This window comes from Eretmochelys imbricata, chromosome 17 (genome assembly GCF_965152235.1).
Source record: "Eretmochelys imbricata isolate rEreImb1 chromosome 17, rEreImb1.hap1, whole genome shotgun sequence".
Lineage (NCBI taxonomy): Eukaryota > Metazoa > Chordata > Testudines > Cheloniidae > Eretmochelys > Eretmochelys imbricata.
The window spans coordinates 1,475,248-1,543,951 of NC_135588.1; the positions used below are offsets into that span (position 1 = coordinate 1,475,248).

At 56.2% G+C, this 68,704-nt stretch overlaps 2 protein-coding genes across 3 annotated transcripts; one reads left to right on the forward strand and one right to left on the reverse strand.

Annotated features, from left to right (window-relative positions):
• Nucleotides 1–2,281: 2,281 nt before the first annotated feature.
• On the reverse strand, nt 2,282–5,726 carry SDF2 (stromal cell derived factor 2). The gene is made up of 3 exons (XM_077836851.1): nt 5,432–5,726; nt 3,646–3,842; nt 2,282–3,029 (listed from the first exon to the last, which is right to left on the reverse strand). The coding sequence occupies exons 1-3, from the start codon at nt 5,724–5,726 to the stop codon at nt 2,742–2,744; spliced, it is 780 nt and encodes a 259-aa protein (XP_077692977.1). The 3' UTR covers nt 2,282–2,741.
• Nucleotides 5,727–5,747: 21 nt separating this feature from the next.
• SUPT6H (SPT6 homolog, histone chaperone and transcription elongation factor) lies at nt 5,748–49,725 on the forward strand. 2 transcript variants are annotated; one of them, XM_077836331.1, is made up of 37 exons: nt 5,748–5,855; nt 17,885–18,028; nt 19,142–19,300; nt 19,508–19,578; nt 20,024–20,219; nt 20,925–21,009; nt 21,890–22,163; nt 23,496–23,597; nt 24,248–24,364; nt 24,957–25,046; nt 25,623–25,765; nt 26,319–26,470; nt 27,426–27,524; nt 28,758–28,887; nt 28,992–29,142; nt 30,098–30,252; nt 31,204–31,399; nt 32,127–32,266; nt 32,351–32,468; nt 33,357–33,433; nt 34,230–34,365; nt 34,882–35,019; nt 35,347–35,514; nt 36,126–36,253; nt 37,397–37,604; nt 37,743–37,890; nt 38,203–38,345; nt 39,639–39,779; nt 40,988–41,183; nt 41,322–41,560; nt 42,766–42,879; nt 43,639–43,763; nt 44,278–44,390; nt 46,383–46,460; nt 46,584–46,750; nt 47,655–47,833; nt 48,661–49,725. In XM_077836331.1, exons 2-37 carry the CDS (start codon nt 17,923–17,925, stop codon nt 48,845–48,847), a joined length of 5,169 nt encoding a protein of 1,722 aa, XP_077692457.1. In that variant the 5' UTR covers nt 5,748–5,855; nt 17,885–17,922; the 3' UTR covers nt 48,848–49,725. The 2 variants fall into 2 exon arrangements, with proteins under 2 accessions (XP_077692457.1, XP_077692458.1); XM_077836332.1 differs by having other exon boundaries at nt 5,776–5,855; nt 17,889–18,028.
• The last annotated feature ends 18,979 nt before the right edge of the window (nt 49,726–68,704 follow it).

The window sequence follows — 68,704 nt, forward strand, 5'->3', positions numbered from 1 at the left end:
GCACTCTGTTATATAACTGCCTTTACTTGGAACAGGAGAGGACAGGGAGTTTGGCTGGAGCTGAGAGGGGAGAGAACTGGCGTAGAGTATCACTCCATTCCCTCTCTGGTGTCTAGTCAAGTTCTGCATCAGAATAGTTCAGAATGCCAACTGAGTTTACAGTGCAGACAGGACCAAGTGAGCAACACCCTGCTAACAGGATGGGACAGTGGTAATGCCCTGGGAATATCAACAGCAGCCTTTGAGGACTCGGTGAAGAGCTGTTCGCAAACAGTGCTTTCCACACCATGGAAGCAGCTTGAAAAGCTCCAGGGAAGTGGTCTGCAGCACTCTGTGTAACTGAAGCAAGAGGGATTAGAGCAGCATCCTGCCCCCAACCTTCCCATCTCTCCTTTCCCTGATGAAATCACAGCTGGTTGTTAATGGAGGCAGGGTGCAGGGGAGCCAACACAAACTAATGCTTCTTGGAGAAATGACAGAAGGGCCTGGGGCTAGAAAGGACAAAGAATAATACAGCAGGTGGCAGCAGCCTGCACTTCTCCCACCCTAGAACTCCAGCCCCACAGCCAGGCTTGGGGCATGGCTTAGTGAATTGAGTGGCTGATGAAAGGTGAGGGATCAACAGCCCTGCAGCCAGGCGGCTTCCATTCGTTTCTACAAGAACAGGCTAGGGAACAGCAGGGCAATTCCCCTTCCATGCACTCCCACCATCCCGTCAGCCTCGGCCCTTTGCTGGAGGAAGCATTGGTGGGGTAGGAGGGTTGGTCAGTGTCCCTGCCTCATTCACCTCTGGGCCTCTGCAGGGATTGCCCTGAGAAGTCAGTTCAAACTGGAGGAGGTGGATTTATTCTGTGGACACCCGTGCATTAGGAACTGCTCTAAGACCTACACACAAGCCAAGAAATCACCATCCAAAGGGAATACCTTGCCGTTTCTACTGCTCCAGGAGGCATCTGAACCAGCAACTCAGGAGCTGTTTATCCAAAGTCACCCCAAAATGCAATTGACAGCAATAGAGCTGGACTGTTTTAATTAAGAATGTGTCTGTCCATTTGAGGCACACTTCCCTGGGGTATCTGAGTCCCCCACCTCCCACCTGAAAGGGTGGGTGATGCTGTGGGGAGTTACAGGGTCATGGCCAAAGCAGTTCTTTTATTTTCGTACATCTCTGCAGCTCCCTGGGCCCAGCCCTCTACTCATGCACAGGCAGAAGCCAGAGGGAGCCTGCTTGAAAAAGCAGAAACCAAGCCCCACCCAAGCCTGCAGCAAGGTGAGTGTCCGTCCCATAGGGAAAGGGGAAAGGCTAGTTCAGGACACAGAGAATTCTTCCCCCGCACACCAGGTCCTTCGGCAGTGGCAAGACTTCAGCACAAACCCACGCTCTGGCTCACCCTTAGCTCCAGCTGGGACAAGCCCACCCAGCGGTTCACCAGAAGCATGAATTCTTTAGAGACAAGGGAACGGATCTGAGGTGGAGAAGGAATTTCCCCCAGGTCAGACTGACAGTAGTTTTCACCTTCCTCTGCAGCATGGGCTGTGGATCACCTAGGCATAGCTCATCTACCCAATAAGGCTTGCCATTGTGGGGGCCTGGGCATTGGTGGCAGCGCGGGATCTGCCTAAGCAACACAACAGCCCCTCCCCAACTGGTGCTGAGCTGCCTCTGACCTGTACAGGCTGGAAAGCCCTGAGGAAGGCATGGTCAGACTTTGAAATCCCAGAAGCTGTTGGGAGTCTCCCCCCCTTAAGCCTTCAGAGACAAGCAGCCCCGGACACCCTCCGTCCCTGTGTTCAGACATGGGAGCCGTGGTCACGCCTGCACAAGACAGTTACGCTCTCCTACCTGGGATTATCAACAGAACATTTTCATTCCCTTTTGGATGAGCAGGCAGAACAGACAATTGCTATTTACTGGTTTAAACACAACTAACTATCGTTCTCCTCATCTTGTACCCTGGCTCTTGCCAGCAACAGCTGACCATGCCTCTGCTCATGCTCAGATGATGACACAAGTGGTCTGGGGCTTTTTTAGTTCCCAAGCGCTATTAGTTTGCTGGCTGATCCGTTATTTTTTAATCTGTGCCACTTATCAGTGGGGGTGTGGCGACGTGGGGGTGTCTTATCAGTGGGGGGGGGGGGCGGCATCGTGGATGTGTCTTATCAGTGGGGGTGTGGTGACACTTGCCCGCCCCCTGGGAGGTGCTGCTGATTTCCACGCCTGTTGGAGTAATTCAGTCGGTAAGCAAATACGAATGGGAGCAAGATAAAGTATCACCCACTCTTTGACAATTGAATTCTTTTATGAGCCCAGTCCTAGTCAGCAGCTCTCTCCCCCAGGGCACATCTGTGCCTGAATGTCAGCAATATGGAGTTTACAGGGGCAGCAGGAGGATGTCAATGTGGTAGACGCTCAGGGTCGTTACATTGAGAACAGACTCAGTACAAGATGATAAACACAAATCATTAAAAGTCCCTTCCTGCTTTTCCTGTGGAGGGAGAGTTTCTCTTAGCCCCACTGCGGGGAGAAAACCAACTGCAGTAGGATCCTGCAAAAGACAGGGCCCTAAATAATACAGAGAATTAGACACACAAGAATAACCAGGAGGCCAAGGGCTCTGCTCCTTGGCCTGTGCCAACCAGTGCAGGAATAGTCTCTCTCCAGAAGAATTTAGAGACAGACTGGTTCCTTCAGGAGCTGAACACTGTGTGGTAGAGGTATTGAGGAGCCCCAGCGCAGTCCATCAAAGCTCAGCATGATAGGAGTCAGTCTTCAACAACTCACTGGGTTTCATGAAGATCCCCTCCATCACCTTCCAGTTGTTGTTCTGGTTGGAATAGGACATGCCATGGACTTCCTTTTGGCCATGGATAGGTCGCCCATACTGCTCCCCAGTCACAGACAGGAGCATGTCAGTAGATGAGTGCTTGAACCGTACCTCGCCATCCTGCACCCAGTAGGTCCCACTGCACAGAACAGTCCAGTCATCCAGGTAGTCTCCCTCGCCATCCTCCCCAAACGCGCTGACTTCCTGCAAGAGCAGCAGAAGGAAACACCATTTAAATGGGCCTCTGAAAACTTCCCGGGGAGACAGAGTGAGCCACAGAGAGAAGAGCTAGAACATGGAATGATTATATTCTTGGTACAGGTTATATATTAGCCTGAAGATGAATCCTCCAATCATGAGCACTGAGCAGGGATTTGGGCCTTTGGACCAGAATTAAGGAGCATACCTCCATGTCCCCCTCCTCCTGAGGAATCACATCGTGTCAGATTTGCAGGACTCACACAGAGAACAGCTTCCCACTGGAAAAGGGGGCAGGGACCTACAAGGACTTGCCTTTTCTTGGCAGTGACTTATAGACAAGTCTCTCCCTGCTGCAGTCATTCACACAACACCTTTCTCCTCTCTCAGGCGCACAGAACAGGGTAGCCAGTGTCACTGTCTCAGGGAAGCAAAAGCCCAGTTCTCAAGCAGACAGGTCAAGATTTATCCTGTCCAACCCCCTCAATGAAGTACTGACCACTCAGTGAGCAGAGAAGGGTGCCAAGGCTGATGCTATACTATAGACCTCCCCACAGAGGAAGGAAATAAGTGGGAGCCATTCCCGCAGCTGTCTCCACACAACTCTAACTCCAGGGATTACCTGGTTCCCTGAGAGAGGCGATGTGAAGTGATGGCTGTGCAGGTTTCGCCCTGTGTTGATGTGGGTCAGCCGGATGGACTGCCCACATTTCACAGGAGTCCCCCTCTCGCAGACCGTGGATGTCTTTCCCCGAACCCTCCAGTAACTGTTACTGTCATCCACAGCAGAGACGCCCGTCACTGACTGCTGCCCGCTACCTGCGTGAACAGAAAAGAAGTCAGAGAGTGTGCAACCTGCCCACTAATTCTTAACTACTGCAGAAGGCAAGAAACACTCCGGAAGGCTGCAGACAGACTTCAGCAAGAGCAGGAATTTGCCCGTCAGGCAGTTTTAGTTCAACAAAATATTTTGACCTGCTGGGTCCCTTAAAGCCCTGGTCTACACGGGGGCGGTCGACCTAAGATACGCCGACCTCAGGTACGCTATTCGCGTAGTTGAAGTTGCGTATCGTAGGTCGACTTACCTGGCCGTGAGGACGGTGGCGAGTCGATGGCTGCCGCTCCCCCCCCGTCGACTCCGCTTCCGCCTCTCAGGAGCTGGAGTGCCGGAGTCGATAGGGAGCGTGTTCAGGGATCGATTTATCGTGTCTAGACAAGACGCGATAGATCGATCACTACGCACCGATCCAGCGAGCATGCTGTACAGCAGCAGGCAAACCAGAAACAGGAGTACCTTCCTTCCAAAGGCTTTTGGGAGCCACAAAAACTGCCCACGTGCAGCCAGAGTACAAGGCGGGCAGGGACCCCAAGTTGCGCCAGAGGAGACAACATACCCAGCCTTCAAAAGAACTTTGGGGGTAACAAGGCTCCCAGAAGCCTGCCACAGATGCAGATGATGTCACAGGGTGGATGGGGGAGAACAGTTTCTGTACCAAAACTGTAGATTTCTGGGATGGGAGACCAGGCAAGGGACTCAGTTCCAGACCAAACTTGGGACAATATGTAGCAATAAGGAAGGGATGGGAAGAGAACAGGCGAGAAAGCGCTTCAGTCCATGGAGGCAGGTCCCAGTCCAGATGTGGGAGCCAAGCCAGGTGACCAGGGTTGGGGTGGGTGGAAGCCAGGCCAGGCGATTGGAGCTGGGGCGGGGCAGGGGTTCCCGGGGGCGGGAGCCAGGCCAGGCGATTGGGGTGGGGGGGGGGGGCGGGGATTCCCGGGGGCGGGAGCCAGGCCAGGCGATTGGGGCTGGGGGGGGGGGGCGGGGATTCCCGGGGGCGGGAGCCAGGCCAGGCGATTGGGGCTGGGGGGGGGGGCGGGGATTCCCGGGGGCGGGAGCCAGGCCAGGCGATTGGGGCTGGGGGGGGGGCGGGGATTCCCGGGGGCGGGAGCCAGGCCAGGCGATTGGGGCTGGGGGGGGAGCGGGGATTCCCGGGGGCGGGAGCCAGGCCAGGCGATTGGGGCGGGGGGCGGGAGCCAGGCGATTGGGGCGGGGGTTCCCGGGGGCGGGAGCTAGGCCAGGCGATTGGGGCGGGAGCCAGGCCAGGCCAGGCCAGGCCAGGCGATTGGGGCGGGGGGGGGGGCGCGGGTTCCCGGGGGCGGGAGCCAGGCCAGGCGATTGGGGCGGGAGCCAGGCCAGGCCAGGCCAGGCGATTGGGGCTGGGGGGGCGCGGGTTCCCGGGGGCGGGAGCCAGGCCAGGCGATTGGGGCTGGGGGGGCGCGGGTTCCCGGGGGCGGGAGCCAGGCCAGGCGATTGGGGCTGGGGGGGGGCGCGGGTTCCCGGGGGCGGGAGCCAGGCCAGGGGACCGGGGAGAGGGGATTCCGGGTGGGGGCCCGGCCCGGCCCGTTACCGGATCCGTAGCGCACGTCGTGCGAGTGGAGCCGGACGTTGTGGCGGACGTTGAGCAGCTTCACTACGGAGCCGCAGGTGACCAGGCCGGGCTCGGAGCCCGCTGCCGCGCCCAGGCCCACCACCAGCATCAGGAGCCGGGGCCCCGGGACTCGCCACCGCCGCATCCTCTCTACCGGAACCGGAAACCCACCCAAGCGGAACCATAGAGCAGTGTCCTCGGAGCCTGTCGTTCCCCTGCACTCTCCGCGCCTAGAGAGACAGGAAGTGCGTCTGTGGGCCGGAAGCGGAAGCATTCCGAGTGACGCTCTGAGCGCCCGGAGGTCGCGGCTCTTCTGCTCCCACCTATCTCCGCCGCAGCGGCGGCCTCCATTTTCCTTTCGGCCCTGAGCGGCGGCGGCGGCGAGAGTCTCGGAGCCCAGCGGGTAAGTCCGGGCGCCGGCCCTCCCGAGGCCGGGCGTGCGGGCGCTGGCCGGGGCTCTGGCCTGGGGGCCGGGCCCCCGTCGCTCGCGGGCGTCACTGCGCGGCCGGGCAGCGGCGGGCGATGGGGAGGGTCCTCCTGGGCCGCCGCCCCATGCCCCCCGCCGCCCCCGCTCGCTTTCCTATCGCCCCCCCGCCGCCCTCTCCTCCCCTCTGCCCCCTCCCTTTCCTATCGCCCCCCCCGCCGCCCCCTTCCCTTTCCTATCGCCCCCCCCCGCCGCCCTCTCCTCCCCTCTGCCCCCTCGCTTTCCTATCGCCCCCCCCGCCGCCCTCTCCTCCCCTCTGCCCCCTCCCTTTCCTATCGCCCCCCCCGCCGCCCCCTTCCCTTTCCTATCGCCCCCCCCGCCGCCCTCTCCTCCCCTCTGCCCCCTCCCTTTCCTATCGCCCCCCCCCGCCGCCCCCTTCCCTTTCCTATCGCCCCCCCCCCGCCGCCCCCTTCCCTTTCCTATCGCCCCCCCGCCGCCCCCTTCCCTTTCCTATCGCCCCCCCCGCCGCCCCCTTCCCTTTCCTATCGCCCCCCCGCCGCCCCCTTCCCTTTCCTATCGCCCCCCCCGCCGCCCCCCTCCCTTTCCTATCGCCCCCCCGCCGCCCTCTCCTCCCCTCTGCCCCCCACCCTATCCTATCGCCCCCCCGCCGCCCTCTTCCCTTTTCTATCGCCGCCCCCCCCGCCGCCCTCTCCTCCCCTCTGCCCCCTCCCTATCCTATCGCCCCCCCGCCGCCCTCTCCTCCCCTCTGCCCCCTCCCTATCCTATCGCCCCCCCCGCCGCCCTCTCCTCCCCTCTGCCCCCTCCCTATCCTATCGCCCCCCGCCGCCCTCTTCCCTTTTCTATCGCCGCCCCCCCCGCCGCCCTCTCCTCCCCTCTGCCCCCTCCCTATCCTATCGCCCCCCCCCGCCGCCCTCTCCTCCCCTCTGCCCCCTCCCTATCCTATCGCCCCCCCCGCCGCCCTCTCCTCCCCTCTGCCCCCTCCCTATCCTATCGCCCCCCCCGCCGCCCTCTTCCCTTTCCTATCGCCCCCCCCCGCCGCCCCCTTCCCTTTCCTATCGCCGCCCCCCCCGCCGCCCTCTCCTCCCCCTCTGCCCCCTCCCTTTCCTATCGCCCCCCCGCCGCACTCTCCTCCCCTCTGCCCCCTCCCTTTCCTATCGCCCCCCCGCCGCCCTCTCCTCCCCCTCTGCCCCCTCCCTATCCTATCGCCCCCCCGCCGCCCTCTCCTCCCCTCTGCCCCCTCCCTTATCCTATCGCTCCCCCGCCGCCCTCTTCCCTTTTCTATCGCCGCCCCCCCCCGCCGCCCTCTCCTCCCCTCTGCCCCCTCCCTATCCTATCGCCGCCCCCCCCGCCGCCCTCTCCTCCCCTCTGCCCCCTCCCTATCCTATCGCCCCCCCCGCCGCCCTCTCCTCCCCTCTGCCCCCTCCCTATCCTATCGCCCCCCCCGCCGCCCTCTCCTCCCCTCTGCCCCCTCCCTATCCTATCGCCCCCCCCGCCGCCCTCTCCTCCCCTCTGCCCCCTCCCTATCCTATCGCCCCCCCCGCTGCCCTCTTCCCTTTCCTATCGCCCCCCCCCGCCGCCCCTTCCCTTTCCTATCGCCGCCCCCCCGCCGCCCTCTCCTCCCCCTCTGCCCCCTCCCTTTCCTATCGCCCCCCCGCCGCACTCTCCTCCCCTCTGCCCCCTCCCTTTCCTATCGCCCCCCCCGCCGCCCTCTTCCCTTTCCTATCGCCGCCCCCCCCGCCGCCCTCTCCTCCCCCTCTGCCCCCTCCCTTTCCTATCGCCCCCCGCCGCACTCTCCTCCCCTCTGCCCCTCCCTTTCCTATCGCCCCCCCCGCCGCCCTCTTCCCTTTCCTATCGCCGCCCCCCCCGCCATCCTCTCCTCCCCCGCCGCCCTCTTCCCTTTCCTATCGCCCCCCCGCCGCCCTCTTCCCTTTCCTATCGCCGCCCCCCCCGCCGCCCTCTTCCCTTTCCTATCGCCGCCCCCCCCGCCGCCCTCTTCCCTTTCCTATCGCCGCCCCCCCCGCCGCCCTCTTCCCTTTCCTATCGCCGCCCCCACCCGCCGCCCTCTTCCCTTTCCTATCGCCGCCCCCCCCGCCGCCCTCTTCCCTTTCCTATCGCCGCCCCCCCCGCCGCCCTCTTCCCTTTCCTATCGCCGCCCCCCCCGCCGCCCTCTCCCCCCCCCGCCGCCCTCTTCCCTTTCCTATCGCCCCCCCGCCGCCACCCTCTTCTCCCCCGCCGCCCCCTTCCCTTTCCTATCGCCCCCCCCGCCGCCCTCTTCTCCGCCGCCCTCTCCTCCCCCGCCGCCTCCTTCCCTTTCCTATCGCCCCCCCCGCCGCCCTCTCCTCCCCTCTGCTCCCTCCCTTTCCTATCGCCTCCCCCGCCACCCCCTTCCCTTTCCTATCGCCGCCCCCCCCCGCCACCCTCTCCTCCCCCGCCGCCCCCTTCCCTTTCCTATCGCCCCCCCCGCCGCCCTCTTCCCTTTCCTATCGCCCCCCCCGCCGCCCTCTTCCCTTTCCTATCGCCCCCCCCGCCGCCCTCTTCCCTTTCCTATCGCCCCCCCGCCGCCCTCTTCCCTTTCCTATCGCCGCCCCCCCGCCGCCCCCTTCCCCCCCGCCGCCCCCTTCCCTTTCCTATCGCCCCCCCCGCCGCCCCCTTCCCTTTCCTATCGCCCCCCCCGCCGCCCCCTTCCCTTTCCTATCGCCCCCCCCCGCCGCCCCCTTCCCTTTCCTATCGCCCCCCCCGCCGCCCCCTTCCCTTTCCTATCGCCCCCCCCGCCGCCCCCTTCCCTTTCCTATCGCCCCCCCCCGCCGCCCTCTTCCCTTTCCTATCGCCCCCCCGCTGCCCTCTTCCCTTTCCTATCGCCGCCCCCCGCCGCCCTCTCCCCCCCGCCGCCCCCTTCCCTTTCCTATCGCCCCCCCGCCGCCCTCTCCTCCCCCGCCGCCCCCTTCCCTTTCCTATCGCCGCCCCCTTCCCTTTCCTATCGCCCCCCCGCCGCCCTCTCCCCCCCCCGCCGCCCCCTTCCCTTTCCTATCGCCCCCCCGCCGCCCTCTTCCCTTTCCTATCGCCGCCCCCCCCCGCCACCCTCTCCTCCCCTGCTGCCCCCTTCCCTTTCCTATCGCCGCCCCCCCCGCCACCCTCTCCTCCCCCCGCCGCCCCCTTCCCTTTCCTATCGCCCCCCCCGCCGCCCCCCTTCCCTTTCCTATCGCCCCCCCCGCCGCCCCCTTCCCTTTCCTATCGCCCCCCCCGCCGCCCCCTTCCCTTTCCTATCGCCCCCCCGCCGCCCCCTTCCCTTTCCTATCGCCCCCCCGCCGCCCCCTTCCCTTTCCTATCGCCCCCCCCGCCGCCCCCTTCCCTTTCCTATCGCCCCCCCCGCCGCCCTCCTCCTCCCCCGCCGCCCGCTCCCTTTCCTATCGCCCCCCCGCCGCACTCTCCTCCCCTCTGCCCCCTCCCTTTCCTATCGCCCCCCCCCGCCGCCCTCTTCCCTTTTCTATCGCCGCCCCCCGCCACCCTCTCCCCCCCGCCGCCCTCTCCTCCCCCGCCGCCCCCTTCCCCTTTCCTATCGCCCCCCCCGCCGCCCTCTTCCCTTTCCTATCGCCGCTCCCCTCCTGCTCCCTCCCTTTGCTATCCCCCCACCACCCTCTCCTCCCCCGCCGCCCCCTTCCCTTCCCTTTCGCCGCCCCCCTCCTGCTCCCTCCCTTTGCTATCTCCCCCGCCGCCCTCTCCTCCCCTCTGCCCCCTCCCTTTTGTATCGCTCCCCCGCCGCCCTCTTCCCTTTCCTATCGCCGCCCCCCCCGCCGCCCTCTCCTCCCCCGCCGCCCTCTTCCCTTTGCTATCCCCCCGCCGCCCTCTCCTCCCCTCTGCCCCCTCCCTTTCCTATCGCCCCCCCCGCCGCCCTCTTCCCTTTCCTATCGCCGCCCCCCCGCCACCCTCTCCTCCCCCGCTGCCCCTTCCCTTTCCTATCGCCCCCCCGCCGCCCTCTTCCCTTTCCTATCGCCGTCCCCCTCCTGTCTCCTCCCTTTGCTATCCCCCCCACCGCCCTCTCCTCCCCGCCGCCCTCTTCCCTTTCCTATCGCCGCCCCCCTCCTGCTCCCTCCCTTTGCTATCTTCCCCGCCGCCCTCTCCTCCCCCGCCGCCCCCTTCCCTTCCCTTTCGCCGCCCCCCTCCTGCTCCCTCCCTTTGCTATCTCCCCCGCCGCCCTCATCCTCCCTGCCCCCTCCCTTTCGTATCGCTCCCCCGCCGCCCTCTTCCCTTTCCTATCGCCGCCCCCCCCGCCACCCTCTCCTCCCCCGCCGCCCTCTTCCCTTTGCTATCGCCCCCCCGCCGCCCTCTCCTCCCCTCTGCCCCCTCCCTTTCCTATCGCCCCCCCCCGCCGCCCTCTCCTCCCCCGCCGCCCTCTTCCCTTTGCTATCCCCCCGCCGCCCTCTCCTCCCCCGCCGCCCTCTTCCCTTTGCTATCCCCCCGCCGCCCTCTCCCCCCCCCGCCGCCCTCTTCCCTTCCCTTTCGCCACCCCCCTCCTGCTCCCTCCCTTTGCTATTCCCCCCCACCGCCCTCTCCTCCCCGCCGCCTTCTTCCCTTTCCTATCGCCCCCCCGCCGCCCCCCCCCTTCCCTTTCCTATCGCCGCCCCCCCTCCTGCCCCTTCCCTTTCCTATCGCCGCCCCCTTCCCTTTCCTATCGCCGCCCCCTTCCCTTTCCTATCGCCGCCCCCCTCCTGCCCCCTCCCTTTGCTATCCCCCCCGCCGCCCTCTCCTCCCCCGCCGCCCTCTTCCCTTTCCTATCGCCCCCCCCCGCCCCCCTCTTCCCTTTCCTCCTCACTGTCCCGTCTTTCCACCATCTCTGCTACCCCCTTCCCCCACCTCAGCACGCTCTCCGCGCGCGCCCCGTCACCCTCCTCGGCTACCCCGTTCCCACAGCCCGCGTGTGGCCATCGGCAGCGTTGGGTCTCTGTACGAATGGCCACCACACACTGGTAGCCCTGGGAATGCTGCAAAGATGGGACTGCAGCAGCTCTTCGCCCCGGGGGGAAACGCTGGGGTGTATTGGGGTGTTTGGTGGGGAAATGAAAAGGCACCCGGAGCTGCAATGGTGACTCACCTTTCCCTGGGTTAGAGGCCTGCATGCTTCTCCGCCTGCTGCACATGGAGCTGAGAGAACCTGATTTCCAGGTACTGGGCAACAAAATCTGAGTCATGGCTGTAAGCAGCAATGAAGGCTTCTGCATCAGCTTCATGCGACCTCTCTGTCCACCTTTCATTCCAAAGGATGCCAGGGCACTTCATCACTGCGCAGTAGGGTACCAGCGGTGCTGTGGATGGATGTCACCCGACCCAAAAGGGAACGGGAAACAACAACTCGGGGACAAACCTCTCCCCTTCCAAAAAGGGCCTTGTGGTCTTTAACATTAGCAGAGAGGTTCTGTCTTTTAAGGCAGTGGTTCTCAACCAGCGTACTCAGAGGTCTTCCAGGGGGTACATCAGCTCCTCTAGATATTTGCCAAGTTTTACAACAGGCTACGTAGAAAGCACTAGCAAACTCAGTACAAACAAAAATTTCATACAGACGACAATTTGTTTATACTGCTCTATATACTGTACTCTGCAGTGTAACTACAATAGTTATATTCCAATTAATTTATTTTATAATGATATGGTGAAAACGAGAAACTCAGCCAATTTTCAGTAATAGTGTGGCTGTGAGACTTTTTTATGTTTTTTGTCTGATTTTGTAAGCAAGTAGTTTTTAAGTGAGGTGAAACTTGGGGATAAGCAAGACAAATCAGACTCCTGAAAGGGATACAGTAGTCTGGAAAGGTTGAGAGCCACTGTTTTAAGGCATTACCCTAAGGGACCCACAGATTAACCCTGTGTTACTGACCTTATCTTTGGATACAGAGTTGAGTTGCGCTTGTTCTGGTTTGAACCTTTGGTTCCAGAGACTCTAGGTGTTTAAAACTTGCTGCGGAGACCTTTGCACTCTCCCCTGCAGGAGCTTCATGCGACCTCTCTGTCCACCTTTCATCCCAAAGGATCCCATGGCACTTCATCACTGCGCAGTAGGGTACCGCCATTGGTGGGGATGGATCCCCAAATAATACCCTGAGTTGCTGAGCACTGCTAAGTGTTTCCTTCGTATTCTGTTGCTTGGATATTTGTAGTTACAAATAGCTAGTTTTCAAAAAACATTAAAAATTCCACTCATTATAACAAATAACTAAAATTTGGCTACCCTCAGAACCCACAGTGGTACAATTAGGTAATAGTCCAAAGGTTTGTCAGTGACTTGGAAGGACCGATCAATAATACAGGTACTACTAGCAGCCAGATGTGTGGTAGCTTGTTTTTGGAAAAGGACCAATCCCCCAATATTAGTATCTTAGAGAAACAAGGAATATGGTATTGCAATGGGGAAATGGCAGTTTTGTATTAGGATCAAGCACATTTTACAGTGTAAGGTTACTGTATATGGAGTCTGAACAACATAAATATCCAGATAACACTATGAGTTTGGTCAAACAAATGAGTCTTTTGAAGGTAATCAATCCTAGGGAATAGGCAGAAGTGGAGGAGAGCCAGGGGACCCATACAAGGGGGGGGACACAGCAGCTGGGTATGCTGTACATGATTCATACAAAGAAAAATAACAGAAAAAGGGGACATTTCTGGCCACCGCACACTGGAAGTCAGAGTCACTGTTCATATTTGGATAATATGTGCTGGGGACTGTGGCCTAAACTTCTAAAGTGGTATTTGTGGTGTTGCTGGGTAGAGGTCTGAGGCCCCCAAGCCCCTGGAGTCTTTGCGTTTAAATAAAGTGGAATTAGAATGTGAGCTGGGAGTTATGAATAAGATTGATCATACTTGTGTGGCAATATGAATTTACTAGGTCAGTGTTAATAGGGATCTGTATAATTTAAATAATTACATCTTTTCAGGTCAGATATGTTGATGAAAAAGTATCTATTTAAACTACTGACCGACTCTGAAAATCATAATAAGCTCCCTTAGGAGCTTTTATTTTTTAACCTGATAAGGTGATTTGAAGCAGGAGCCACTTAGATGGAGTTTGCCCTGGCAATTGCCTGTAGTGGGTTATAGGCAATTGCCAGTTGACTATCAGGATGAAATTTCTGCTGTCACTACATTTTGTTGGAATAATATTGTGGTGTTTCCACAGGCTAGAGCCAGCCTGAGTGGCAGAGTGGTATTTGTGATCTCACTCTTGGATTTCCTGGCATTGCAATCTGTGGATTAAATGTATGGAGGGTGGAGTGGCGACAGGGTCATTTAGATTTTGTAATAAAGACCAAGAATTGCAAAATCTACACTAGAAATCTGTACTGGTGTTTGGGTAGTACCTGCAGGCCCCATAGTGGTAGGCACTCTACACACCCGCTGAGATATGATCCCTGATCGGAGCTGCTTATAGTCACAATAGACACAGGGTGGGAATAACAGGTAGAGATTCACATTCCAATTTAAAAACAATGAGGAGGACTTGTGGCACCTTAGAGACTAACAAATACCTTTGGGCATAAACTTCCTTGTTTTTGCTGATACAGACTAACACGGCTACCACTCTGATTCCAATTTAAATAAATCTTGTTTGATTTTGAGCATTGCCCTGCAGTTAATTGCCCTTGAAGGGTATTTTTGTCCAAGGTGCTGGTCTGGGTGCGCCATGGTGCTTCAGTGTGATGCTTTCATAGGGTTTAAGGCCAGAAGTGACCATTGTGATCAGCTAGTCCAGGATTTCTCAACCTTTTTGATACTAGGGCCTCTCTTTAGCGCCATCTTGTGGAGCTGCACATACACACATGCCCTTTTCTGGCAGCTGTTTAAATACAATGACTAAGGCATACCTCTTCCACTGAACGCATCCGATGAAGTGAGCTGTAGCTCACGAAAGCTTATGCTCAAATAAATTGGTTAGTCTCTAAGGTGCCACTAGTCCTCCTTTTTTTTTCTTTTTATCTCTTCCTTGTGAGTCTGAGTGGTGTATGCCCCCACCGTGTACTCTGGCATTATTTTTCTTTCCTGAAGCCTAGATTGGCTTTTTCTCTCTTCTCCAGCAATATTTACATTCTGAAGCTGTTTCTGTAATGGAGTGGCTTCTGGCCAAGAGGAGTGTCGTCTTTTTGGGGAAGGAGACATCATCTTAGCTATGCAAATACCGAAGGTTATGCTGTCATGTCCCGTCCCCCACTTCTCTCCTGTCCCCCACGTCACAGCCCCCATCCTCCAGGCAGAGGAGGCGTAGCTGAGATGTTCCTGGGACCTCTCGCCTCTGCTGCTTTGCTCTCCCAGAACAAGGCACTGTGAAGTGAGAGAAAACGCCAGTGTGCTGATATCTATGCCTGTTACATTCTGACTCTCCGCAGTGACTCACTAGTCACAATATTGGTATGTTTTTGTCCATGGGTTAACTTCCGCAGAAACATTTGTGTACAGTATTTGCAGAGCTGTGTCTGCCACAGCACTCATGTCCATGTGTGTTTCGTTAAGCAACTAGGAGATTGCTGGGTCGATTGCATTAGTGGCTGGTCTTGTACAGGTGTTTCAGCGCTGAAAGCAGCAATGGCCAAAGCGATTCACACAGGCCTTATTGGATATCCTGGCTTTCTTCACCTAAACAGAGATGTAACCCACAGCATGTGATGATCTTGCTTGAGCTGAATGGCCTGATCTTAGTTAGCAAGACCCATAATCTCTGCATTAAAGGCAAGGGTACCTGCTATCTGCTTTGTTTTATTCCAGTTAAGGGCAACTTGTGGGTTCTGGAAAGTTGTCAGGGTGGTCTTGATCTGAGCAGAATATGAATGCCCCCGGCCCAGCCTTGTGTGGCTTTATGATGAAAGAAGGGTGGGTTCTGTATGGGTCTCAAGGCAGGGGACTGGCATTTTCCATCACCAGCTGTCTAACTTCACAGTGCTGCAAAGTGCTGTTTCAAACTCTCAGTAAGAAGTGACATAACGGATATTCACAAACTGCCTAGGGAGGGTGTTAAAGTAACCAAATGCATTTGCTAAAATAAGACAGGAAAAATTAGCCTGTATTCAGTGCTAAGGAAGGTCCTATTGATGTCTCGCTATGGTATTAGAGTAACTTCAATCTCAAGACTTCTGCATCCAGCAGATTACTGGTACACCACAAACAGTGACTTTAAATAAATGATTAGGTTTAGTCACACACCTCCACAAACACTAGCCAAGTATTTCTGTACTCAGTTACCTTGCTGCATTCCTGTTACCTTTAGCCAGCTTACATAACTCTTTACCAAGTGTACGATAGCATCCTGGTCATGGGTTTCCGGTGCTGTGAGCGCTCTTTGCAGCGAGGGAGGCCTGCAGTAAAGATAATTAGCCTCAGGAGTGTCCACAAATGTAATTGTGGGGCCTAGAGGCATGTCCCTATGTCGGATTAGACGCAGTTTTGCACATTTCCACAGGATTCTCTAGTATTTCAACATTCCCCAGTGACAGGCAACTCTGTGCCACCCAGTCTCCAGCACACTCCCACTTGCCATTTGACGTGGCATCCAGTGGGATTTCAGTACTAGTTTGAATGAATTTCCATACTCAAGGCAGAGTGGAGGATGCTGTATTAGTATATATCTGATTCCACATCTCCATGGCAATAGCCATGCTCAGTTCTAGTTCCCATGCTAATTAATCTCTGCTTACTGCCATTCACACTGTTTTTAGAGTAGATGATGCTGGAGCTGGAAATAGCCAAATATCTCTAAATGAGTGGCTATTTTGGAACTGGGTGCAAGAGTGCATCCAGGAAATGAACTGCTACTTCTCAGTTGTAGTGCTTCAGCTCACTAGACAAACTCGAATGGAAATGTGCACAAGGTGATGATGTATGTGGAAGCTGCTGGAACATGCAGTGAGAAGTTTGGGCTCAGAATGAAAAGTTAGAACAGACAGAAGGTTGTGGCATGCTGCAGAGTTGAGGGGGGCAATTCTGCCATCTTCGCAGCTGTCTTAAAAGGGTCAGTTCTGGGCAGAGGGGGTGAGGCTGTTCTACGTAGAAACTTAAATGTGTAAAAGCCGTTCGGCCTGCTGTTTCTTGTTTTTGTAATTGTTTGTATTTCAAGAGGCACTTACGAGCAGATACACCGGAGAACTGTTTGTGGTTGGTTGATACACACCTACATGCAGAAGTAGGGATGTCGGTAATGTAGTGATACATGATACTGCTGTATTATGGTGTTACACAGTTCATCTGAGGTAGTTGGTTCGATAGCCGTGTACAAAGGCATATTTAGATGTTTGTGGCCTTACCATCTGGGAGAGCAGCTCAAGCGGATATCATAGGGATTGTGTGTGTGTCATTGCTAGAAATACAGATGCTGGGGAGGAGATATTCTGTACAAGTATCAGTATATGAGTGACAGGCTGATGACTCGCCAGGAGGTGGAGTGATGTCATTCTAGCCCGGGGCAGTTGCTATTTGTCCATCTCTAGTATGTTGTAGAGGGAGTGCTGGCTCGAGCCCAGGAGTCCCCAGATAGCTTTGGGATTGTAGAATCTGAGCGGTGAGCTGCTCATCTCTTTAATGTCATGTCTTGTCTTTACCATATCTCTGCTGTGAGATTTCCTTTTGTGAGACATAGGCTGATGCATTTCCTTGCAGCTTTTAATGTGTGACGGTTTGGGTAGGACCTCCAGGGATAGCCTAGGTCGTGGTCTTATCGAGGAGAAGGCCCAAGATTTGCTGTAAGCAGCCATGTTGGTGCGATCGGAATGTCTAGACTTGGGGGCAGCCCCAGCAGCTAGATGGGGATGTGATTTGCCCATATCCCAAGCCAACAAAGTCAGATTGTCTTGTGTGTGATTCCCTTCCACTGGCTATCATTGGGCAGGAGGGTGGTGGTGCTTTGTGAGCATTCTGGAATTCGTTTGTCCAGGTATCGTTCCCTAGGGGGCCATGGAATTCTGCTTCTCATAGTTTTTTACATGTATGCATCGTATCTATTTCAACACTGAGTTTGGAGATTAGTGCTTTAGATCTTCCTCTTCATCTAACCTTTCTCAATCCATCTCCAGAGGCAGTGTCTGGTCTGCCTCCACACCAGGGTGCTAGCTGGAAGAATTATCAAATCGTCCTGTTGTCTCAGTGTTACTTTGCGAAGCAGTGAGTCAATTGGGAATGATGGTGAGTTGTAAAGCCACAAGTTCAAAGGAAACAAAAATAGTAAATCCAAACCACCACTATGTACATGTGGTTTGCCCTTGTGCTGACCTTGAATCTCCCTGTGCTTCCAGAAGCCACATTCTAATGCAGTGGCAGTCAAAGGGTCTGGATCCTGGAAACAAATCTTAAAAGTCCTCGTCTAGTGCCTTCATTTCAATCCTACCACTGAGTCCTTTTACTGTTCTCTGGCAATCCGTAAACATTCTAATCCAGAGCAGGGTTATTGTGATGCTGTGTAACTGTCATGCTTTGTCACATTCAGGCTCCTAGTGCATTCTGTCCTCTGAGGCCCTCTCCTGTGGTAAGTTTGCCATCTTTGGCTCCTGGAGCTCTGTGAACAAGGTGCTACCTTTTTTGTCTAGGCTGGTAAGCAGCCAGTCAGCAATATACCCTATCAGGCTTCTCTAGCTTTTATTTCATTAGCCAAGTGTGACGTTTAATCCTGTTAAAACCTTCGCTGAGGTTGTATACCTAATAGGTTTCTGGGCAGCGATCAAGTGGTGCTGCTTTTCTGGATGCGACAGGAGCTCAGCTCTGTAATGATGGTTGCTCCTGTGATTTGGCTGCTCACTCAGACCAGGTTAAAAGCCTCTAGAAGCTCTGGGCTGCTGTCTGATTTGCACAGTCCTTGGCAACTGGTGCATTCATGCAGGATGGATTATGCGTAATTCAGGGGGCTTCATAAATGGTTTGAAATCCTGTTGCCTTAACTCTCTCCCTGTATTTGTGACTCCTCGGAGTACATTGTTTTTTGCTTCCTTGGCTGGTTGTAAGTGGGATTTCATGTTTGCCAGGTAGTTCTCTGTGGAACGGGGTGTGAGAAGCCGGAGCCATGTCTGATTTTGTAGAGAGCGAGGCTGAGGAGTCGGAGGAGGAATACAACGATGATGGGGAGGTTGTTCCGAGAGTAAACAAGAAATTTGTGGAAGAGGAAGATGGTGAGTTTGCTTGTCTGTCATCACGCTCATCTGCTTCAGCGCTCTCAACATGCCCTGAGGAGTCATGGCGGCTCTTCCATGTTTCAGTGCGTAGCAAGGTTCCTTCTCATCACTGCGGGGCGGAGGGTTGCGGTGTGAACTATATCCTGCCACCAGGCCATATAAGGCAGCACTCTCCTGAGAAACAGACACACAAGTGTGTCCTGTGCTGACTGGGAAATCTTGTCTCCATGGAGAAAACTCCCAGTAGAACGCTACTGGAATAGATACACCACCGTACTAAGGGAAGTACTTAGTCTGTAGTAGGAGCAGCCACGTGCGGCGTTATGCTGCTATAGTTTTGTCGGTAAATTTCCCCGTGTAAATAAGCCCTTAGTGCTTTTTTATTTAAAGGATTTGATCCCTAGTTATTCTGTTTAGCATCCTATATCTGTGGGGAACACATGACAAAGCCATGGCGTAATGAGTATAGGAGGGCAGGCTCTAGACAGTCCCATACAATGTTTTAGTGCTTTTCTTCCTCAAAGCACTTGGAAGCGTATTTTCTATTCCCAAGTACCAAATCACCTGCCATCAACATCTAGAACCACCTGATGCTACCCAATAAAGCAAAGGAATTCCCCAGACACACACGCAGCCCCTCCATTCCCTCTGCAGAGAGAGCTCCAGTGAGCAGGCCTTGGAGCCAGCTGGGAAGGTCCATGAACTTGAGCTTTGTTTGAGGGGGAAGAGCGGCGGTTCCAGAGTCTCTGGCCTTCTGCTCGTTGCAGCCTGCCTCCACGGTTCAGACGGACAGAGCTAGAGGCAGTGAGCTAGGGTAACCCAGCTGCTCACTGGAGACTAATATTCACTTCAGCGCCACAAAATTGTTTCAGTAATGGGACCTGCTTGTAATTCTGTTCTCAATGCAGACAGAGCCCAGTAAGGCTGTTGAAATGCTGGGCTTTTGACTTGGGCAGGAGTCTGCTTTGAGTGCGGGTTGAAAGAGTTTAATTCTGTGACACCCCGGACCCCCATGGATAAGCTGAGAGAGGAGCTCATTGCAAATAACCTAGAATAGTCTGGGTGAAGTGTCCTGAGCCCCTCTAAAACTTGTATTACTGCCCATTTCAGATGAAGAAGAGGAGGAGGAGAATCTTGATGATCAAGATGAGCAGGGGAACCTAAAGGGATTCATTAATGATGATGATGATGAGGAAGAGGAGGAGGAGGAAGAAGCAAGCGACTCTGGCGATTCGGAGGACGATGTTGGCCACAAAAAGAGAAAACGCAGTAAGTTGTGTAAGCTTGGCTCTGCGGCAGGCAGTGCGGTGCAGTACATACAAACACACGTGTCCTGCTGGAGCTGCGGAATGGGGAACGGGCTTCTCCTTGTCCTCCCAGGGTCTGATGCCTGAGCAATAATGGGGTTAGCTCAGTCTCTGTGCTGTGCACTGACCAGTAATGGGGAGTTAACCTGTCTCTGCTCTCTCCTGCCAGCTTTCGACGACCGTCTGGAGGATGACGATTTTGACCTCATTGAAGAGAATTTGGGTGTCAAAGTCAAAAGAGTGAGTTCTTTTTTCAGGCCAATATTTTGCATGGCGAGCTGGGACCTGGACTTGGGTTAGTAAGTAAGAGGGGGAAGGTGGGGCTGGAAAGTTGAGCCCAGCATGGGTGTGTTATGTGCATTGCTATATGAGCACTTCTGCAGCGTGGAAGTCAAGGACAGCCATGGAGGCCAGGCCTTCAGTTCTCCCAGCCCAAGGGTGAGTGCGGGGGTGTTGGGAAGGTAGAGTTGTGGCCCTCAGAGTGATAGGCAGGGCTTTGACCAGGCCCGGGGAGGTTCTGCACACATGATGGAAGGCACTGGTGTGCTGGTGCTCCCCATGGTTGGGACACGTTGCCGTGGGGTAGGGAGTGTTCAGAAGGGTGGAGAGGGCTCTGGTAGAGAACAAGCCGCATTTATGTGGTGTCTGTGATGACAAGGACCTTATGATTACTTCACTCTTGTAGCAAAAATTCAGGCGTGTGCGAAAAATGTCAGATGATGAGGATGATGAAGAGGAGGATTATGGGAAGGAGGAACATGAGAAGGAAGCCATTGCTGAAGAAATCTTCCAGGATGGAGAAGGGGAAGAGGGGGGCGAGGCTGTTGATGCTCCCATAGCTCCCCCAGAAGAAGAGGAAGAGGATGAGGAAGATGAATCTGGTAGGCATCAGTGGCCTATTGCTTCAAGTGCTTTCACTCCCTGCACTTCAGGCCCTGTACGTATGGAGGCTTTCTGTGCCCCGTGTTTGGGTGGAGGAACTGATTGCTTCCAGGGTGGGAGTGAACTTGCTGCTGTTTGTGCTCTGCACCCACCTCCCAAACCAAGTGTACAGCTATGGGGTACAGATGTGGCCAGGCTGTGGCTAGGGAAGAGAGTTGTTTAGAGTTGCTGTTCTTCTGGCCTCACTTGCCCCCAGAATGGTGGTAGTGACAGCTTCAAATGAAGGGAGCAGACTTCCTGTCTCTGGGCATTTGATCGCCCAACTTCTGAGCCGTTAGGCCCCGCTGCTGCCGGAAGTCCTCCCTTAGGCAGCAGCCCAACATCACTGGCCAGCGGGAGGGGATGGACTGCAAGTATTCCTTCCATTTAACCCAGTGACTGATGTCCCCCAGTGAGGCTTTCTTTGGCTGGGGTGGCTTTGCCTTGCAAAGCTCTCTTCATCTTTGGGAGTGTGGGCTTAGTGCTGGCTGATCCCTGTAGCTCGAGGGGTTAGAACTTCCCCTGCAGGCACCTGTATGGTATGGGTGGCTTGGCTAAGTTAGCACCCACCAATAGCTGAAACCTGTAGCAGAGGCTTGTCTCCGTGGCTGCCTGCGTACGCGCTGTCAGAGCTCTGCATAGCCTAAACTCCGTTCTGTGTCCAGACATCGACGACTTCATTGTGGATGATGATGGGCAACCTCTGAAGAAGCCAAAGTGGCGGAAGAAGCTCCCTGGCTACACGGATGCGTAAGTAGAAACAGAGGTTTGTGGAGAGGCTGCTCAGTTTCCTCAGCCCTCACAATGGCAGTCTGGCCTATTCCTCCCTGTCCCCATGTCATCACATTGGGACCCTCCTAGGGAAACCAAGCTAAGATGAAATCCAGGGCCTAGAGCAGGAGTGACTTTGTGAAGTGCCAAATCTCCCCTCCCTTGCAGAAGATTTCCCCTTTTTTGCAGGGACGCTGACCAGTCCTTTAGCAGAGGCATCCCCTTGCCTCCCTGAGCCAGACCCATCCCTTATCTGCATCCTCCTGTCCGAACTGGAACCTCGGGAATGCCGTTCCTACTCATGTCACCCAGTGCTGGGGCGAGGCACTCCCTCTGCCTGTCACTTTCCCAGTTCCCTCTGAGAGCACGGCAGTCATTCTGGGCCTGAAGGCTCCTCTCTCAGGGATAGTGCTGCTGAGAGTACCAGTTGTTTAGCTGGTCTGGAGAAAGTGTTAGCTTCCACTGCTCTGGGCAGACTTGTGTTAGTTCCACCAGGTTTATTTCCCTGCTTCCTGAAAAGGGCATTGGGGGAAACGCCTCTGGTAAATGAGAAGTCCCTGTCTGTCATTGGGCCCTGGCCATCACAGGGCAGTTCTATAGTGCCCACGCTTTTCCTGGGAGGGGACAAGGTCTCCCTTCTAACGATCTTGGGAGCAAGTTAATTGGAAATTGATTAGATACCTCTTCTTTCCACACAAAGCAGCATGTGCTGTGAGTGAAGCTTCATGAGCTGTGTACATATCCAACCCGTTCCCTACCATGCTCGACTAGACGTGAGCACAGGTGCCATGGTACACTCACCCAGCGAGAAGGGTTTTCAGGTAACTTGGGGGTTAATGAAGTTTTGTCTCGCCTCCAGTGCTTTGCAAGAGGCTCAGGAGATCTTCGGAGTGGACTTTGACTATGATGAATTTGAGAAGTACAATGAGTATGATGAGGAGCTGGAGGAGGAATATGAGTACGAGGATGAGGAGGCTGAAGGGGAGATCCGTGTCCGACCCAAAAAGACTGCCAAGAAGCGCATCAGTCGACGTAGCATCTTTGAGATGTACGAGCCCAGTGAGCTGGAAAGCAGTCACCTGACAGACCAGGACAATGAGATCCGCGTGACCGACATGCCAGAGAGGTTCCAGGTGAGGGTTCCATGCTGCTGAGAGGGCCTCCTGGCCGCAAAGGAGAGCTGATGGCCTATAGTGCAGCTCTTTAGGGGTGTGGCCTGACTGTGGGATCGGATCCTTGTTCCCTTATCCCTGTGTGCTGGTGCTGAAAAGGCAGGATGGGAGCTGCAGTGGGTTTTTCCTTGGCCACTGGAAGCCTGTGTTGCCCATGTGGTGACAGTTCCCCAGCTGCCAGCCAGCTATGCCCAGATGTCCCTGGTGCTGGATCCCATCCGTTACGGCTCTTCCTCATGAGAATGGAGATTAAAAAGTGGGGAGAGAGAGAGAGCTAGGACTTTCCAGACTTGTCTGTACCCCAGCCTATCTAATGCAGGACATTTCTCACAAGACATTTTCTAGTGCTTAATATAACCTCCTCTTCAATGACCCTAGCCATGAAATTGGAGCTTTCGCTACGTCCTGCAGTGAGTGTTCCATAGCTTGACATATCTCACACTGGGGAATTTTCCTGAGAGCCAGACTCAATTTTCCCTCTTTTAATTTCATCCCATTGCCCAAAGCCCTGACCCCCTTGGAACATTCAAAGTTCTCTGCCCTCCCCCACCCCCTGGGTGTTTGCATCCCTGAACCTTTGGCAGACATTTGTACCCACCCTCCTGGGAATGAAACGCGTGAAGCCGCTAGGGACCTTTTTCTTTTAAATATTGAATTTGAATTGGTTGTTTTTCTTCAAATCAGTGGGCCCTGCACATGGGAGTGCCACGTTCTTCTTCTTGGGGGAAGAGTCATGGGGCCTAGCCAGACTTGTCGTGCCCTGCCACACGGTCATATTACAGGTGGACCAAGCCCAGGGATAGACGAGGTGGGGGAGATTAAATGCTCAGAGGAGCTGAGAGAGACAAGAATCTGATGGCACGGTCACTGGTGCTTTGTCATCTGTGCGGCTACTGCAGGGATAGCGCTAACGTGGCCGGTGACTTTGAACTGGGCTAGACCCACGGGCTACAGAGTGGTTGGAATAGAAGAGGCCATGGCACAAGTTTTTTAGGAGCCTCTGGTTTGACTGGCAATGGCACTTGTGCACCACTTGCAGAATTTTCTGCCAGTGATTCCCAGAAGAGCGAGCTGGTGGTGACCTAGCATGAAGCTGGGCACAGGTAGGTCCCGGAGTCCAAAGATGGCTGCTTTGAAAAGCTGCTGTCAAGAGAGCCCCTAGGGTGCAGGCATTTTTGAGACCTTCCAGGCATGTGTGGAATGAAAGGAATGGTTGTGGGCCCCTCAGAACCGATGTGTAATGCAAGCCACAGGTGATACGTGGCCCTCTCTTCACCCTGCCTTCCCACACAGCTGCGCTCCATCCCTGTGAAGAGTGCTGAAGATGATGAATTGGAGGAAGAAGCTGACTGGATCTACAGGAATGCCTTTGCCACACCTACCATCTCGCTGCAGGTAACAGGCTTCTCCTTGGACCCCAGGTCTGAGGTGACTACTGTTCTAACTCTCCAGCATGCTTTGCTTGGGGAAACTTCCTGGACTCTTCTTGGAGTGAGGTGGTACCTAATTTACTGGGACCCTTGATGCCTGGGTTCCTTAACTATCTAGTGGTGAAACTGGAAGAGGATGGGGGATAGGACACCGGAATTGTTTTTGCTCTGCCACTGATTCTCTCTGGCGTTGGGCAGGTCACTTTTGCAGCTGGCTCAGTTTCCCTCTGTGAATTGAAGGTGGTGATGCCTTGCTCAGGGGGCCCTGAGGCATTGTCGTTCATAAAGCTCTTGAAGCAGTGCTGTGGGTATAGTGAGTATTATTAGTCATCAGCTCTCAGTCACCTCCATCAGATGCTTCATCCGAACTGCACTTGAGCTGTAGCTCACGAAAGCTTATGCTCAAATAAATTTGTTAGTCTCTAAGGTGCCACAAGTCCTCCTTTTCTTTTTTCAGGGCTAGAATGATGCTTTGGGCTCTCAAACCAGTATCTGTTAATTGGGGACATCATGTTCCCTTTGCCTGGGCCTGTCTCCCCATTGACAAGGCCGGCCTGCCCAGCGTCCTGGGGAGGGGGCTGTGGGAAGCGCTAGACATGATATTCCCTCTTTCAGGAAAGTTCTGATTACTTGGACCGGGGCCAGGCCAGTAGCAGCTTCAGCCGCAAGGGGCCCAGCACCATACAGAAGATTAAAGAAGCCCTGAATTTCATGAGGAATCAGCACTTTGAGGTAACTCACAATTCTGCAGAAGGGTTGGGAGCAAGGGTCTAAGCTAGTTTTACCTTGGAATGTGAAGGATTAATGCAGCGGCTGCCAATGTACTGGGGCCAATGGAAAGCGTTCACGTGGGTCAGCACGGGCAGGGACAGCACCAGGTGACTTGCTTTGAGCGCACCTGGCCTTGCAGGAGCCAGAGCATCTGCAGGGGAAGGCTGGATGAAGATTCTGCAGTTAAGAGGTGGGATGAAGGGGTAAATGGTGACTCGAACTCCAGGGGCTGTAATCTGTAATCCACACTCACCTCAGCCCAGGCTGTCACCTGCACTGCTACCTAGAGACTGAGAGCCCCTTTGGTTTACTTTTGTGGGAGTGGAGATGGAGGGCAATGTCCGGGGCTGTCAGAGTCCCGCACATTGGGGTTGGACTAAATACACGGCCATAGCAAGGCAGGAAAGGGCAGCTCCACACAGCCCTTGTGTGCTGCAGTCCCGGAAGCTTTTCCTCCCCACCATCTGGGGTAACTGCATTTCTCTGCACTCCTGACTGCCAGTAGTAGGTCTGTCCTTGAAGGGGGCACCGATGGGTCTCATTTCTCACCTAGGTCCCATTCATTGCCTTCTACCGAAAGGAGTATGTAGAGCCGGAGCTGCACATCAATGACCTCTGGAGGGTCTGGCAGTGGGATGAAAAGGTGAGGGGCAAGGGATTTGCTCTAGAATGCTGCTTGCCTGAGACTTCAGCAGAAGCATTGCATTCCCCACCCATTGTTAGTTCATCAGCAGCTAGGCCATGTCTCTGACCCCCAAGTCTTCTAGGTTTATCCAGTCCCACGTTGGTACGCTGCAGCCCGTTTTCCTGCCACTGGAGACCAGGCCGTCCCTTTTCTTGGGGTTCTGCTACCATTTGGCAATGGGGAATACCGAGCTGGGAAGGGAGGGATTGCCCTGTTCTCTCTCCTGAACTTGTCTGTGGTCTCGTGACTCTTCCAGCAGCAGCGAGCCAGGACCTCCTGGTGCGCTCTGTCCAAAGCCTGCTCTGCTTTGGACGCAGGTCTCCGAGATGAGACTTGCCGTGCTTACCAGATGTGAGCTCAGCTACTGGAGATGTTGTCTTGCTGGCAGATGTTGTTCTAGTAGCAGTAGTGGCCAGGAGCCTGCCTTGGCCAGCGAGATTGGAGGGGAGGAAGTAGCAGTGAGACAGGGCCACAAACAGCGGGTTCCAACCAGAGAAGGGTTAGCACACACTTATTTCTGCTACCGTGTTACAGTGGACCCAGCTAAAAATCCGCAAGCAGAACCTGACCCGTCTCTTTGAGAAGATGCAGGCCTATCAGTACGAGCAAATCTCTGCTGATCCGGACAAACCTTTGGCTGATGGGATAAGGGCGCTTGATACCACTGACATGGAGAGGTATGGTCCCATAACCTTTTGTGTTCTTATACAGCATCTTTCATCCCCAAGTGGCTTACAGATTGATATGCGTGCTGTCCAAAACAGGATCGCTTCCCCCCCACCCTGAAATGCAGCTATCTCTGGGGTGAACACGACCCACTGAAACTACAAGTGAGCTCAGGGCAGCTTTTATGTGCTGTTTGGGAGGCATCAAGCACTGCAAACTATAGGGATGATGTTGCTGGAGTCTCCCAAATAGCAGAAGTAAGCACTTTCTAATTCCTGAAAAGGCCAGCAAGAGCTCTGGTGCGAGGGTGTCCCTTGCTTTACTTTATAGCCATCGCATCCCAGCACCAAGCACCTTTTCAGTATGAAATGGTCACATAGCAGCACAATGCCTGTCTGTTGCAGTCTCTCTGTCTGAGCTGCCCTGTGAAGCCAGAGAGATGGGAAACAGACTGAAGCTTCCTTGCCTGTAAGCATTCAGAGGGCAATAACCGAGCTGGTTCCTTGTGCACGGGTCCCAGCTCAGGGCCGCACGGGAATGACATGCTGCCTTTGCACACTGTAGGCTGAAGGACGTGCAGTCCATGGACGAGCTGAAGGATGTGTATAACCATTTCTTGCTGTACTATGGGCGAGACATCCCCAAGATGCAGAATGCTGCCAAAGCCAGCCGAAAGAAGCATAAACGAATGCGGGAGGATGGTGAAGAGGCCGAAGGTTTGTCCCAAATGAGTTCGGCTTTTTGCTCTTGTGACCATGGGGCAGCTGGAGCTGCTGCTTTAAAATGATTGTGTGACATTTAGAGGCAGCATGCTTGCTCCTCCCTCAGCCAAGCACATGCCTGCACAGGCGTATGTGCACATAATTCATCGAGCCCTACCCCTTTGCTCCCTTCCATCTGAAATGAGCTCTTGATCTGTCACAAGTCTTTGTGGGGATCCCTGCCCTTGCAACTGTCCAGGAGACTGAGCTCTGCAGCTCATTAACCTAGACTGGAGCAAGTTGCAGCCACCGTCCTCTTCAGTCTGCATGTGCAGCCTGTGGCAACTATTGGTTTCAGGATCGTGGCAGATCAAACGAGAGCATTGAATACTGGGAGTTGTATTCCAGCTGGCCCCACCTCCAGTATTTAAAGATGCGGGTAGCTTTGGGTCAGCCACATTGTCGAATTCTGTAAACCAGCCATTGTTCAGCTGCCCCTCCATCAGTCCAATCCATTCATAGCCAATATGATCCCAGGTGACATCCTACGTCTTCTCAGGGGCCAGAAACTCCACATGCCCCTCAACTAGCTGCCAAGACCGCCAGCTTCTCCTGACACTGTAGGAATGTAGGAACTGCCTTTTATAAGGCAATTATGGGTTTTCACTACAAAGTTCTGCAGCACACTGAAAATTAAAATGGTAGAAGCAGAGAACAATTGAACTTACTGTCAGGTTCCATAGCTTACTGGTACAGTATTGACTGTTCAGTGCACCTGTCCATTGGTCAGCGATCTGAAGCTGCAGCAGATTCTCCAGTTTGGAGTGTCCCAGAATCCAGGGACCCTGGGGCAGGGGCAGTTCCAGCTTGCAGCGGAGTACGCAGGACTCTTGCTGAGTCAGCCAGCACTGCAGGTGTCTAACAAGTGTGTCCCTATAAACACCATGCTGAATACACTGTTCCTCTGTAGGGGAAGGAGAGGATGCAGAAGATGAGGAGCAGAAGGGGCCCGAGCTGAAGCAGGCATCCCGCAGGGATATGTACACCATCTGTCAAACCGCCGGACTGGGTAAGGGCTCCTGCCTGGTGAGTCGTGATGAGGTGGCTACAGGCATGGAGTGTTCGGCATTAGTGCATCATCAGGTCTGGGAGTCGTAGCCTCTATTTAAAATTCACTTGGTAGTTCTGGTTAAACTCTAGCATCCCTAGGAGTGAGCATGGCTCCTGCGGTGCTACGTTTTTCGGCTCCGTAGGGTCAAGGTTACCCTTCAGGTTTCTCTTGGCCTGGGCGACTCTTCGGAGCACATGAAGAACGAATACAATGACCACACAGTTACAAGTTAAAAAAATGTTTTATGTATTGTAAGTGACATGCACATACTCATCCACACAAGCTGAGAGAGCCCAAGCAATAGCCAAGGCCGTATTTGTACTCACATGCCAAAGGTACTGTGCAGTCTAGTGGATCTCTCAACTGGTGAGCATCGATAGAGGGGTGATTCCTGCGCGGGTCTCCCTTCAGGGGCTTCCCACTTTAGCCCAACCAGGGAACCTCTTTTATCTTGTTCTGACCATGCCTTCTGCTTGTGTAGGAGGTTCCAACCCCCCTTTTCCTTATTTATACTTCCATACCCCAAAACTTTGGGGGTGCCCTGCTTTTCACAGCCTGTTCTTAGTTCCCCTTTATCTTTTAGCATCTTAACACTTACATCAACCTGTTTCCAGGGTAATCTACAGTGAGAACAGAATTTTCCATTATGTTCCAATCAGGTGTCTTGTGGTCTGGATGGGTACATAGGGACATATTTTCCATAACATCCCCTATTGGCACATCCTTCACAGTAATCTTGTGGGCTTATTGGCATAGGGTCAGTCTTAGGTCAGTCACTCATGTCAAGTCTCCTTTCGCCTGAGGCCTATGGTGGCTAAGCTGAAATCTTACAGGCCTTAGCCTGTAGGCCTTGCTTTACAGCCGTGCTTTACTTATATACCTAATACATACTCATCACTCCTAAATACCTGTCAGTCTTATACACCTATAAGCCTATCCTACTTCTGTCTGTCATCACACAGTGATTCCATAGGACGTAGCATGAGTTCCCCATGACAACACCACACTTCAATGATAAAATGAACTCATTGGCTGCAGAGTGGAGGCAGGTGTTCAACACACTATGGCATACTGTAGCAGCTGCCCTCACTCAGAGGAGCCAGGGCCCTGTCTACTGGATGTGGGTGGGTGGTTTTGATCAGCATTTGCAAAGATGCACTTCCTTGTGTACTTGTGCATTCTCTGCTCTAGACGGCCTGGCTAAGAAGTTTGGTCTGACGCCTGAGCAGTTTGGAGAGAATCTTCGGGACAGTTACCAGCGTCATGAGACAGAGCAGTTCCCAGCAGAGCCGCTGGAGCTGGCCAAGGATTATGTGTGTAGGTCAGTGTGCAGGTGCCGCCATGGATGGGCCTTCTGGGATGTGTGGGGAGAGATGCCATCAGGCACTCTCACATCCTGTGTCTTGGCTTTGTTGCTCTTTTCAGTCAATTCCCGACCCCTGAGGCTGTGCTGGAAGGAGCCCGCTACATGGTGGCCTTGCAGATAGCCCGAGAGCCACTCGTCAGGCAGGTCTTGAGACAGACTTTCCAAGAGAGAGCCAAACTCAACATTGCACCGACCAAGAAGGGTAAAAAGGTAAGGGAGTGGAGCACTGCTCCCATGGGCGTCGGCTGGGGTTGGGCCACCCGGCGTGGGTACCTAGAGGCAAGGAGTTACGGTCACTCTTGCATGGTTCAATAATGGGCGTGCTCCTTCTGCCTCGAAAGGGAAGTGCTGAGTCCAGCCCTGGTTCCATTCTTGGGGCAGTGCTTAGGGTTTAGCGTCTGCTGTGTGCTGAAGCCTGGCTTGGGGAAGGCTGGATGAAAGCCACCATGGCAGCTCTGAGACCTCTCTAGGGGTGTGTAGTTAGGGTCCGCTCCTGCTCCTACCTGGTCATTGATGGGGCATGAACACTTTGGGGGTGTGAGAGGCCAGTGTGGGGTTTACCCCAGGAGTTCGTCAGCATGCTGCAACTCAGCTTTAACTCCCACCATTTCATGGCCTTGAGCTCTTGCTGCCAAGACGCTGACACCATCATTTATTCTCTGGGAGGGCTAGGGGCGGTCTGTGAAGTCCTGTTCAGACTCTGGGGAAGGGCAGTGCAACTTGGCAGGCATTGAAATCGGGATCTCAGAAACCCGCTTTTGACCTTAAGGCCTGGTCTATGCTTGAATGTTAGGTCAACGTTAGGTCAAGTCCCTCCGAGGTTTGACAGATCCCCACCCGAATGACGTCATTATGTCAACTTACCCCAAGTGTAGACACGGTTAGGTGGATGGAAGAATGGTTCCATCAACCTACCTACCATCGCCTGCGGCGGGGGCTGTGTTCCTGCATAGCTGGGGAACCCCCTCCCGTCGGTGTAGGCTGCACCTATGCTATTGGGTTATGCCACCACCACCAGTATAGTCCACTTGGTGTCGACATGGCCAGGCTGGCTCCTAGTGTGTGTGTGTCGGGGGGGGGGGGTTGGGCTTGTGCCATGCCCTCATTACCCAAGGCCCTAGGGCGCTGACTCAGCGGTGTCTCGTCTCCTCTCTCCGGGGGGCAGGATGTTGATGAAGCCCACTATGCGTATTCCTGCAAGTACCTGAAGAACAAGCCTGTGAAGGAGCTGCGAGATGACCAGTTTCTGAAAATCTGCCTGGCTGAGGAGGAGGGGCTGCTGAGCATCGACATCAGTATTGACATGAAAGGCGTTGAGGGGTGAGGCCAGCTCTGGCCAAGCATTCTCCCCCCTGCGTCCCCGTAGCCTCGGAGTCTCTTTGACGGCCCCCACTGTCACTCTTGTCCTGCCAGCTTCCTTGGCCCCAGCTCACATCCCCCTGGTGCTCCATCGTGCAGTGGAACCCTGTCCCCTCTCCAGGGCAGCCAGGTTTGCTGGCACAGGAGCAGCTGAGATAATGCTGTGGAATGAGGCAGGGCCATACGTATGGATCCTGGTATCGGGACAACAAACGGAGCGAGGTGAAAGACGAGGCTTATCCCAACAGACACCCCTTAAGTGCAGCCTGTGGAGCCATCCTCCACTCCCTCAGAGAGCTGGCCCAAGAGTATGGGAACTCCCCAGTGCAGCACTCCAGGTGTTCCAGCCACCAGTCTGCTCCTACTTCTGGGCCCTGCTGGTCTCTGCAGGCTGCCCCTCATTATGCAGGCTTGGTGGGGGCTTTGGGTTTCCAGGCAAGTTGCTAGCACAGCCCTTGGATGAGTAAAACCAGGGCCCCTTTGTCTGGCAAGCTGGCTAAGGGAACATTGGGAGAGCTAGCTCCTCCCTCAGGCTGACCGACAGGGAGCTCCCCGGCCCTGAGGAGCCACCACGTCACTGCAGCACAGGCCTCTGCCAGCCATAGTTGAACTAGGAGTACGGGCAGGAGCCGGCCATAAGTGAAGAGACCCCAGCATGACCAGAGCAGCTCAGCCAGGGGGTGACAGCCTAACATCCACCCTTTCCTGGAGCCTAGCCCTCAACAGCAGGGAAGAATAGGCTCTGCTGCAGCTGAAACTGGGCATGGCCTCTGGGGACCTGCAGCACTTCCACATCTGCTTTGGGGATCCAGACGTCTCCTGTGTGGAAGGCTGTTGGGCACCCCATTTCCAGAGGCCCAGGCAGCTCAGCAGGAGCTGGCGTGACATCCCCTCCGTCTCTCCCCCTCACAGGTATGGTAGTGACCAGACGTATTTTGAGGAAATCAAGCAGTTTTATTACCGGGACGAGTTCAGCCACCAGGTGCAGGAGTGGAATCGTCAGCGCACAATGGCCATCGAACGTTCCCTCAACCAGTTCCTCTACGTGCAGATGGCTAAAGAGCTGAAGAACAAGCTGCTGGTTGAGGCCAAAGAATACGTCATTAAGGTGAGAGGTGCTTGGGGCCCATGCTGACTCGTCACCTGCATTCTGGACCGGGCTGGAGTCACACTCAGAGGTTACAAGTGTAGGAGGCAGTCCGGGGGAGAGTCCTTTGACGGGGGTACATGAGGATAGTGAAAAGGCAGGAGGAGGTTGGGGATGGACCCACGGGAACATCCGTGAGTCAGTCTCATTCCATTCCCTGGGTAGAAAGGAAAGAAAAACATTAGATACAACTCTAACTGGCCCATTCCGGGGTCACCTGTACTAGGATATTCTACCCATCAGACCTTGCAAATCAGGGCGCTAGTCCTTCAGTACCGAGAGCACAATGGACAGTAGGTCCCTGGAGGATGCCCGGTTCTGTGCTGAAGAAACAGGAATCTCTTGGTGCTTAGGGATCCTGACTGCCACAGCAGTGAGCAAGGTAATTCCTTGGCTCGAGAGTCAGATTCCCCGGGAACAAGATCTTTTGCTTAGCGTGCTGGGAGCTGCTGGCCTGTGAGGTTGTACAGATCCTAGCTGGGAGCTCTGGCCCCAGAGGAACACCCAGTAACTGGCTGTCCTGGCTAGAAGAAGAAGCATCTCTAGCGTCTGTGCCTCACCCTAGCATCATGCTCAGTGCAGGGTGCCGTCTGCACCTTGCCCAATGGAGGCCCGTATGCCTGATGGGATGTGAAGGGAGAGGAGATTGGCTTTCTCCCTCACACCCCTCCCTCTTCCTGTCCTTCAGGCTTGCAGCCGGAAGCTGTACAACTGGCTAAAGGTGTCTCCCTACCGTCCAGACCAGCAGGTGGAGGAAGATGACGATTTCATGGATGAAAATCAGGGGAAGGGAATTCGGGTGCTGGGCATTGCATTCTCCTCTGCCAGGTATGAGGGACAGGGTGGCTCCTGAGTTTACCTGCCATACTAGCCTGTTCCCATCGCTTCAGGGGGACCCTGTTTGTTTTGCAGAGACCACCCCGTGTTCTGTGCCCTGGTTAATGGCGAAGGCGAGGTTACAGACTTCCTCCGGCTGCCACACTTCACCAAAAGACGGAACGCCTGGCGGGAGGAGGAGCGGGACAAGAAGGTGAGCTGGGGCAGGGTCTGTATTTACAAGCTTATTACTGAAGTGGGACAGTGCACGTGGAGTGCAGTCAGCAGGAAGCGATCCCTAGCATGTCGGTCAGAGCTGAGTCTGAGATGTATCTGGCCGCATCCTGCCGATGGATCAGAATTGGGAGCAAAGCTATGTGCTTGTGAATGGAAGAGTTCTGGAATAAGCCCTAGGATCAGTGAGTGAAGAGGAGGGGGCATGTTCTGGCTGGGTGAGAGGGTCGTTTTTGGAAAGCGATCTCTGCTGCAGACCAGATCAGTGTGGGCTGTAAGGCAAGCAGTGCATGGGGGCAGGGACAGTCCCAAGTTTGCAGGTGGGATTGCTGAGGAACCCTGCTCGCTGCACTGGGAGCCTTTGGAAAAGGCCTGTCTGACTTCTGGAAAGGCCAGAAACAGGCCTTGCTGTCCATTAGTTACAGATGGTCTGAATTGGTCCTTCTGCCCCTTTTGGAACTGGTGTCACTGCTCCTGTGTACGTTGTGGTATTCGAGCTGCCATTTCAGGGCCCTTCGCCTCTGCCCCGCCAGCTAGCAATAGGCAGCATGGCTCAGTGGAAATCGGGAAGGGCTCCCGGCTTCTATTTCTGGCTCAGTCTCCCTGTAACTCTGTGAGCAGGTCACCTCTAACCTCTCCCCAGTTGAGCCAGGGCTGTCTGGGAAGGGCCGTGAGCCAGTGCTTTGCCCCGCTCTGGGTTTTGTCTGGCGGACCTTGGTGGCAGGTCAGTGCCATAGGTAGGTTTGAGGATTTGCCCTGTGAAATGGGAGCTCCGCAGCCTGGGACAGGTGCTCAGCATGTGGTACTGGGAAGCTCTAGTAACTGGCCTGTTTCCATGGAGCCTCTTGCTTTCTTTTCTGTGCTCCAGGCCCAGGATATCGAAACTCTGAAAAAATTCCTTCTGAACAAGAAGCCTCATGTGGTGACAATTGCAGGAGAGAACAGGTATGAGTGATCTCTGGCGTCCGCTTCCCGCCCCGCCGTCCCTCCCCAGCCATTCGTTTTTCTTCCTCCTCCCCATCCCTTGCCACCTGTCCATGTTGCGCCTGCCACGGGGCGGGACTCTGCTGCTGCTCCTACAGCAGATCCTACCGAGTGAGGGGTTGGCTCTCCACTCTGCAGTGCTGATGGTACGCCTAGCCCCACGGAGGCGGTATCTGTCACTTGCTTCTATCCCCCTCCCCAAGTGAAAATGCTTGTCCCAGAACCCAGCTGTCTCCAGCATTGCACAGCTGAGCCAGCCTGGGAGAGCCCTGCTGCCCTAGAGCAGGGTCGGCCACACCTCTCTCGCGTGGGCCGTGTGGTAGTGGGTGGCTTCAGTCCCATTGCTAGTGGTCAGCTGGCCCCTGCAGCAGAGTGAAGAGACCTTCTCCTTCAGACCAGGCAGAAGGGGGGAGCTCGCACTGCCCAAGTGTCCATGTTTGGTGGTTGTATAGCAAAGGCTTCCAGGGCTCCCAGTCCAGCGCCTTTCACCAGTAAGAAAGGACTAAGCCCCAAAGTGGGCTCAAGACGCCCCAAGAGACCTGCTGTGCATCACTCAATTCACTGGCTGGCTTCCGATTTGGTGCTTTTGACTGACGGAGCCTCTTGCTGTTAGCACCTACAGCCGATGCTCAGTTCAGAGGGGCTGGGAGCTGGGGGTGTGACATGCCCACCACAGGAGCTGCCTTGGAGATCAGTGTGATTTGAGTGTCCAGCTTTCTTGTCTTCCTCCCCATCCCCCTTGGCCATGTCTCCCCAGGGATGCCCAGATGTTGATGGAGGACGTCAAGCGGATTGTGCATGAACTGGATCAGGGGCAGCAGCTGTCTTCCATTGGGGTGGAGCTAGTGGACAATGAGCTGGCCATTCTCTACATGAACAGCAGGAAGTCAGAGGTAAAGCACCAGTGCATCTGTCCTCCTGTGCTCCTCCCAAGTGGCCTGCCTTTCCCTGGCCACTGGGAGGATAACCCATCTCACTGAAATCCCACCACCTCAGGCAGGCTGGAGGTCTCTGCTGCTGCATGATGATCAAGCCTTGGCTGAGGTGCGTCAGGGTTTGGGGTTGGAGGAGCTTGTGAAGGGATCCTGCTGGGGCTGACTGAAGACACATGCACCAGGAGACTCAGTGGTGGGTACCGGGAAGGTCTGGACAGAGCTTTGCCCACTTTAGCAGAAGGGAGTTGCTGCAACCTAGCTAATATGGGGAGGAACTGAACAAAATGGAGCTAGAACTATCCTCTCCTCCTTTCTCCTGGAGTCTTCGCTCTAATTGTAGAAAAGCCCTGGGAGCCTTTGGACCTATCCCCCAACCTGCCCTGAGCGCTGAAAGGTGCTTTTTTGAGTTGGTGTCACTTGTCATTAATGCTAGCAGCCATGGGAGCCTTGCTCTGCTTCTCTGATCCTCTGCAGAATGAGTTCCGGGATTACCCCCCTGTGCTGCGCCAAGCTGTCTCCCTGGCTCGCCGCATTCAGGACCCCCTGATCGAGTTTGCTCAGGTCTGCAGCTCTGATGAGGATATCCTGTGTCTGAAGCTTCACCCTCTGCAGGTAACTGTTCCTTACAGGGTTCTCAGTCAGAAAGAAACAAGCCTGGGAATCTTCAACAGCAGGAACAGGCCTTAAGCTGAGACAACATGGTGTCCACCTGTTCTAGGATACGTCCAACTAGCGCGACTCCTCCCTGCTCCCTTTCTCTAGAGAGCAGTGCTCATCTGCCTTGCGGCCTTAGACTAGTCTTGGTCTCCAAGATAAATCTCCACTTGTGTTGAGCCTAAGGGAGGGGTTACACCTGTGAGGGCCAGAGTCAGCCCAGATTTGCTTTTGAACAGCATTGTGTAGACCTGCCCCATGAGTGACCCCCTTCTCCCTTGGCAGGAACATGTGGTGAAGGAGGAGCTGCTGAATGCCCTCTACTGCGAGTTCATAAACCGTGTGAATGAGGTGGGAGTGGACGTAAATCGGGCAATTGCTCACCCTTACAGCCAGGCCCTGCTACAGTATGTTTGTGGCCTGGGGCCACGCAAAGGGACTCACCTGCTCAAGGTAAGAATGGAGCTGTCTCAGCTACCCCACAGCTGACGTTACCTTAAAGCTACTCTGTGGAAGTCCGCATCATGGCTGCAGCGCTGGGAGGCACAGTGTCCGGGCCTGTGCTCGTGGTGTGTCTGACAGCACTGTCCCCATGGGGCCCAGAGAGTGGTTATCTTACTGCTAGTGAACTTGGAGCTGCATATGGGCCACTCTCCCAGGTGTTGCTAGAAATTCTCAGCAGATCCATCAATCCCAGAAAATTCCTGAGATGACGGTAGTGTCCGACAGGTATCAGTGTGCTGTGGTATCAGGACACTCAGCTGCTTTCGGAAGCACAAAGTGAAAGGCCAAGTACTTCGCCTCGTCCTGAGAGGGGTGGCAGTCCTGCCTGCAATGTGGTGCTGATTTTAGATCTTCCCTTCGTGTGGCTTTGAAATGCTTCCTGTATAGCAAAGCAAGGACTAATGCGACAGGAGTAGGGTGGCTGTACCAGATACTCTCTTTGGACCCCTCACTATTCAGTCTGAGGCCTCTTTTTCCTTGCCTGTCTTCCATCGGGGCTGGGATATCTGTACCCTCCATGTGCTGAGTTGCAAAGCTAATGCTAAAATCTCCTCCCTTAGATCCTGAAACAAAACAACACAAGGCTGGAGAACCGGACTCAGCTAGTCACCATGTGTCACATGGGACCCAAGGTCTTCATTAATTGTGCTGGTTTCATCAAAATTGACACAGCATCGCTGGGTGACAGGTTGGTATTAGGTGGTGCTGCATGGGTTTAGTACTTGAATGACTGGCTGAAAGGGATTCCATTCTGCCGGGACAGTATTCCTAGGCACTTCTGTGCAGCAGCCTTTCATGTCCAGCCAAGTGAGTTTATTACTGGTTATTAATCTGACTCTCTCTAGGCCAACTCAACCTAAACTTTCGTGTGAGCAGTACAGCACGAATTCTCTGCCGTGATTGGGAGGGTCCTTTGTGGTGAAGAGAAACCAAAGCAAGAATCAGTTCTTCCCTAGTTAGTGTCTTTGTACCTTTCACCACACTTGCCCACGGACCCTTTCGTTTAGTGCTGGTCTCGCGCCTTGATTTATTTTTAATGCTTTTTTTTAACAGTCCCAAACCTGGGGCAGTAGCACAGCACAAGACTGTAACTGGCTCTTAAACTGGAAGGACGATTGTGGGAGTTCGTGTGGAGAAATGTACAGAGATTAAAAATAATGTTGTTAACCAAAGCTAGTGTTAAATAGAAAGCGTGAGGGCAATTTGAACCTGATTCTAATCTCTGGATGGCCTCTGGGCCGGGAACGTGCTGTGCTCACTGGGCTGCTTCTTTCTTTATCTCCCCTGGGCTTGGAAGAGTCTGGGAACAAACAGGACAGCCAGGTGAACTCTTCAGCCTTGCTCCCCTCCCTGGGAGTTCTGGCCTTGACAGGACACAGACCCCAGGAATGTGAATGCGGGGTCTCTTGGGCTGAGACAAAGTTTTGGTACCTCTGAAACAGTTCAGTGCAGAGGGTTGCATTGTCAACTAGCCACACCTGACTAGTATGAGATAGCAAATTATAGCCACAGCTTCCTGCTACAGAGCACAAGCTCTGATGTGCAATACTCGCTTTCAATCAGACTGGCCAAAGTGCACGGTAGCAACCAGGCTATGCCCAGATGATGTGGGTGGCCGCAGGCTGCACTCTGCCCTTCTCTATTTCATGTTCATTTAAGAGAATTCTTGTTCATTTAAAGCAGCTAAATTTTGCGGTGAACTGTGAAAGTGAACAGCAGCAACTCAGCAGCAGCATGTTCTCTTTAGTCATTTTGCATCCTCTGGCTTGTGAAGGCATCGCTGGCCTCCTGCAGAGTTTCCAGTTTGATGCATGTGTTTGAATTCGTTTAGCACGGATTCCTACATCGAGGTCCTAGATGGGTCCAGGGTCCACCCTGAAACCTACGAATGGGCAAGAAAAATGGCAGTGGATGCCCTAGAGTATGATGAATCAGCAGAGGATGCCAATCCAGCTGGCGCTCTAGAGGAGATCCTGGAAAACCCAGAGCGTCTGAAAGACCTGGATCTTGATGCCTTTGCTGAAGAGCTGGAGAGACAGGTCTGTGCAGGGGAAGGGAGAGGGGGTGGAGCTGCCTTTCAGCCCTGAACTCTTGGGGTTTGATGGCACAGGGCTGTTCTAGCATGACCTCTATCCTACATGGGACGCAAACATTAAACCATGCCATTGCACAAACAGGGTTACGGTGACAAACACATCACGCTGTACGACATCCGAGCTGAGCTGAGCTGCAGATACAAGGATCTGAGAACCCCGTACCGTTCTCCTAACACGGAGGAGGTCTTCAATATGCTGACCAAAGAAACACCAGAGACCTTCTACATAGGTATGTCCCCATCTACTTGGAGGGCTCTATCAGTTACAGAAATGCTCTCACAAGCTGCACCAGGGAGTGGAGGTCTGTGAGAATGGCAGCTATGTGAACACTTACTGCGTCGGTGCAAGGTCTACAGCTACTTGGTGTGCTGCAGAACCACACTGTTCGTGTTGCACTTGACAGCCTTTTATGGAAGGCCCACCCGTAGGTACGGGAGTACTAAGTAATCCAAGTAGCCTCCAAGAGGCCTGCGTGGCATCCCATTCAGGGCACCGTCCAACCCTTGCATGTGCCTGATATACTCCTGTTTCCTCTCCCCAGGTAAAATGATCACCTGCAACGTGACTGGGATAGCCCATAGGAGGCCCCAAGGCGAAAGCTACGATCAGGCCATACGGAATGATGAGACTGGCCTCTGGCAATGTCCCTTCTGTCAGCAGGATAACTTCCCGGAGCTCAGTGAGGTAAAGTGATCGGGCTGCTCCCGCAGGTGCCGTCTCCCGGCAGGCTGCTCAGATGTGATGCTGCCCCCGGAGCATCCTGTAGGGCATGCAGTACTGGAGGGGCCTTCTGAGAGAGGAGACTGCTTCAGGGCAGGGATTGTGCCTCTCGTGTTCAGACAGCGCCTAGCACAGTGGGCCCCCAATCCCTACTGGAGCCTTTGGCTGTAAACCTAATAGGAATACTTACTTCTGCTTCTGGAATTGCCTCTTTCTAGGTCTGCTAGCACCACTTAGTTGCTGTGCGAGGGTTGCCCAGTATATCTGACTAGGTGTGACATGGGATGGGATCTTCAGCCTTAGCCAGTCGGTCACCTTTTCCCTACAGATGTTCAGAATGGGTTTGTTCAGAGTCTGGACTTTTCTGTTTTATGCAGAGAAGCCGCCTATGGGGTGGAGAAAATAAGCTGATTTCACCCCCATTGTCTCAATTTAAGAGCCAGCACAGACTCCCTGCTCTTAGATGGGGTGGCATTTTTGGGTCCTGCCTTAAGAGTGGCATATTCCAGCCTTGATAGCCAGGACGCTGGGTAATCAGCAGTTCCCATGGGACTAAAGTGGAACCCACCCCTTGCTGTGGAGTTGTACTTCCGAATTCAAAGGGACCTCAACGCTTGCAGCGGCGTGTAGGGTGCAGACATGGCAGGCCCAGCTGGTACAGGCATGAACAGCAGCGTAGACCGTGAGGCATGCAGAAGAGCATCCTCCGTGCCTGAATCCCAAGGGTCCGGAACCTACGCGCCCTTTCCACACACCCAAGCAGGGCCTCCCTCATCTACACTGCAGCTTTTAGCAGCACAGCGTCCCGCTGCCTCCCCACTGCTGGAGCATTTCACTGTCGTGCAGCTACAGGCTGCAGTCCCAGGTGCGGACACAGCCTCCCTTTGACTGCGGCGTGTGTTTACGTGTGTTGTGCCTGTACTCTGCACGCTGCGGTAAGTGTAGACAGAGCCTAAGCGTTCTAGCCTGCCTTGTTGCAAAGCAAACCTGCCTGCCATGAGCCGAGCGTTGCTGGCATAGGAATGCTGCATGGATCGGTTTCAGTCAGTCAAACCTCCGTCTTTTAATTTCTCCGAAGCTGCTGCAGGTTCTCCAGTTTGCTGCTATGGCCAGTGTGTTACAGAACTTACCCCCAACTTGCCCTGGCACACCCAGGCCCCTGCTTGACTGTGTCTCTTGTGTCTGACTGTATTGTACTTGTGCTGCCTTCAGAAATTGGTTTCCATGCTGAGTGTCTTATTCCTTTACTTCCTTAAGGTTTGGAATCACTTTGACAGTGGCTCCTGCCCTGGCCAGGCTATTGGGGTGAAGACACGGCTGGACAATGGGGTCACTGGCTTTATACCAACCAAGTTTCTCAGCGACAAGGTGGTTAAGCGGCCAGAAGAAAGGGTGAAGGTAGGAGAACAGAGTGCATCTCCTCTTCCAGCTCCTGATGGGTGTCTCTAAAGAGCTGGTACCAGAGGCTCAGAATCCTGCTCATCTCTCTGCCCCCATGATATCCCTGCAACTGCTCTTTCTCTTGTGGGCTCTAAATCAATAGTGAATCTAGGTTCTTGTTCGCTTCCTTCTCCCAGACTGCGAGTCTCCCTTAGCTGCTGGTGGGAACTGTGTGAATCAGTTAGCATATTACACTGTGCAGGATTTATTACAGTCTGAATGAAGTCCAGACCCTGGGAGGCTGGAAGGCATTCTAATGAGGAGCTGACCTTTGTTTCCAGCTTTCAAAATAGCTCAAGGAGCGGCTGCTAGATTCCAGGAGGGTCATTTTCCCCTCACTCAGGGTAGTTTCTCCTAGCTGAATCCCTCTCTCAGGGTTATTTTTCCTAGTTGAATCAGTTTCTGTGGCTTGTCTGAGTTACTTGGTCTCCGTCAGAACGGGGACCTGGGCCCTATTGGTAGAATTACATGGGTATAGAATGCAGATGTGCACGTAATTAAAAGAGAAGGGTTCATCTCTGTGCTCTCCTTTGGGATCCTTGCTGAGGGAATTAGCGTTTAGATGAAGGACTATCCTGTTGAGATCTGAGGTCTCCTAGCAATCCCTTTTAAGAGGACACTGTCAACTTAAACACATTTAAATGGACTACCTACCAGATTCTCCTAGAGCCCCTTTAAACACCATGACCTGGATCTTTAAAATGTTAAGGGTTTTTCTGCTCCCCTGTTCATTTAGAAGGGTCTTTTGGACAGGCTTGAAAACGTGCTCCGCCCACCACCCCATCCTGTTATGTGTGCACACCTGACTGCTGCTTGCTCTCTGTTCACTTCCCCTTTCAGCTCCGAGGCACTAGGGGACACCAGCAACAGAACAAGGAAGCTGACTATGCAAAGGGCTGTGAAATGCCAAAGAGAAAACACTGGAGAAGAGTCAGATTCTCCTCTAATCCCTTCCAGGTCTAGTCTTCTGTAGGGTCATTGTAACAGTGGTAGATAAACAGCTTTCAGAGGGATATCTAATCATTATTTTCAGGTTGATGTGTCCCTTTAAATACTCGAGGTAAGCCTACCACACCTGGTGCGGCTGTGATAGGTCACTCTCCAAGTGACGGGTGCAGCATGTGAGTTGCACCTGCTGACTAATCCAGTCTGCCTCTCCTCTGCAGGTAGGAATGACTGTTCACTGTAGGATCATGAAGATAGACATTGAGAAGTTCAGTGCAGACCTGACCTGCAGGACATCAGACCTGATGGATAAGAACAATGAATGGAAGCTGCCCAAAGACACTTACTATGACTTTGATGCTGAGGCAGCAGATCACAAGCAGGAAGAAGACTACAAGAGGAAACAGCAGCGCACAAGTGAGTATCCCTTCTCTAGGGCCCTGAGAACCTGGGGCATGGATATTCGCAGTCTGCTCCAGGGAAAAGAAATGGGACTGGATGTTTCTTGCAATGAAACTGCTTCTATGGGAATGCTAACCGCCCACTTGTCTACAGCATACATCAAGAGGGTGATCGCTCACCCGTCATTCCATAATATCAGCTTCAAGCAAGCCGAGAAGATGATGGAGACCATGGACCAAGGGGACGTGATCATCCGGCCAAGCAGCAAGGGGGAGAACCACCTGACTGTCACCTGGAAGGTGAACGATGGGATTTACCAGCATGTGGATGTCCGAGAGGAGGGCAAGGAGAACGCCTTCAGTTTGGGCTCCACCCTTTGGATTAACACAGAGGTAAGAGTCGGTGGAAGCATGACTGGGGACGTGAACCTGGTGGAGTGAATCCCAGCCCAGTTAATGGGAGATGAAAGCTGACTCAGCGTGGAGGGTGGGCACAGTCACCCCAGAGGAACTGCTGAAGGATTGAATGGTTTGGCGTTTCGAAGCCAGAGGTGGAAGCAGAAGCTGGGGTGCTACCACTCCTGGCTTGCAGAAGACGTTAGTACAAGTTGGCCATCAAACCAAAACCTTTCCTAGCTTCATAAAGCTGGGTGAGAAACATGGAACCGGCCATGGACAGCCTGTGAGGCTGGGAGCCGGATCCTGAGGGTTTACTCTTCTCACAGGTGCTTCCGGACTGTGTGGGAGCAGCTTCCAGTTTCCCTCCCTTCCAGTTCCTGAGCGAATGCTCGGCAGCCAGCCTCTCTCTTCAGATTTTAGAGTAACTGGTGGCTCTGTGTAAAAGAATCCTAGAGATCAGTGTTAGAAGAGCCCATTAGCTAATCCAGTTCAGTGATTCTCAACCTTTTCAGGTCGCTGTGACTCCTTATCTGAAGTGTAAAAAACAAAACAATGCAGCCCCATTACATTTATTTTCTAAAGTTGTGAGGGGAAAATGGATCCATGAGAACAGTGCAATGCCTGTGCAACTAATCTGTTGTGTGTTTCAGGAGGCTGACCGAGAATACTTGACCTTGAGGAGTCAGGAATGAGATTTTTCCTTGCTTTAGATTGTTTCCAATGCCTCATGACTCCCCATTGCCTTTCATGCCCCCATCCCTGGGTCGGTTTCAACCCATCAGCTGAGAAACCCTGATCTAGTCCAACCACTGCAAGACAGTTTGCTGTGCTCCATTTGCTCCTTTAGTCTAAGGAACAAAGTGCTTCCCCCCCGAGCTTGTCAAATAGAATTGGGGTCACTGTTTATCCCTGAGACTGAAAGGCACTGAGCTGCCCACCACTTGCACTGTGCACATTAATCCTACAGAGCACGTGTCTAAGGGAGTGGGCCTCTCCAGGGAGCCAGGACCCTTGCCCTGCCCTCCGCTGCAGACGGGCACTCTAGTCACCCTGTGGTGCCTTCCCCTGTAGCATTCAGGGTTAAGAGGGTCTGAGCCCCCAAGGCCCAGGCGTCGCTCAGCGCAGCGGGTTCAGTTTTGCCTCTGGAGGTTCAGGAGTCAGACTTGGAATAAAGTGGCTCTTTCTATGTTCGTTCCAAGGAATTCGAGGACCTGGATGAAATCGTCGCTCGCTATGTCCAACCAATGGCGTCTTTTGCTAGAGACCTGCTGAGTCACAAATACTACCAAGACTGCAGTGGTGGAGACAGGAAGGTGAGCCTCCCAGAGGGGCTGCTGCAGAGCTGTAAGAAGCAAAGCGCAGGAGCAGCTGGCTGCCCCAGATCAGTCTCCTGGCCTCTGTGTGAACACGAACCACTGAGTTCAAGTCCGGGGTAAAATAGAAGAGGTTCATGTGTTCTGACCTATCGCACAGTGCTTGTGTTGGTCACCTCCCCGCTTTGTGTCTGGGGGAGCTAGCTTGGAGCGGTAGAACCAGCAGAGAGCCTGGGCTGGCTTGCTGGGCCGGAATGTCTGAAGGGCTTTGTCACTGTCTACGCCAGGGAAGGGAGGACAGCCTGACAGTGCTTGCACATCACAAAGGCATGGGCAGAAAGGCATCTCTCCCTCTCTAGCTCTGCTGCTGCCCCACTCTAGGGGAAGGGCTCTCAGATGGGACATGAGTGCCCTAAAGCGGGATAAAGGGATGCTGCTCCCCTCACACCATTGCTTGAAGACTTGTTTGCAGCACTGACCTAAGTAAGCACGAGAGTGTCCATCTGGACCTCCCAGTTGCTTCCACCGAGTGGTTACAGCTGCCAGCCCTACGTGCCATACTCAGCATTGTGAAATGAGCCCTAGATGAAACCGCTGAATGCTGTTTGTGCCTGGACACTGCCATGGGGAGGGGTGGGCTGGGTGGAAGCCAGCACTGCAGTGTTCTGAGGCCATCAGCGCGCCCCTGTGAGTCCTGGTGCTGCCCCCAGGCTGCACAGGGCATCTCAATGGAGTGTTTCTCTCTTCCCCTCTAACCAGAAACTGGAAGAACTTCTAATAAAGACCAAGAAGGAGAAGCCAACCTTTATTCCTTACTTTATCTGTGCCTGTAAAGAGCTACCTGGCAAATTCCTTCTCGGATACCAGCCTCGAGGGAAACCGAGGTCAGTGGTGCATGTATGTTTGGTACAGCTGGCTGTCAGTCATTGCAGGGCCTGGACCTTTGCTTATCCCCGGCCTGACTTTTCTTGGGCTCTGCTCTGGTTCAGTGTGTAGCAGCAGCCCTGACCCCTGGGGTTTGGTCTGCAGGTGCCTCACACATGTAGTCTCATCAGGTTGGCTGCTGATGCCTTTGACCAGGTGGCCACCATGAGCCATGTCCCACCCCTCGGCAGGGGAGAGTATGGATTCCCTTTGAGTATCCTCAGCAGTCCGCTAGCCATTGGCATTTCCTGAGTCATGGCTAAGTGTTACTGGGGCTGGGCTGGAAGCTGATGGAAGGCGGGTGGTCCCAGCAGAGTCTGTGGGTTCCTTTCTGATGCCCCCATCATCTTAGTACCATGTGCCCCACCCATCTTTCTCACGCTGTGTTGGGAGGAGCTGGTGATTGATTGCCAGCAGTCGGTAAAGTGTGCCGCAGTGCAATGTGCTCGTCTCTCCCCCTTCCTGACCTTACAGGATAGAGTATGTGACGGTAACACCAGAGGGATTCCGGTACCGGGGACAGATCTTCCCTACAGTGAATGGGCTCTTCCGGTGGTTTAAGGATCATTATCAGGACCCAGTGCCAGGTGACCCCCAAATCCTAATCACCAGAATTGTTCTGTCCTGCAGGAAATCAACTCGTGGGGCAGACTAATTAAGGGCTGGCTCATGCTCCATGGATAGTCTAAATGGAAATGGGATCAAGCATCTGTCAGCAATTAGTCAGATGTGCAGTTACAGAGCTGCTTCCGGTTACAGGGACTTGTACAGCCAGACACACACACACACACGATCTGCTGTCTGCCTGTATGTCAGCTCTTGCTCTGCCTTGCAGAGAAGTCTCTCTCCTGTGTTTGTGACTCATTCATTGCACCAGAAAGGGTCGGCGTCATCCTTGTGACTGTGCCACAGGGCTCAGTAAGAGAAGCTGGGCTGTGAAGCTCTGTTCTTTAAACATCCATGGCCTTGCTGATTGTAAACAAAGCTCAAAAACCACAAAGTGAACTCGGGGATCCAGATGGCTCGGGAGACCTACTGGAATGTCGGAAAATCAGAGTTTGATTTTGGTGACGTTCCAGACTCCCTGTCTGTTGAAATACAGAAAGGCTCCATTGATCTGAATGTGGGAAATGTTCCCAAGAAAACCAGATTAAAGTGCTTAGCTTTGCTTTTCATCCGCATAAACGAATGCTGTTTAGAAGGAATCTGTCTGCCAGGCAAGCAGCATGGTGTGGGCTGGGCCTGACCATTTCACTCTTATCTCTGTCCCCTACGTACCAGATGCTCTTTATTCCATTGTCCCTGTTTTTGAGCAGAGTAGCACCTTGCCACAAGAATTTTGCTGGGATCTTTTAAAATCCTGGGTAGTAAGAACCCCCACTCAGATTTCAGAATTACATACTATGACAGGTTCCCCCCTCCTCAGCGTGTCACCTGGAACTGGGGTACCACTGAGCCCCCCGACCCACCAGCCTGGGCTCCCACTCACGCTGTGATGCTGTGACAAGCTGCAGACACGCTCTCGGTCTCACACTTTCACCAGCACACAAGTAGGGACACACCCAGCTGTAGTAACATGCAGACAGGCTTTGTGACTAGCCCCTGCACAGGAAGGCTATACAGCTAGGGCACTTACCAGCTTCCCAGGCATGCACACCCTGTCTGGAGGGTAAACGCAAAATTATATTGTCTTGCGTTGCACAGAGAACTGTACAGCATAAGCTCATGAAATTTGCCCTCTCCCTCAATGTGGAGGAAGATATGCAACAGCTTTTTGTCCCCCCAGTTATGATTTCCACTCACTAGTTTTTGACAAAACAAAACAAGTTTATTAACTCCAAAAGATGGATTTTTAAGTGATTAGAAGTGATAGCAAACAGATCAAAGCAGATTCCCTTAGTAAATAAACAAAACTGCTAACTGAGCTTAACACAATAGATAGGTGGGATATGAATTTGCAAATTCTCACCCTGAGTGATAAAACAGGGTGGCAGATTCTTAAGGTTTTCCCAGGTTTTCATACACAGGCTAACAATCCCTCTAGCCTGGGACCATCACTTCCCACAGTTCAGCCCTTGTTCCTCAGGTGTTTCCAGGTTTGTTGTTGTAGGGAGACTCAAGTACCCTCATGATGTCATTGTCCCCCTTTTATATCTTCTCCCCACTTGCTGGAAAGCTCTTTTGCTGTGATCTGGTCAAACCGCTCCCATGGTGTAGTGCTATCTCGGAGAGGAGAGGTTTCTGTTGTACACGGTTCCTGGGGTAATCCTGGTGCTTGTGTGCCTTTCCCCAATGAGCCATTAACATTGTTTGCCCTTTTTACTGTTGTACCTGAAAGGCTGCTTGTGGGTGTTTTCAACCTCACAACGTGTTTCAGTTACACACACATAGCCAAACTTCATAACTTCACACACGACGACAGCGCATACAATCCAACAATATTGCTGTTTAGCAGATCAAGACTTTCAGAATGACCCCTCACAAGGCAGACTTTGTACAAAACATATTCTAATTACATGACAGTGATGAATATTGGGGTGCCAGGGTGTCACACATACTCCTCTCTCTTGTTTCACAAGGTATCACCCCGAGCAGCAGCAGCAGGACCCGGACCCCCGCCTCCATCAATGCTACTCCTGCTAATATTAACCTAGCTGGTGAGTACCGGCCTGTCTCCTCGGTCAGATCTGTGGAGGCTGACTCTGAAGCTAGTCCCCAGACCAGAGTCACATTCTCTTCCTGTGTCTTCACTTCTCGGAACTCGGTGTTTTCTCTTCTAGATCTGACCCGAGCCGTGAACGCGCTGCCACAGAACATGACCTCACAGATGTTCAGTGCCATTGCCGCGGTGACGGGCCAAGGGCAGAACCCCAGTGCCACGCCTGCACAGTGGGCATCCAGCCAGTATGGCTACGGAGGCAGCGGAGGGGGCAGCAGCGCGTATCACGTAGGTGTATCTTGAGTAGCTGAGCCAGAGGGGCAGGAATCAGAGCGCGCAGCAGCCTGTCCCTCCTGGAAGCGCCGCCCTCCTCTGCAGCATTAGAGACTGGCTGTGCAGGGGACAGCACAATGGGCTGCACGGATACCCAAGGGCAGTACAGAGCTGCCGTGGTCAGCCAGCGGCCTAGCTGCAGCATTCAGCCCTGCTGTGCAGATTCCTGGGCCTTTTTCCGTGTCCCCAGGGCCGGGAACATGGGAAATGCAATGCTGGCTGCGAGGAAGGTGTGCCTGGGGTTGGTTGGAACCCAGTGGTGAGTGAGAGGGACACGAAACCACATGATTGTGCTTCAGTATCGGCAGCATGGAGCTGCACATGAAAGGGATTAGCTATGAAAATATGTGCTGAGCTTGCAGGGCTTTCAGCTGGGAGGTGTGCAGGCAGGCAACACTCCAGCTCTGCCTCATGCCCGAAGGTGGCCCTGGACTCTCCTCCCAACCCGCCACTGAGCAGTTCCCCGTGTGCGTCTGCCCACTCGACCCACTGTCTCCGGCTCTCCATGGCGGCAGGAGGGGCTTGGCTTGGTTCAGTGCAGCAGATGCCCCCTGCCCCCTTGGGGAGCTCTCAGCTAAAACCCTCCTCCTTGGGGTAGGCACTCTGGACTTGACATCTGGGGCCTATCGCTCCCTGTTGGAGTCCCCACAAAACCCTCCAGTGGTGCTAGGCCACGCCCTGAGGAAGGCATGGCGGCTTAGTGACGTGTAGTGAGGACCTGACCCTGCCTCCTGCCCTTTGTGTGGCTGCTCGCTGGGTAAAAGGTGAGGGAATGTGCTGGGCTCTGGGCGTCTGTCTAGCCTTGCTCCGGTGGTGCCCTGACCCTTGCGCTAGCCTAAGAGTGTCGGTCCTCCTGCAGGTCTTTACAACTCCAGCACAGCAGCCAGTGGCCACCCCTCTGATGACCCCCAGCTACTCCTACACAACCCCCAGCCAGCCAATTACAACCCCTCAGTATCATCAGCTCCAGGCCAGTACTACACCCCAGTCCACCCAGTCGCAGCCATCGTCCAGTTCCAGGCAGAGGCAGCAGCCGAAGTGAGTAGCTCATTCATGGTGCTGGATGTGTGCAGCTCTCTGCTGTCTTTGAGCCACTCTTGCCCTGAGCACAGTGCAGGGCCACGCAAGCGCGTCCCTGGCAGCAGGGGACAGGCTCTGCAGTAACTCTGCCTGCTGCCAGTAGGGGGCGTGCTGCACAGGCCGGGGGTGGCGGGGGCGGGACATTCAGCATGTGCACCTGGAGAAAGAGCTGCATGGCCACTGCTCAAAGGGCAGAGGAAGCGGTGTCTGGGGAGAACTGCGGCCGAGCAAGGGTGAAGAGCGTAGTCATGGCCCATCGGCTCTGGGGAAGTACAGTTCAGGCCGTGGTGCTGATGGGGGGTGTAAAGAAACCAGAGCAAGGAGCTGCGGGCTGGCCCCCTCTGACACTGTGGCACTGGATCAGGAATCGGGAACCCGTTCCTTGGCCAGGCGTAAGGGCGGAACTGACTCTGCTAAGGAAATTGGCCACAATGGGTCCCATTGACTAAAGGCCACTCTGCAGCTATGAGGAATCTGCTACCTCCAACGTAACTGAACACAGCCCACAGAGTTCTGCAGGCATCCTAGAGCCACCAGCTCAAGCTGCAGAGCCCGTGGGTCCCAGGGTCCCATCATGCCAGGCTGCACCTTGCTCTGAGTAACCGTGCTGGGGGAGGAAGTCTGCGTGGGCTGCCCTGTCACCTGCCTGCCTTTGAATAGGAGAGAGAGACTTTGGGGGCATCCAGTAGTGGCATCCTTCTGCGAAGGCAGCACCTGGGGAGGGAAACTGACCCTGTTGGGCTCCTGCTATTTGTATGTTTCACTTCCTGCTTTTGTCTGTGTAGGTCCAACAGCCACGCTGCAATCGACTGGGGGAAAATGGCCGAGCAGTGGCTCCAGGAGAAGGAGGCTGAGCGGAGGAAACAGAAGCAGAGGCTGACCCCTCGTCCATCTCCCAGCCCCATGATCGAGAGCACGCCCATGTCCATTGCTGGGGACGCCACACCACTTCTGGATGAAATGGATCGATAGGCCTTGGTGGACCTGACCCTTGACCTCTGTTCTTTCTCTTGGGAGGGGAAGGGGGAGGGAGAACAGCTGAGAACGAGTTCCCTTCCCTTCTCCACACAACTCCTATTTTATACTTCATAAAACTATGTGAAATGACACTTGGTGCGTCCACCCACATGAGCTAATATACGTGGCAGGGCTGGTATAAACACACACACAGATCAGAGGAAGGGATGCTGCAGACACCTCTGTGCACTAAACCTTGGTTCACCGTGTGGGAAGCTCAGCAAAACAGTTACAAGGGTCGAACGAGACCCTTTAGAAATGCACAGCGACCTGCTTTCACAGCCAAAGACTAGAAAGCAAACCTAGCTGGAAATGCAAAAGCTCTTGGCCTAGAGCGAAGTTTTATTTTGATCGTCATGTATTCTGAACGTCGCCCGTCCCCGTTCCGACCCACGGAACGAAATCCCGTGGGGGCTCGGACAACTCAACCCACATCCTCTGAAGTTTCTGCTCCTGTTTGCTTGGAGGCTCCTTGTATAGTGGGCTCTGCCAAACTCCACCAACTGCCCCAGCTGTATTTGCAAGGGTGTTCTAGCAGAGCAGCTCTGGGCTAGGGCTCTTGCCAGAGAGGGAAGCAGCTGTACCCCAGGCTCATCCTCTCCTGGCTTCATTTGGGACAATATTTATTCAGTTGGTTTTTAACTCGGACTGCAAAGCAAAAGCCTGGGTAACAGCAGCTTTTCCAAGAGTGAGCAAGACCTAAGGCACTGCAAGTGCAACCACTCCTGCGGTGAGGAGAATGCGAATCAGCCTGAAGTGCATGTCCTCTGTCATCCCGCTTAGCTCTGTCCACATGTAACCGAAAAGGGTGAATAAATAGTGTTTCTACTGAACACTAGTCTGGAGGTGTTCTCTTCTCATCCTGTGTTGCCTGCCTCTGCTCTCAACCACGGATTTGCTGCAGAAGCAGAGTACAGCAGTGAACCAGGAAATGCCCCTCGTCTTGTGTTGCCTGAGTTGCCTGGTGGGCTGATGCTGAAGAATATTTTGTGTTGAATGTGTTGTGTGGGGTTCTCAGCCCAGCGTATCAGGGCGACACCCCTGGCACTGCCCTCCCCTCTGTCCTAGCAGGAGCCAGGCAGGAGGCTGACGGAACGCAGGTACTGTCTGTCCTGGGTCAGAAGCAGCCCTGCCAGAGCTGAGGGCTCTGTTCAATACACTTCCCTGTATTTCGCCACCTGCCTTCTCCAGGAGGATTTTGCCTGGAAGCAGGATTTTTGTTGCTCTTGATCTGCTAACATCACAACCCGCTCCTTGAAGTCCCAGAGGGCTCTGCCCTCAGCTGGGAAAGGAGCAGACAGCTTAGGAAACAAAGGTCCTGTTGCGTGCAAATGCCCTTAAATAGCAAGAGATGCAGGAGACAAGAAGGTGAAGCTGTTCTCCCAAGGAGTGCAGGACCTGGTTTCCCTACAGCATATCCCCTTTGCTCCCCAGGGTGCTGGCCTGGCTGCATCCCTCTCCTTACCGTGCAGGCGGGCTCTGCTCGGGGGTAGATTAACAAGCATACTAACCTTACGCTGTTTGTTTATTTTGTTCAGTTCTGTATGACAGGAATTTGACTGTGGAGTAGCTTCCTGTGAAGGAACCTGCCAGAGAGCCATTGCGCTTCGTCTGGCCGCTCCTCCTGGCTGTCTTTGGTTTTAGTTTTTTCCCTTTCCATCAATAAAATTCTACTTTTGGGATGTCGATTGTACCCAGCGTTCTCCCTGCCTACTGCACTAACGCTCTCCGCTCTGTAAGCCACCTCCTGCCCTGCTCCGGGGATGCCAGGTTGTCATGGAGTGTGGGGGAGTCAGGGCCCTGCACCCCTCTTCCTGGGATTCACCGTGACACTCCGTCAGCCAGTAAACCGGAAGGTTTATTGGACAATAGGAACACAGTCTAAAACAGAACTTGTGGGTACAACCAGGACCCCTCAGTCAAGTCCTTCTGGGGGGCAGGGAGCTTAGACCCCAGCCCTGGGGTTCCCTGCGTTCCTCCACCCAGCACAAAACTGCACGCTCTCTCCTCTAGCCTTTGTCCAGTTTCCCTGGCAAAGATGTCACCTGGCCCCACCCCCTTCCTGGCTCAGATTCCAGGCTCATCCCTTGCTCTCCCCTCCCCAGTGCAGACAGTCCCCATAGAACTAGACGCCAACCCCGCTCCCTCCTGCGTCACACAAGTGTAGTTGCCCTGTCTCTGTTCTACCAGCACTTGCGTGGCTCTAATGATGGCATGGCCTGTAGACGCTCAAGGGGGCACGTCCCTGAGCTACAGGCCGTGGCAAAACATGCAGCAGGTTATGAGAAGTGTTAGCCGCTGCTGTAGAGAGCCTCCCTTTACTCTGCTGGGCCCTGTCGCTGGTTCAGGCTGGGCCGTTCCAGTTCCGCAGTATGCATGTTGCAGCCCGGATAACGATAACGCTCCTGCACCAACCTCTGCTCGGGCGGGGTGGGTTTGGTCTGATCTCCACAGGGGAGATTGGGAAGATGTGCACGAGCTGCTGCTAGTAGGAAATGGGAGCCTGCATTTCCCATCTTGTATCCCAGGCCCTCCTGCAAGTCGCGATCCCCTCCCACACCCTGCCTCCTTCCCCAGAGGAGGCCGCAGCCTTCTACGCTACATCGCTCCCGCTTGCACCCAGGACATCGCTTGAAAGACTCTGCCTAGCAACGCTTGGCTGAGCTCGGAGGCACTGCACTGTGGTTTTAAATGTCTCTCTCCGGCTAGCGCTCTGCCCCCTTGCACGCCCATGGCCGCTCAGTAGGGGTGCAAAGCTTTGGAAAGGCCGTTCCCAGGGTTAGGCTCGCTCTGAGCTGCACTGCTGTGGCTGAGTGACAAGCAGCACGCTTGGCTCTGTGGGGGGCCCATGGTAAGTAGGCTGCTCGCTTGTGATGTGTCTGGGTTCTCATGATCCTTTGTCCAAGGGCGGGGGAATGGCCCATCCTCTCCGGAGCAGGGGCTGGTCTCTTACGGTATTTGAAGAGTCCTGCAGGATGCGGTGGCAGATTTAAATCAGTATCTCCCCAAAAGTCTGAAACTAAACGCTCCTGTGCTTTTTGCTTTAGCATTGCATGCTCTGAGAGGCCTCCCTGCATGGACAGGCACACTGCCCTCCCCCAGCACCTCGTACCTGGGCCCTATGGCTGACATTGAGATAAGGATCATCTTGCCAAATGCTGGTTTTAAATGAAGGCTTTTTTAGTCTCCTGAGAGACTTGGCTAGAATGGCTTGCCTGGCTCCAGGGTGGAGCTCGCTGAAAACAGGGCTTCTCCCATGCATTGGTGGGTCTGTTTTCCGGCATGATCTTTGCATCTCTCGCTCAGTGCAGAATGAGAGTGGGAGCAGGGCTTTCCTGAGCTGTGTAACTGGGGGCAAACCTCTGCCTTATGCCTTCTTAGGTATTCATACCCATTTCATCCGAGTGCTTGGCTAGTGCCTGCAAGACCTTGAGCCCATTGGGGAGCTCCTTGAGGCACATCCTCCACCCCCTTGATCTCCCAGTGGCTGCAGCAAAGCAGCCAAAGTCCACACAGTGAGAGACCTTGACTCTTAGAGCCGCAGGCCACACAGACAGATGGGCGCCCTGCCTCGAGGACACCACAGAATTGCAGGGTGGGTGGGCATGATGTTAATGTTCACAAGTGACCCTCCAGCTGCTACCACCTGCGGGTACAGCACAGGCTGGGCTCTGGCCTGGGTTCCCGGCCCATAGGCGCTGGTTTGGCATGTAGCTTTATGCAGGGCACTGACCTGTTCAGTCAAATGGAGTTAGTACCTGCCTGCGGGCCAGAGGGTTCGTGTGTAAAACTCAGCACCTCCCATTGCTATCACTGGAGCAGGGCAGAGAATTATTGTTATAAACCCCAAGCTCTGTAAGTGGCTTGAGAACTGCTACAGCAGCAACCCAATCCCAGCTAAGCAAGAAGCTGCAGTTGGTTAATGAATGCCCCAAATCAAGGTACTGACCAGCTGGGCGCGCTAAGGCGGGGTCAGGGCAGGGAACCGCATGCCCTGCCCTTAACTCAGTGCAGGAAATCTGCATGCCCATCCTCCCACTGCCATTCCTGCCCTGCCAGCTTGCAGGGAAAACAACTCCGTGCCTGAGCTGAGCGTTGAGAAATGAAACCGCATTAATGGTGAGGAGTAACTCAGCTTAGTTCTTTAATAACCTGCGCCCCTCTCATGGTCCAACACTTGGACCAAACAGGATACTTTCTCAAAGCCCAAGGCGCTGTCTGCCTGGCCTAGGCCAAACAAGCACCCAGTTCACAGAAACACACAGAACTTGCTTTTCTTTTAAGTGCTGCCCTGGGAGGGTCAGGTGCTGGGCTGGCCTCCCACCTGACCAAGGGCTGGGAGCCTGAAGAATTTTCCCCCTCTGCTCTGCCCAGTTCTCTGGCATCTGCTCTCACAGGGTCCCATTGTGCTGCTGTTTCCCCTCCAAACACTGGGACGCAACCAGGGTTGTTTCTTTGTGGGTGTGCAGGAAGAGCAGCTCCCGTCACCATGCTCCAGGCCCTGGAACCGGCAAACCTCTGGGAGTCTAACTTTAAAAGGCACCCAAGCAGGGGGTGTTGGCGCTAAGGGGGGTATATGCTGTGCCAGCAGGGGCTGGGTGGGTGTTTACTTCCTAGGGGGCAGTTAGCATGAGCCCTAAAACTTCAGTAAAGCAAAAAGGACCAGGGCCAAAGTATCTCTTGGGAACCCCTGGTGCAATTACCCATTTTGGGGGGCAGGGGAGCAACAGCAGGGGAAATACAGGAGCTGAGGTGGGATCAGGAAAGCAACAGCTAAAGAACAACCACTAGCTCTGCACACTAGTGCAGTGATCACACGCGTGCTCTCCCTCGTCTGTTTCTACCCCTCCCCAGGGACTTTCATCTTGCCTAGACCCTTCAGGGCAGGGACTGTGCCTTTCGCTGCATGGCCAGAGGGGTGCTACCACGGTGACTGCCGGTCTGCTCCGCTGGTGGAACAGGCAGGCTTTGCCGCCCCGCAGCTGCACGAGCAGGGGTTTCTGGCTCATGCCCTCCGCTCTGTAGCAGGCAGGGCTCTCCCCATTCGGCTATGCTAAGCCCAGCTCTCTTGTTCTTTTGGCTCCGTGCTGGATTAGATCTGGGGGACACAAGTCTTTCCTGTTCCTTGTCCCGCTTTACAAATGTACTAAATTGCATTGTCACCTCTTTCCTGGACAAACATTTCAACGGTGCTGGTGACGCAGCAGCCAAGTCACAGAGGACTCCCTGCAGCAGGAGCTCCATCTCATCGGCCCTGCACGGACACCCTGCCAGCAGCAGGGTCTGGGCTGGACGGGTTAGGTATAGAACACTAGCATGGTACCATCTGCTGCATTGAGCTAATTTATTACACTGGCAAGCTGCTCTCTTGGGGACGAGGGGAAGGGCAGCCTTGGCTGCAGTGAGTCTCAGACAGGCCTGGGCAGAGACTCCGCTTTCTTTCTCAGGCGCTTCCTTCCATTTCTTTCCCGCCTCCTCTTCCTCCTGCTGGCAGCTGGGAACGTGGGCTGGAGAGTAGGTAAAGGCCTTGCTTTCCACTGCCCCCAGTCACTGTTTTCAGCCTGCGCTGTCCCGTGTGGAGTCAGGGTCTCCTCCCGGATGGGGGCATCGTTCAGGATGGCGTTGAATGCATCCTCCTTCCCCCCAGAGTCCAGCAGCTTGTTTCCCAGCTCCCCCAGCCCCAGATGCTTAGGGAGGAGGGAGGCAGCATCTGCAGTGGGGGTGGGGAGCCCCAGCACCTCAACTTTGGAATGGACTTTCTTCTTTTTCAGCCCTTTTCCTTTCATGGTTTTCCTCCCTCTCTTCTTCCCTTTCCCCTTCCGCTGGTTCTTGGTGGGGCTCTCTGGCTTGGGCCCAGTGGGTGCAGACTTCTGGGAGCTGTCCATAGCCCGTGTGACAACCTGGCCTGGGGGTGGGTGCTTTGTCGGAGGAGGGGCCCATCTGCCCGTGCTCTCTCTAGGTGGGGGAGTGCTGGGCTGGGGCGCTGGGCTGGAGGGAGCCCTGTCTGAGCCGGCTGCCACTTGGTCTATCAGTTCCCCACCAAACTCATAGAGCACCGGCGCCCGGGGGACCGCAATGGCCACGGTGTTGTACTTCTTGCACCTTGAGAGAAGTGGGACGAGAAACAGAGTGAGGGGGGTGCAGCGGGAGGGGCGTGGGAGCACCCCAGGCTCCCTGGTCAGGACTTACCAGATGTACAGATAGGGCTCCACGCACTGTTCTCTGTAGGTGAACTCAAAGCAGGGCACCTGGATCACGTTGAAGAATGCCTGGCCCACCACGCGGGAGGCAGTGTCATTCACCTGCCTCAGGCAGCCTTTCAACCTGCAAGGGCAACGCAGAGCCTCAGGCAGGGTAAGAAAGGGGCACGGGGCCTCTCCTGCCAGGCTGATCTGGGCGCTGGCTGGGGCAGCAGGGGAGGAGCTGTCACGGGACTTCACCGGCTCTTGTTCCTCACCCCCTGCAGCAGCCTGTCTCTCGGAGCAAGCGCTGCCGTGGGGAGAGCTGTCCAGTGTCTCCAGCACAAGGCTCAGGGCAGCGGGACTGCTTTGGGAGAACTGTGGCATGCAGGTTTCTAAACAGGAACCAGCCAACGGGCCCGGTGACGGGGCCTGTAGCTGCTGCCAGTGGGCAGCATTGTACTCCGTGCCAGTTAACTACCCTACCCGTCTCTGGGGCCTTCCGTCAGCGGGTAAGCTGTTCCTATGCCACAGAGGGGAGAGGCTAAGGCCTGTGCCCTGGGTGCTCTGATCAGGTCGACCAAACCCCCGGGGCAGACGCAGTGAGGGGGGCGGGTGAATTCTTCCATCGACCGAGTGACCTCCTCTGGGAGAGATGGCTTAACCACGTGGACTGGAGAAAACCCTCCCACGTGTGCGGACCCACCCAGAGGTGTGCGGACCCACCCAGAGGTGTGCGGACCCACCCAGAGGCTGGGTCTTGGCCGAGGTTACAAAGAAAGCCAGTAGCCTCAGCCTGCCCTGCAGCAGCCTGTTCTCCAGCGCCCGCTCGGCTCTGCTCCCGGCAGGGGGGAGAAGTCGGGAAATTCCAACCCCCTGCCGCTGCCCAAGCTGTCACTACTTTGTGTTCAACAGCCGGGGCAGCGTATCCCCCCGGCCCGACGGCATCCCCCGGCCGTCGGCCATGGCTGGCTCCCCCGTGCAGCCCCGGCAGCGGGCCGGGCCCCGCACCGCAGGTCGCAGGTGCAGTGGCTGATGGTATGCCAGCGGAGGTTCCGGTAGCCGTACTGGTACGTGAAGGGGTGGATGACGTGCTGACAGTGGTCGTGCTCCCGGCAGCACTTGTCGGTCTCCCGGTGTTCTCCTGAGGGGACGAGGGAGAGAACACCTCAGCCCCCCGCGCCGCACAAGAGCAGCACGCCGGAGCGGGCCCCAGCGTGAACGCCCGAGGGCCGCCAGCTCCGCGGCCGGCAGGCCTGAGGCAGCAGGCTCCGGGGCTCTCGGCACATGTGGGGCCCTGCCTCCCGGCTGCTGCTAGTCTGCCAAGGCTGCCTTCCAGACTCGCTGACAGCCCTGCCCCTCCCGCTCCTCCTCGCTCCCCTCAACCACCCTGCACCCAGCCTGTGCACACCCCCAAAGCCCCCCACGACCCCAACCCCACGCCACCCCCAAAACCCCGTCCGCCTCCCACATGTCCCCCGACACCCCCCACCTCCCACGGACACCCCCAAAACCCCATCCACCTCCCACATGTCCCCCGACACCCCCAAAACCCCATCTGCCTCCCACATGTCCCCCAACCCCCCCACCTCCCACGGACACCCCCAAAACCCCGTCCACCTCCCACATGTCCCCCGACACCCCCAAAACCCCATCCGCCTCCCACATGTCCCCCAACCCCCCTCCTCCCACGGACACCCCCAAAACCCCGTCCACCTCCCACATGTCCCCCGACACCCCCAAAACCCCATCCGCCTCCCACATGTCCCCCAACCCCCCTCCTCCCACGAACACCCCCAAAACCCCGTCCACCTCCCACATGTCCCCCGACACCCCCAAAACCCCATCCGCCTCCCACATGTCCCCCAACCCCCCCACCTCCCACGGACACCCCCAAAACCCCATCCACCTCCCACATGTCCCCCGACACCCCCAAAACCCCATCCGCCTCCCACATGTCCCCCAACCCCCCTCCTCCCACGGACACCCCCAAAACCCCGTCCGCCTCCCACATGCCCCCCAAGCCCCCCCACCTCCCACGGACACCCCCAAAACCCCATCCGCCTCCCACATGCCCCCCAAACCCCCCCACCTCCCACGGACACCCCCAAAACCCCGTCCGCCTCCCACATGCCCCCCAAACCTCCCACACATGCCCCCAACCCCCACACCTCCCATGGACACCCCCAAAACCCCATCCGCCTCCCACATGCCCCCAAAACCCCCCCACCTCCCACGGACACCCCCAAAACCCCATCCGCCTCCCACATGCCCCCCAAACATGCCCCCAAAACCCCCCACACCTCCCACGGACACCCCCAAAACCTCCCCACACACTCCCAAAGGCCCCACCCCAAAAACCCACATGCACACCCCCAACTACCCCCCACACACAACCCCGCCACACAGACACCCCAAAACCCCCACACACCCAACCCCCCACACCTCCCATGGACACCCCCAAAGACCCCACCCCCTCCTGCATGCATCCCCAACAACCCCCACGTGCACCCCCAACCCATCCAACAACCCCCAACAGACACTCATAACCCCCCCCTGCACACCGCAATGACCCCACCCCCCATACACACCCCACCACCTCCTCCACACACACCCCAACGACCCCCCCGCTCACACCCAAACACACCCCCCCACACACACCAACCTCTGCAAACGCCCCCACTTGCCCCCTCACACTCACACACAGGCTTTCACCTGCCCCCCCCCCGCGGGGTGTGTTGAGTGATCAGTCACTGAGCACTCCGACCCCCCCGCCCCGCGTCTCCCGCCCCCCGTCCACACTCGGACTGGGCGGGGTAGGGGGCTGCGGTTTGCCGCTCCTCGCATAGACCTGCTGTGGGGGGGGGGTCCCGACGCGGCCCCAGCTCCCCCGGCAGTGCAGAGCGGGGGGGTCCCGGCTTCAGCGCCCCGGGCAGTGCGGGGGGGGGGTCCCGGCTTCAGCGCCCCGGGCAGTGCAGGGGGGGGGGGGTCCCGACCCGGCTCCAGCGCCCCGGGCAGTGCAGGGGGGGGGGGTCCCGACCCGGCTCCAGCGCCCCGGGCAGTGCGGGGGGGGGGGTCCCGACCCGGCTCCAGCGCCCCGGGCAGTGCAGAGGGGGGGGGTCCCGGCTCCAGGGCCCCGGGCAGTGCGGAGGGGGGGGGGGGTCCCGGCTCCAGGGCCCCGGGCAGTTCGGGGGGGGGGGTCCCGGCTCCAGCGCCCCGGGCAGTGCAGGAGGGGGGGGGGGTCCCGGCCCTCACCCAGCTGCTCGAAGCTGTCGGCGTTGCTGCCGGCCCCGCACCAGAGGGTGCCCGGGTAAGTGAAGCCCCGCTTGGCCCGTCTGCGGGCGGCGCCTCCCGCCGGCTCCGGCCGCCCCCGGCCGGGCGCCCACGTGGCGCCCAGCGGCTGCCGCCCGCCCGAGCCCGGGGAGCCGGCGGGGGCGCAGGCGGGGCCGGGCTGCCCGGGGCTCTCGGCCCCCCGAGCCGCCGCCAGCAGACACACGAGCCGCAGCGCCACGGCCCGCATGGCCCGGCCGCCTTCAGCACCGCGGGGCCAGACAGCGCCTCTCCGCCGCCTTATCAACCCCCCGGGACCGCCCCTTCCCTGCCCCTTCGCCGCCCTCCTGCCCCGGGACCGCCCCTTCCCTGCCCCTTCCCTCCCCCCACTCCCCCTCCCGCCCCCTCTTCCCCCCCACCGCCCCTTCCCTGCCCCTTCGCCGCCCTCCTGCCCCGGGACCGCCCCTTCCCTGCCCCTTCCCTCCCCCCACTCCCCCTCCCGCCCCCTCTTCCCCCCCACCGCCCCTTCCCTGCCCCTTCGCCGCCCTCCTGCCCCGGGACCGCCCCTTCCCTGCCCCTTCCCTCCCCCCACTCCCCCTCCCGCCCCCTCTTCCCCCCCACCGCCCCTTCCCTGCCCCTTCGCCGCCCTCCTGCCCCGGGACCGCCCCTTCCCTGCCCCTTCCCTCCCCCCACTCCCCCTCCCGCCCCCTCTTCCCCCCCACCGCCCCTTCCCTGCCCCTTCGCCGCCCTCCTGCCCCGGGACCGCCCCTTCCCTGCCCCTTCCCTCCCCCCACTCCCCCTCCCGCCCCCTCTTCCCCCCCACCGCCCCTTCCCTGCCCCTTCGCCGCCCTCCTGCCCCGGGACCGCCCCTTCCCTGCCCCTTCCCTCCCCCCACTCCCCCTCCCGCCCCCTCTTCCCCCCCGACCGCCCCTTCCCTGCCCCTTCCCTCCCCCCACTCCCCCTCCCGCCCCCTCTTCCCCCCCGACCGCCCCTTCCCTGCCTCTTCCCTCCCCCCACTCCCCCTCCCGCCCCCTCTTCCCCCCCGACCGCCCCTTCCCTGCCCCTTCGCCGCCCTCCTGCCCCGGGACCGCCCCTTCCCTGCCCCTTCCCTGCCCCTTCCCTCCCCCCACTCCCCCTCCCGCCCCCTCTTCCCCCCCACCGCCCCTTCCCTGCCCCTTCCCTCCCCCCCACTCCCCCTCCCGCCCCCACTTCACCCCCGACCGCCCCTTCCCTGCCCCTTCGCCGCCCTCCTGCCCCGGGACCGCCCCTTCCCTGCCCCTTCCCTCCCCCCACTCCCCCTCCCGCCCCCTCTTCCCCCCCGACCGCCCCTTCCCTGCCCCTTCGCCGCCCTCCTGCCCCGGGACCGCCCCTTCCCTGCCCCTTCCCTCCCCCCACTCCCCCTCCCGCCCCCTCTTCCCCCCCGACCGCCCCTTCCCTGCCCCTTCGCCGCCCTCCTGCCCCGGGACCCCCTTCCCTGCCCCTTCCCTCCCCCCCACTCCCCCTCCCGCCCCCTCTTCCCCCCCGACCGCCCCTTCCCTGCCCCTTCCCTCCCCCCCACTCCCCCTCCCGCCCCCTCTTCCCCCCCGACCGCCCCTTCCCTGCCCCTTCCCTCCCCCCCACTCCCCCTCCTGCCCCCTCTTCCCCCCCGACCGCCCCTTCCCTCTGTGCCCCCGCTACTCCCTCACCCTCCTCATCTACCCCCAGACCCCCTCCCCACTGCAACTCCCTCTCTGCCCTTCCCCCTCCCCATATACTGCCCCACGAGCCCCCTGCCCCCTCCCCAACCCTTCTACCCTGCTCGCATCCCCTCCCCCATCTCCTCTCCCCAGGCCCATTCCCCATCTCTCTCTCCTCCCCTTCCCCCCCCTTTGTTCCCCCCTCTCTCCTCTGTCTAGGGAGTCCCCAGTTGATCTCACCCCAGATGGCAGGGTGGGGAGGGGAGTCCAGGGACCCTCCTGAGGCATGAGGCAGCCATGGGCGGAGAGGGGATGCGGGGGGGGGCATTTATTTGCACTATTGGTTCCCAAAGACCGGATGGGTGCTGGGCTTTAACCCCACAAGGAGGGCAGAGGGGGCCTGTCTTCACTTGGGGTGGGGGTGGAAAGACACGTGGTCCCAGTGTAGGCCCAGAGCATGCTGGGGGGGTGGGGAGGAGACAAACCCAGTCCAGGGCTGCAGCTTGGTCAGGTTTCCCTAGGAATGTCCCTTTTCTGAGCTAGCTGAAAGGTGCCCGGGCCCTGGGATCATGCCACATGACCCAGTGTTTGGTGCCCCAGAGGTGGCAGCCCTCGCCCAGACCCAGGGCTGTCAGGCAGGGCAAGCGGGGCCTCCCTCTGGAGCCCGAATCTGTAACGACAGCCATGACGCCTCTGTGAGCATCTGCAGCCCCCCATCCCCAGCTAGCTGAACTCATTCAACTCTCTCATTGCTCTCAGCTGAGCCGCCGTCCCTCCGGCACCAAGGATGCAGCCACCTCTGGGGTGAAGGTGGGAGCCACCACCCAGCACAATGTGTGTGGGGAGGGAGAGGTTTGGCCAAGGGCATCAGGAAAAGCCCCTTGAGTTCTCGGTACCAGCAAAGCAAGGCTCACAGAGGAACCGGCACGATGCTGGATGTATCTGATGGGTCTGAAGGGTTGGGACAACCTTGCCAGGGGGTGAAAGGGGCTGTCAGCCTTGGGGCTCAGACCCCCCAAGCCACTGCTCTGTGGCAGTCTGGCACCGCACCACACTGCTGGGCTCTGCCCTGGTGCTGACGGGTCTGTTCTCGCAGGAGCTCGGGTTATGCCACTAGAACAATGAGCTCGTCCTGCCCCTCAGGGGCTCTGGGGGCTCTGCAAGGGGCTACGAGGGCTGCTGGGTGAGGGGAGAGGGAGCAGACCCTGCCTGGCTGATGCCTGAAGAGCGTCTTCTGGGAGCTGTGTGCATCCCATTGCTGGCCTTTGATGGGAGCCCTGGGGAACACAGGGGTTTCCAGAGGCCCCCTCCAGCTGTGAGACTGTAGACCAGCCTGTGCTGAGCCCAGCCACTTGGCTGGGACCAGGATTCCACATGGGTGGGTGAATCTCTCCCGTCCTCAGCCCTGGGGGCAGCTGGCCCTGCTCTCTGTGCGCAGCCGGGAATGGCTCCATGGCCTCTGGGACCAAGACCGGCTCTTCCTGGTCTCAGCCAACCTGCCCCAATACCCTCCGCGTGGGTTTGGCTCAAGCAAGAGACCCAGTCGCGTGAGGTGCCAAGCACCCCGTCAGCGGGCGGCTCAGACCCTCCCAGGCCAGGCTCTGTTCAGCTGTATTCCCAGGCCTCAGCCTGGCAAAGAAAGGGTTAGCGCTTAATCTGCCTTCTTCCCTTCCCAGGCCTCTGACCGAGAGTTACCCCCAAGCCCCCTCTCCTGAATTCACGGCTTCCAAGGGGCGGGCTGAGCCTGGTTGCCTGGCAGCCTGCAATGGGGTGATGTTGCAGGGCCCATAGGACTCAGGCTCCTTTCAGATTTTGCCTCCCCCTGAACACGCCATCGGCTCTTTCATGTTCCTGTGCCCGGAACAGGGCCCTTTGTGATGCAGCAGCCAGGCCAGTGCAGGGGGAGTCACCCGCTCTCACACCACGGGCCACGGGAATTCATGCCAAGAACACCTCTTTCTTTGAGCATATTAATAAAAGTTGCATTAAGGAGCCTAGAGACCGGGGCTGGATTATGGAAAAGCCACACGATCTGCTGGGGCCTTTAACATGGGGATGGCAGCCCCTGTGCCGTGGGCTCCCACAGGCTGGGCTGCCACCTGAACCTCCCAAGGCAACGCACCCTGTTCTCACACAGGCCAGGCACTGCACCCACCCTGCCCGGCTATGGGCTGCAGGAGTTTTCTAGCCTGGCAGCCTCCGGGGGCCCCAAAGGTACCCGGGGGTTGATGGCGTGGCTCAGGGCTACCTCCCATTCCCGTGATGCAGCTGGCAGAGGCCACAGGCTCCGGCATGCAGCGCTTGGCCTTGCGCTGAGCAGCCCGGCTTGTGCACGAGCAGCACACTGGGGCCTAGCGTACTCAGGAGGAATTCGGTTCTGGCTTTGGCCCAGGAGTGTCAGGCCTTGGGCTTTCAGCAAGTTCCTGCTGCCACCCTGCAGCGGGCAAGCCGACAGGCCCCTGGCCTCTGGATGGTACTGGGGAAGGGGCAGGTGAGCTGGGGGGTTCCCCTCTAAAATCTCTGGCCATGAATTGCAGCCTGACACTGCCCCCCATGTGCCCCCATTTATGAACCCTGCCTGCCAGGCAGTGTATGTAACCTCTGGGCAGCTCCTTCACACCGGCCTGGAGGATGGGGAGGGATTGCAGCCCTGGCACTGCCTCTGTCTCATGTCTTTCCTCTGGCTGTGAAGCCTGGGCACAGCCTGACCCTGGCAGCCAAGGAGGTGAGATTGGTGGCACCACATGGCAGGCAATAGGGGACCATGGGACTGCAGGGAATTTAAAGGGGAAATGGTGCCAGATTCAGGGCTGCTCTCTGTAACCCATGGCCCAGGTAGTGGTGTGACGAAGTGGGACTGTTCTTAATGTTTCCTCTGAATAGTGTGGGGGGTGCCTCAGTTTCCCCTATACAGTTCTTAAGTATCTAGGTGGTGGGGTAAGGGTGTATGATCCTTGCAGAGCCCTAGAGGGCAGGTGTGTGCAGGGGTCTGGACACAGAGAATGGCCGACACCCTGTTTCCTGGCCACTGATAGCCTGGGCCCTTCCCCCCTGCAAGGTGAGAGCTAAAGGGTTGGAGAACAAAGGAATCAGGTGACCTCCTGGCCCCGGAAAGGGACAAAGCCGAGAGGAGGAGGGGCTGGAGATTGTTTCAGTTTGGGGCTGGCTGGAGACATGGACATGGAGTGAAGTACAGACGTGGTTATCTGGCTCACTGTCCCCCAAAATGGACCCAGCGGAGGGGTCCTGTTCTCTGCACCTGCAAGCTCTGTTTTAGACCATGTTCCTGTCATCTTGTTGGGGACACTGGGGCATGGCCACTAGGTAACTCGAGGGGATGGAAGACCACGAGTGTCGATGAAGCCCCCTCGCACTAGGCCCAGGTGTCCTTGGCCCCCCCTCCCGCCTGGAGGCACTCGCAGCAGCTCTGCGTACTAGGCCCAAGTGTCCTTGCCCCCCCCGCCTGGAGGCACACACAGCAGTTATGCTGAGAATCTGCAACAATATGTTGCAGAGTCAGACTGCCTGAAACTAAGCAAGGCCACACAGGGCAGATATGGAAGAACAATGCTGAATAAAGCAGCTTTATGTATAGTTTAATAAATCATACAGAGAACCAGGGAACTAGCTGGGAACTGGATTGGCTAGCTATATGGATACTTGGGGCAGCTTGCTATTGGATAAGTATGCTGGGAAAAAGGATGTATAAAAGCCTGTGTAACTTCCTGCTCTGTGTACAGGATCTGAGATTCAAATCTCCCTGTACCTATTTGAAGCTTCAAATAAACTTTTCTGCTTCTCCACCCCATTGTGATTATTGGGTGCAGCACACCGAGTAACGAACCACTCAAGCTGTTGTTCAGCCTCTCGGCACTGGGTGCCGGCAACAATCTAATAAACCTTCTGTTTTAGTGGCTGGCTGAGAGTCACGTCTGACTGCGGAGTTGGGGGGCAGGACCCTCTGCTTCCCCAGAACCCCGCCTTGCAGACTGGCTGGGGGAAGCGCACGGAGGGGCAGAGGATGCTGAATGCTCCGAGGTCAGACCCAGGAAGGTGGAAGCTGTGTGAGCTGTGTGTCCTGCAGACAGTCTGCTCACAGAAAGGAGACTTCCCCAGAGTCCTGCCTGGCTTAGTAGGGAGCAGTTCCAGAGCATCGTCTGGGAACTCCGTGACAAGTGGTGGGAGCGGTGGGATGTACTGCACCCCGTGGATGGCGCTTCCTGCAGTAAGTGACTGGGGAGCAGTAAAACGAAGGGGGATTGACGGGGACCAGGCGTGCTGAAGATTCAGAGAGAGACGGTTTCAGGGGCGGTTAACCCCTGGGAGTGTGTGACCAGAGAGAAGGACTTTTGCAGTAACAGGGTTCCCCTGGGGATTGCAGCTAGCAGTCCCGGGGCAGAGGAGTCTGCAGCTCGACCCTGGCAAAGAGGTGGTGACCTCGAGAAGGGCTGGCACACTAGGGGTTCTCCCTGGAAACCCTGGGGAGCTGAGAGCACACAGGCCTCTGAGTCCACAACAACTTGGGAAGAGCGGATTGATGGCCTGTCACCGTCTCCTTAAGAAGGACATCAGAACCCTGTGCAGAAAGAGAGGGTTGAGCATTGGAAAGTTCACCAAAGCGGAGTTCATCGTGCAGCTGGAGGAGGATGACCGCTCTAAGGAGCAGATTCCTGACCCCAAATGAGGCTATAGCAGGATCTGGGAGCAGCTTGAGTAGTAGCCAGGCACCCCCCAAGACTCCTGTCCCCGACCAGATAAGGATTGTCACGATCGGGTTCCCCATCGGGGGATCGGAGATGGATGGGATTGGAGCTGAGTCCGATAGAGCAAGAGGACTGTGAGAGACAGCGAGAGCCTGAGAAAGAGCTGCAGAAGCAGCAGCAGCATGAACTGGCGATGGTGGGGCGGAGAGGGCTAGGGGACCCCCCAGGGGTGAGTGGGGATAGACCCCGGGGGGCCAGTTCTGCAATCAAGCTCAAGACTAAATTGCTGCCCCTGGTTAAGGGGTGGGGGATGTGGATGCCACCTCACTGCCTTTGAGCAGGCTGGAGATTTGAACCAGGGGGACCCTGCAGAAAAGCCCCGGTGTCTAGCTCCCTTGCTGGGTCCCAAGGCCATAGACTCTGTCAGCCAGATGGGTGGGGAGGTAGACAGGCTCCCACTCCTGACCCCAACCTATATGTCTGTGTGGAGTTTCCTGGGGCCAGGCCCCTCGGACCTCCAGTGGGAGTGGAAAGTGATGGTCAATGGGGAGACATTTGTGGGGTGGCGAGATCCTGGGACAGAGAGAACTGTTGTCAGGCCCTGGGTGGTGCAGCCTCAGATGCTATGGGGCTGTGTGAGATGGGTGAGGGTCCCATGGACGAATCCCCTTGCCCTGCCTATGGCCCAGATCCCTGTGCAGACCCAGGAGGGGTGGGGCTGGCTGGTTGTTGGGGTTCTCCAGGACACCAGCTGTGAGACCCTGTTGTGGGGTGACTGTGTCTCTTTGGGACAGGATCCAGGCCCTGCTCCTGTAACTGCCGAGGGTTTGAATTTGAATCCAGGGAACCAATCGGCGGAGAGGGAAATGGTCAGTGAAAATGCAGATGACCTGACTGGCAGCGGTGAGGAGCCGCTAGGCTCAGGCTACCTGCCTGCCTGTAACCAGACCCCTGGGGCTGGGTGGGACAGAGAGATGCTCCCTGCCTCCTTGCACAGGGGGGGCTCACGCTGGCTCTGATGCAGTGAGGAAAGCAGCGAGCTCGCTGCCTACCCCCACTGGGACAGCAAGGGCAGCGCTGAGCACAGTGGGAGCTGAGACCCCAGCTGGGTGGGGGGAGACACAGGCAGGGCAGGGGATCTGTTGGGAGTGGCAAGGTGCTTGGTAAGGAAAGTCTGGATGAGCCCAGGCAGCCTTGTGAGCTGATGGCTGTGTCTAGTCAGCAGGGTGGGAAGGCGAGGAGAGTGGAAGACGAGTGTCCCTGGGTGGAGAATTGTGAGAGTGAAGGAAATGTGCTTGTGTCTGTCAGGGGTATTGACTTGCCTATGGAGGGAGCTACCCTGATCTCCAAGCAGTTGTCTGTGACCAGCCTTGTGTGCCGGGACCAGGGGAATGAGATCCCAAGCTGTGTGTCTGGGAAAGGAGAAAGTGTGCCCGGCTCTTTGTCTGTGGAGCAGACAGAAGGGTCCTTTCAGCCTGTGATGGTTGAGGGTCGTGCAGGTGTCTCAGAGTTTGTTCTCGATTCAGCTAAAGCCCAGGACGGGAATGGTCCTAAGTTTGTGTCTGCTCGGGAGAACGGCCCTGTAACTAGGTCGCATCCAGTTAGTGTCTATGTAAAATCCCAGAGACCAGACAATTCTGGTGCTTGTATTTTGCCTGTTACTAGTGTGTTGTTGGAAAGGGTGTAGCAACTCTGTCTAATCAGGGTGAGATCCTAGCCAAGGCAAAAGGAGAGCATGAAGGTGACGTGATTGTGTTACCTACTGAGGGTGTGGAAACCTGTAGCAAGAAGGAAAAGATTCCTGAACTTGTGTGTGGCAAAGGGAAGGAGAATGCTTCTGACCTTTTATCTAGAGAGTCTGTAAGTTTGCCTGAAAGGGGATGGTGTAGGAATCTGCCGGATGGGCCAGAGGTAATTCTGGGTGTAAGGGAGATCCAGAAAGAGTCTGTTGTTGCTCAGGAAAGTGTTCCTCTAGAGCAAGCCCTAGGTGAAGAGGGTAAGAGCAGGATTTCTGTGAGGAGTGAATTGTTGCATAGAAAAGCCCCTAGAGAAAGGAATCCTCATGGTCGTCTTTGCAAGCAGTTTACTGCAACTGAAGGCTGTGAAAGTGATTTAATCCAGAAAGTTTCAGTTCCTAACAGCCAGAAATTTTCTTTTGTGAATGGATCCACTGACTTTCCTGTTGAAGGATCCAGTGTGGATAGCTTTGAGAAGGTCTCAGATGGAGTGAAAGCTGTTAAGAAAGTTAAACAGTTCTATAACCAAGTGGCTGTGTTTGGCCAGCTAGTTGGGGAGACAAAGTTGTTGAGAAAGGGATGTCTCCATGCTGATTCTGTAAGTGAACAGTATGTGGCCCAGGTCAAGATGGGGGCTCTTAACCAAGAGAGCCTGAATTGCAGGCCTCCAGACTGGAGCACAGGGAGAAGACCCGATCCCAGTTTGACCCCCAGGAGTTTTGGAGTGGCAAAAGGGCACGGCCGCATAAACCTTCCCACATGCGGCCTGCGAGTGCTATCGACCACCCCCGACCTAAGGGAGGGTGTGAAACTGGAAGGGCCTGGTGTAACTCCCACCGAGGAATGGGAGAGATGCTGGGGCATCCATGGGAACGTTGGTGGCTTCGAAGTTCCTCAGGTCACCGGCTAAAGTGACCCCTCTCAGTTCAGTTTCGAAGGGGGGAGAGATGTGACGAAGCGGGACTGTTCTTAATGTTTCCTCTGAATATTGTGGGGGTGTCTCAGTTTCCCCTAGGCAGTTCTTAAGGATCTAGGTGGTGGGATAAGGGTGTATGATCCTTGCAGAGCCCTAGAGGGCAGGTGTGTGCAGGGGTCTGGACACAGAGAATGGCCCTGACACCCTGTTTCCTGGCAACTGATAGCCTGGCCCTTCCCCCCTGCAAGGTGAGAGCTAAAGGGTTGGAGAACAAAGGAATCAGGTGCCCTCCTGGCCCCGGAAAGGGACAAAGCCCAGAGGAGGAGGGGCTGGCGAGAGTCAGTTTGGGGCTGGCTGGGGACATGGAGTGAAGTGCAGACAGGGTTGTCTGGCTCACTGCCCCCCAAAATGGACTCAGCTGAGGGGTCCTGTTCTCTACACCTACAAGCTCTGTTTTAGATCATGTTCCTGTCGTCTAATAAACCTCTGTTTTACTGGCTGGCTGAGAGTCCCGTCTGACTGCGGAGTTGGGGTGCAGGACCCTCTGGCTTCCCCAGGAGCCTGCCTGGGCGGACTGGCTGTGGGAAGCGCACGAAGGGGCAGAGGATGCTGAATGCTCCGAGGTCAGACCCAGGAAGGTGGAAGCTGGGGGAGCTGTGTGTCCTGCAGACAGGCTGCTCCCAGAGAGGAGGCTCCCCCAGAGTCCTGCCTGGCTTCGTAGGGAGCAGTTCCAGAGCATCGCCCGGGGACTCCGTGACAAGTGGGGCCCACCTCCCCACTCTTTAGGGTGGGGCTGCACCTGACACGCTGTGGACACTCCCAAAGCGGGATCAGGGCCAGCTGTCACAGCTCAGAGCCTGACTGAGCCCCAAGCCCACTCCCCTGGGGATGTGGGTGTCTGTGAGCTGCCCCAGAGCCAGCGCTCCTATGCCAGCTCCTGCTGTTGGGAGACGGCAGGTTGGGGGGCGGCTGGGTTGCCTCCATGGCCAACAAGCCAGCAGCCCTCGGGCCCACTCCCTCTGCACTGTGACGGGAGCTGGCCTGTGCAGGGCCCCCTGGGCCTGGCTCGAGGTGGGTCCAGGCCCTGCTCAGCGTCCAGGGTGCCAGACTTGGCTGACAGCTCCTGGGAACGGTTGCCAGGGCTCGTTACCCTTCTTCGCTAGCTTCACACACCCCCTGTCAAGGAGCCCACTGACAATTCACAGTCACAACCCGGCTCAGAGCGGAGCTTTGTGTCGCTGGGCCAGGGCCAAGGCCGAGGCTGCCAGAGCTGGGCCACAGAATGTAAAGTGCCCAGGATACCTGTGGAAAGATGCAGGGTCTGTCTGTCCG

Coding starts and splice junctions, on each gene's coding strand:
- SDF2 (XM_077836851.1), bottom strand. CDS start 5,726: ATGCTTCCGCTTCCGGCCCACAGACGCACTTCCTGTCTCTCTAGGCGC. Junction 3,843..5,431: donor CGACGTGCGCTACGGATCCG/GTAACGGGCCGG, acceptor CTGTTCACGCAG/GTAGCGGGCAGCAGTCAGTG. Junction 3,030..3,645: donor CGCCTCTCTCAGGGAACCAG/GTAATCCCTGGA, acceptor CTGCTCTTGCAG/GAAGTCAGCGCGTTTGGGGA.
- SUPT6H (XM_077836331.1), top strand. CDS start 17,923: ATGTCTGATTTTGTAGAGAGCGAGGCTGAGGAGTCGGAGGAGGAATAC. Junction 24,365..24,956: donor TGAGGAATCAGCACTTTGAG/GTAACTCACAAT, acceptor TTTCTCACCTAG/GTCCCATTCATTGCCTTCTA. Junction 36,254..37,396: donor ACAGCATCGCTGGGTGACAG/GTTGGTATTAGG, acceptor GAATTCGTTTAG/CACGGATTCCTACATCGAGG.